General features: G+C 46.6%; 3 protein-coding genes, 1 long non-coding RNA gene and 2 pseudogenes across 4 annotated transcripts; 3 read left to right on the plus strand and 3 right to left on the minus strand.

Moving 5' to 3' along the window:
• Positions 1-10,296: 10,296 nt before the first annotated feature.
• Positions 10,297-12,357, minus strand: LOC119298045 (cytochrome P450 709B2-like). Its single transcript, XM_037575584.1, has 5 exons — positions 12,087-12,357; positions 11,759-11,982; positions 11,432-11,676; positions 10,979-11,354; positions 10,297-10,880 (listed from the first exon to the last, which is right to left on the minus strand). The coding sequence occupies exons 1-5, from the start codon at positions 12,355-12,357 to the stop codon at positions 10,437-10,439; spliced, it is 1,560 nt and encodes a 519-aa protein (XP_037431481.1). The 3' UTR covers positions 10,297-10,436.
• A 2,112-nt stretch (positions 12,358-14,469) lies between these two features.
• Positions 14,470-16,650, plus strand: LOC119298044 (cinnamoyl-CoA reductase 1-like). The gene is made up of 5 exons (XM_037575583.1): positions 14,470-14,615; positions 14,708-14,862; positions 14,981-15,163; positions 15,921-16,273; positions 16,370-16,650. Exons 1-5 carry the CDS (start codon positions 14,474-14,476, stop codon positions 16,551-16,553), a joined length of 1,017 nt encoding a protein of 338 aa, XP_037431480.1. The 5' UTR covers positions 14,470-14,473; the 3' UTR covers positions 16,554-16,650.
• A 60-nt stretch (positions 16,651-16,710) lies between these two features.
• Positions 16,711-17,920, minus strand: LOC119300126 (DNA-directed RNA polymerase III subunit RPC8-like; the record flags this gene model as incomplete). Its single annotated transcript, XM_037577188.1, has 4 exons — positions 16,711-16,725; positions 16,848-16,943; positions 17,596-17,691; positions 17,816-17,920. Coding segments are annotated over 4 exons (312 nt in total), but the record flags the coding sequence as incomplete, so codon positions are not given.
• Positions 17,921-32,223: 14,303 nt separating this feature from the next.
• LOC119300127 lies at positions 32,224-33,749 on the plus strand (annotated as a pseudogene).
• A 1,059-nt stretch (positions 33,750-34,808) lies between these two features.
• LOC119298046 lies at positions 34,809-35,816 on the plus strand. The gene is made up of 3 exons (XR_005145794.1): positions 34,809-34,878; positions 34,964-35,456; positions 35,789-35,816. It is a non-coding gene; the product is annotated as an uncharacterized LOC119298046 (long non-coding RNA).
• Positions 35,817-40,832: 5,016 nt separating this feature from the next.
• On the minus strand, positions 40,833-60,440 carry LOC119300128 (annotated as a pseudogene).
• Positions 60,441-68,862: the final 8,422 nt, after the last annotated feature.

Consider the following 68,862-nt stretch of genomic DNA (forward strand, 5'->3'; position numbering starts at 1 on the left):
ATTTCAAGCAAATGCCCGGATTGAGAGATATGAAGTCTCCAATAAGTTCTATAGCTGCAAGATGGAGGAGAACAGTTTTGTCAGTGAGCATATACTCAAAATGTCTGGGTATAATAATCACTTGATTCAAATGGAAGTTAATCTTCCAGATGATTGCGTCATTGACAGAATTCTCCAATCACTGCCACCAAGCTACAAGAGCTTCGTGATGAACTATAATATGCAAGGGATGAATAAGACTATTCCCGAGCTCTTCGCAATGCTGAAAGCTGCGGAGGTAGAAATCAAGAAGGAGCATCAAGTGTTGATGGTCAACAAGACCACTAGTTTCAAGAAAAAGGGCAAAGGGAAGAAGAAGGGGAACTTCAAGAAGAACAGCAAGCAAGTTGCTGCTCAAGAGAAGAAACCCAAGTCTGGACCTAAGCCTGAAACTGAGTGCTTCTACTGTAAGCAGACTGGTCACTGGAAGCGGAACTGCCCCAAGTATTTGGCGGATAAGAAGGATGGCAAGGTGAACAAAGGTATATGTGATATACATGTTATTGATGTGTACCTTACTAATGCTCGCAGTAGCACCTGGGTATTTGATACTGGTTCTGTTGCTAATATTTGCAGCTCGAAACAGGGACTACGGATTAAGCGAAGATTAGCTAAGGACGAGGTGACGATGTGCGTGGGAAACGGTTCCAAAGTCGATGTGATCGCGGTCGGCACGCTACCTCTACATCTACCTTTGGGATTAATATTAGACCTAAATAATTGTTATTTGGTGCCAGCGTTAAGCATGAACATTATATCTGGATCTTGTTTGATGCGAGACGGTTATTCATTTAAATCAGAGAATAATGCTTGTTCTATTTATATGAGTAATATCTTTTATGGTCATGCACCCTTGAAGAATGGTCTATTCTTATTGAATCTCGATAGTAGTGACACACATATTCATAATGTTGAAACCAAAAGAAGCAGAGTTGATAATGATAGTGCAACTTATTTGTGGCACTGCCGTTTAGGTCATATCCGTGTAAAGCGCATGAAGAAACTCCATATTGATGGACTTTTGGAATCACTTGGTACTTGCGAACCGTACCTCATGGGCAAGATGACTAAAACACCGTTCTCCGGTACTATGGAGAGAGCAACCGATTTGTTGGAAATCATACATACAGATGTATGTGGTCCGATGAATATTGAGGCTCGTGGCGGATATCGTTATTTTCACACCTTCACAGATGACTTAAGCAGATATGGGTATATCTACTTAATGAAACATAAGTCTGAAACATTTGAAAAGTTTAAAGAATTTCAGAGTGAAGTTGAAAATCATCGTAACAAGAAAATAAAGTTTCTACGATCTGATCGTGGAGGAGAATATTTGAGTTACGAGTTTGATGTACATTTGAAACAATGCGGAATAGTTTCGCAACTCACGCCACCCAGAACACCACAGCGTAATGGTGTGTCCGAACGTCGTAATCGTACTTTACTGAATATGGTGCGATCTATGATGTGTCTTACTGATTTACCGCTATCGTTTTGGGGTTATGCTTTAGAGACGGCCGCATTCACGTTAAATAGGGCACCATCAAAATCCGTTGAGACGACGCCTTATGAACTATGGTTTGGCAAGAAACCAAAGTTGTCGTTTCTGAAAGTTTGGGGCTGCGATGCTTATGTGAAAAAGCTTCAACCTGATAAGCTCGAACCCAAATCGGAGAAATGTGTCTTCATAGGATATCCAAAGAAGACTATTGGATACACGTTCTATCACAGATCCGAAGGCAAGATTTTTGTTGCTAAGTTCGGAAACTTTCTGGAGAAGGAGTTTCTCTCGAAAGATGTGAGTGGGAGAAAAGTAGAACTTGACAAGGTAACTGTACCTGCTCCCTTATTGGAAAGTAGTACATCACAGAAACCTGTTTCTGCGACACCTACACCAATTAGTGAGGAAGCTAATGATAATGATCATGAAACTTCAGGACAAGATACTACTGAACCTCGTAGATCAACCAGAGTGAGATCCGCGCCAGAGTGGTACGGTAATCCTGTTCTGGAAGTCATGCTGCTAGATCATGATGAACCTGCGAACTATGAAGAAGCGATGGTGAGCCCAGATTCCTTAAAATGGCTTGAAGCCATGAAATCTGAGATGGGATCCATGCATGAGAACAAAGTATGGACTTTGGTTGACTTGCCCGATGATCGGCAAGCAATTGAGAATAAATGGATCTTTAAGAAGAAGACTGACGCTGACGGTAATATTACTATCTACAAAGCTCGACTTGTCGCAAAAGGGTTTCGGCAAGTTCAAGGGGTTGACTACGATGAGACCTTCTCACTCGTAGCGATGCTTAAGTCTGTCCGAATCATGTTAGCAATTGCCGCATTTTATGATTATGAAATTTGGCAGATGGATGTCAAAACTGCATTCCTGAATGGATTTCTGGAAGAAGAGTTGTATATGATGCAACCGGAAGGTTTTGTCGATCCAAAGGGAGCTAACAAAGTGTGCAAGCTCCAGCGATCCATTTATGGACTGGTGCAAGCCTCTCGGAGTTGGAATAAACGTTTTGATAGTGTGATCAAAGCATTTGGTTTTATACGGACTTTCGGAGAAGCCTGTATTTACAAAAGTGAGTGGGAGCTCTGTAGCATTTCTGATATTGTATGTGGATGACATATTACTGATTGGAAATGATATAGAATTTCTGGATAGCATAAAGGGATACTTGAATAAGAGTTTTTCAATGAAAGACCTCGATGAAGCTGCTTACATATTAGGCATAAAAATCTATTGAGATAGATCAAGACGCTTAATTGGAATTTCACAAAGCACATACCTTGACAAGATTTTGAAGAAGTTCAAAATGGATCAAGCAAAGAAAGGGTTCTTGCCTGTGTTACAAGGTGTGAAGTTGAGTCAGACTCAATGCCCGACCACTACAGAAGATAGAGAGAAAATGAAAGATGTTCCCTATGCTTCAGCCATAGGCTCTATCATGTATGCAATGCTGTGTACCAGACCTGATGTGTGCCTTGCTATAAGTCTAGCAGGGAGGTACCAAAGTAATCCAGGAGTGGATCACTGGACAGCGGTCAAGAACATCCTGAAGTACCTGAAAAGGACTAAGGATATGTTTCTCGTATATGGAGGTGACAAAGAGGTCATCGTAAATAGTTACGTTGATGCAAGCTTTGACACTGATCCGGACAATTCTAAATCGCAAACCGGATACGTGTTTACATTAAACGGTGGAGCTGTCAGTTGGTGCAGTTCTAAACAAAGCGTCGTGGCGGGATCTACATGTGAAGCGGAGTACATAGCTGCTTCGGAAGCAGCAAACGAAGGAGTCTGGATGAAGGAGTTCATATCCGATCTAGGTGTCATACCTAGTGTATCGGGTCCAATGAAAATCTTTTGTGACAATACTGGTGCAATTGCCTTGGCGAAGGAATCCAGATTTCACAAAAGAACCAAGCACATCAAAAGACGCTTCAATTCCACCCGGGATCTAGTCCAGGTGGGAGACATAGAGATTTGCAAGATACATACGGAGCTGAATGTAGCAGACCTGTTGACTAAGCCTCTTCCACGAGCAAAACATGATCAGCACCAAAGCTCCATGGGTGTTAGAATCATTACTGTGTAATCTAGATTATTGACTCTAGTGCAAGTGGGAGACTGAAGGAAATATGCCCTAGAGGCAATAATAAAGTTATTATTTATTTTCTTATATCATGATAAAAGTTTATTATTCATGCTAGAATTGTATTAACCGGAAACATAATACATGTGTGAATACATAGACAAACAGAGTGTCACTAGTATGCCTCTACTTGACTAGCTCGTTAATCAAAGATGGTTATGTTTCCTAACCATGGACAAAGAGTTGTCATTTGATTAACGGGATCACATCATTAGTTGAATGATCAGATTGACATGACCCATTCCATTAGCTTAGCACCCGATCGTTTAGTATGTTGCTATTGCTTTCTTCATGACTTATACATGTTCCTATGACTATGAGATTATGTAACTCCCGTGTGCCGGAGGAACACTTTGTGTGCTGCCAAACGTCACAACGTAACTGGGTGATTATAAAGGTGCTCTACAGGTGTCTCCAAAGGTACATGTTGGGTTGACGTATTTCGAGATTAGGATTTGTCACTCCGATCGTCGGAGAGGTATCTCTGGGCCCTCTCGGTAATGCACATCATTTAAGCCTTGCAAACATTGCAACTAATGAGTTAGTTGCGGGATGATGTATTACGGAACGAGTAAAGAGACTTGCTGGTAACGAGATTGAACTAGGTATAGGATACCGATGATCGAATCTCGGGTAAGTAACATACCGATGACAAAGGGAACAACGTATGTTGTTATGCGGTCTGACCGATAAAAGATCTTCATAGAATATGTAGGAACCAATATGGGCATCCAGGTCCCGCTATTGGTTATTGACCGGAGACGTGTCTCAGTCATGTCTACATTGTTCTCGAACCCGTAGGGTCCGCACGCTTAAGGTTTCGATGACAATTATATTATGAGTTTATACGTTTTGATGTACCGAAGGTTGCTTGGAGTCCCGGATGAGATCACGGACATGACGAGGAGTCTCGAAATGGTTGAGACATAAAGATTGATATATTGGAAGCCTATGTTTGGATATCGGAAGTGTTCCGGGTGAAATCGGGATTTTACCGGAGTACTAGGAGGTTACCGGAACCCCCCGGGAGCTATATGGGCCTTAGTGGGCCTTAGTGGAAGAAGAGGAGAGGCGGCAAGGGCTGGGCCACGCGCCCCTCCCCCCTAGTCCGAATAGGACAAGGAGAGAGGGGGCCGGCGCCCCCTCCTTCTCTCTCTCTCTTTTCCCACCTCGCGAATCCTATTCCAACTAGGAAAGGGGGGGAGTCCTACTCCTGGAGGGAGTAGGACTCCTCCTGGCGCGCCCTATGATGGCCGGCCGGCCTCCCCCTCTTGAACCTTTATATATGGAGGTAGGGGCACCCCATAGAGACACAAGTTGATCCAGGTGATCATATTCTTAGCTGTGTGCGGTGCCCCCTTCCACCATAGTCCTCGATAATATTGTAGCAGTGCTTAGGCGAAGCCCTGCGACAGTAGTACATCAAGGTCGTCACCACGCCGTCGTGCTGACGGAACTCTTCCCCGACACTTTGCTGGATCGGAGTCCGGGGATCGTCATCGAGCTGAACGTGTGCTAGAACTCGGAGGTGCCGTAGTTTCGGTGCTTGATCGGTCGGGCCGTGAAGACGTACGACTACATCAACCGCGTTGTGCTAACGCTTCCGCTGTCGATCTACAAGGGTACGTAGATCACACTCTCCTCTCTCGTTGCTATGCATCATCATGATCTTGCGTGTGCGTAGGAAAATTTTGAAATTACTACGTTCCCCAACAGAGGAGACGCCCTGCACCTCAACACGGGCTTGGGGAAAGAGAAGAGAAACCAACCGCGAGGCATCCCATACGCACTTTCCCAGCCCAATTCGGCCCGATAAATGACATGAAGCCCAGGTAACTCTACGGAGCAGCTACCCAAGAGACGAATGCAGATGACCAGACGATGCGCGATAGATGAAATCGAACGGCCAATGAATCAAAGCGTTGTGGTGGCTCGTAGCTCGCCCCATTATACTGTTTCTTAATGAGTTTTGCCCCCAGCATCAGCACCTTTTGATTTTCCTCCTTTATTATCTAAAAATAGCCCAACAAGAAATCCAACGGAAAATTAGCCTGATGAGAACTATGGGATCATTGAACAACTTTCTCTCAAAAACAATATCATCTTTGCATCTTCATATAGTCCAGAACCCAGGGTATGGCAGAAACACCCACAAGTACAACTATCTAATATCTATATCAAAACTTCTAATCCATCTACCAAAATAGTCATTAAGATTGACTTCAGTTTTCTTAAATCAAAAGAACATTTAAAATGACTCGAAACCAATCTAGCTAAATACTGGAAGAACAGATGATCAACGGTTTTGTCCCGTCCACAACACACACAAAAATTATCGTCTTTCCATCCCCTCCCGAGCAAATTATCTCTAGTAAAATAATATTTTAACCATAAGCCATAGAAAAACTTTGATTTTAGGAGGAATTTTATTTTTTCACAAAAATCCAAGAAAATCCACATTCAGAAACTATCGTCATTCTATATAAAGAGTTGACAAAAAAATTCCCATAGTTCTTCTAAAATTGAAACCATCCCAACCTTTAAGTAGCACTTCACAACAATAATGGTATGATCAGAGATTAGAATGTATAATCTAACATTGGCAAAATTTGGAGGCTTATGTCCAAACAACCAGTCTTCCAAACCATGATATTATTCCCATCCCCAATTTTCTTTGCAATGTTGACATATCCTTAATTTTCAGTGAACTAGAATTGAAGTGAGGGTCTCCCACTTTAGGCTTGACCCCAAAGAGACAATTATTGATAACATACTTATTAAGAAGAACATTTTGCCAAAGTCCAGTTTCAGTTTCTAGCTTCCAGAACCATTTGGCCAATAATGTTTTGTTCATAAGCTCCAAATTAAAAAACCCAGACCCCCCCCCCCCCAAACCCGATCTTTGGGTTTACAACACATTTCAGTTCACTAAATGATATCAAGTCCATCTCTAAAAAATCAATCCTTTTCTTAACCACTACAGGAATGGGATAGAAAGGACATCATATAAAGGGGACTATTAGTCAGACAAGCCTGCACCAAAGTCAATCTACCAGCAATGTTTAACAATTTTTCTTGCCAGCAACTACATCTTTTTCCATATTATCTTTCACACCTTTGGAATGTGTTGAGTATAATGTTTATTAGGAAAGACGAGATAGACTAGGATTTGTTCTGGCTTGTCTTGCACTCCAAGTAGATGATTGTACTCCTATATATATGTCCACGAGGCTCAAGCAATACAATGAACTATTTCACCAATCCTCTCTCTTTTAACATGGTATCAGCCTAATCACGATCCAAACCCTAGCCGCCGCCGCTTTCGCACCCGCGCGCCGCTCCCGGGGCGGTCGGCCTCCATGACCGCCGCCGGGGGCCGCGCCGCCCGTACCTATGGTTCGTCCGCCGGCCGTGTTGGTCGGTTGCCCTAGAGAGTCTTTTTCCCGATCCTTTGATTCGGGTTTTCTCTCTCTCGCCGGTCACTTTGATCAGTGTCTCTTTTTCGATTTTTTGGTCTATGTGATCCGGTTTGCGTCGCCCACCACTGCCGTCGACCCCGTGCGCCTCTACTCCAACACCGGCGTAATCGGCCTACTTCTTCACCGACCAGGCGGCCACGCGCACCGTCTGCGCCTGTCTTCGTCACGCTGTCAGGGTTCTTCGCCTACTTCGAGCACCGCCGCCGCACTCCTAACCTAGCCGCCGCCGCCGTCAGGCCGCCGTCGCTCTTCTTTGGTCGCCGCCGCCGCCGCCGTCCACCCCGTTCATCTTCGTCCAGCACTAGCTCGTCGCTAGCGTCGCCGTCATCTACCCCGACCGCTTCATCTACTCCGACAACCGCGTGTGACATTGGGCCCGCGCCGATGGACGTCGCAATCGTCGTCGAGTTCTTCTCTCCTGGCCCCTCCGACTTCTCCGACATGGCGTACAGCTCGTACAGGTCCCTCGTCTACGGATGTCCGGTGCTGGCAACACCGATGCGTGCCTTCATCCACGACGTGTCTCCAGTCCTGGCAAGCCTGGTCGATGCTTCGTCAACTTCGTCTTCGTCCGTCTATGCATGCCCGGTGCTGGCAACATCGGTGCGTGCCTTTGACCACGATGTGTCCCCGGGCTTGGCAAACCCGCCGCGACGCGTCGTCAACAACATTTTCTTCCCGGCGCACCCCTACTTCGACACCACTGCGCCCATGCTAACTCGGCACGCTCTTGCGCCCGCGGCTCCACGGTGACTTTCTCGACACCGGCCACCCCGACTCGACATCGACCACGACATTCTTCACACGGCTACCTCGACCATGGCTCCACCACCCACGCTCTCGGCTACATCGACAAACGGCACAAAGGGCTACCGCCTTGCTTGAGCAACCTCGTCGGTTGCCACTCCAGTCACGACTCAGTGATGCGTCGACCGTTACGACTGTGGGGGGTGTCAGTCGGCTTGCCTTCGGATTCTTCTTCAGTCTCACCGTTTGCGTCGCTACCGTTGTGACTGCGGGGGGATGTTGAGTATAATGTTTATTAGGAAAGACGAGATAGACTAGGATTTGTTCTGGCTTGTCTTGTACTCCAAGTAGATGATTGTACTTCTATATATATGCCCACGAGGCTCAAGCAATACAACAACAATTCCACCAAACCTCTCCCTCCTTTTAACAGAATGTTTGTTTCTAATTCTAAACAGGATACCTAAATACTTTCAAAGGAACATCTCTCAACATTTTTTCTTGCTAGCAACTAAATCTTTTTTCCATATTATCTTTCACACCTTTGGAATGTTTGTTTCTAATTCTAAACAGGATACCTAAATACATTCAAAGGAACATCTCTCTATTTATAAGTAAGAATATCTCGATATAGCCAAGCTTTTCTATGGCTTCTCCAAAAAAGAAAAGTTCACTTTTATGGAAGTTTATAGTTAGGCTATACATCTGTTCAAAGCCACATAAAATAAATTAAAATATCTAGCAGAAGCACTCATCTCATCATCTCACAACAGAAGAATTGTGTCATCAACATATTGTAACATATTGACCCCATGATCAAGAACCTCCCCCCTCCCCTGACCAAAAAAAAAATACTCCTTTAAAAATCTTATTATGACTAGCCCTCTCCATTATAATAGCAAGGGTAATAATAGCTAAGTAGAGAGGCAGTGGACAGAGAACATCTCCTTCCTCAGTCCTTTATGAGCAGTTTTAATGTAAGGAATATTATTATTATTGACATTAATCCCCACATGACCACCTCTCATAGTACACATAACGGTGTCACTTTATTTATTAGGAGATCTGTTTAGTGTCAATACGTAATGCACAAAGGGCAATTTGATTTTATCATGTGCCTTTTCAAAGTCGATTAATAAGGCACTTTGTTATTATGATATATAGTGTTTAGGGCGTCATGTAGTACAACAACCCCCCTCCATGATGTACCTACCTTCTAAAAGCAGTTTTAGTATGAGATATGACAGGGTTAGCCACCAGACTCAATCTATTCATGAGTACTTTGATGAAGTATGAGACATGTATTAGTACTAGTGTGATAACAGTTGTATACTTTGATAAGTCGGAAGCATATTTTAATAAGAACATGAGTTTTTCCAAAGTCAAAATGTCTATTTTGACCAAGTTTAAGATAAACTATCAACAAAATAATTAAATGTAAAACTATACTTCACGATGAATCTAAAAGGCAGTGAAGTATACCCTTGAACATGAGGGGCAACATTGCGGTAAAATATTTCATTCCTTTGAGTCCAGATACTCCTACAGCCCAAGATTATAATGTTCGGAATGATTCTCAACCAACAGTTTTTGAGTAAAAGTGCAAACCCCTAATAGGGTTTTTTTTTCGAAAAGGGGGGACTCTCCGGCCTCTGCATCAGAACGATGCATACGGCCACATTTATAGATAAAATCCCCTAATAGGTAGAGAAGGGTTTCTTCTTGTCTTTCATTACCGATGGCATAGTCGTAACTTTGCAAGTGAAAGAAGGTTTCTAGTGTTAATTTTGTCATGTAACAACAGCCAGAAGACGATATTTTATCTTTGAGGCACGTTTCCAGAGCTTTTTGAACAACACGTGAGCATCACCTTCACCTCTTAAGACTTTGAAAGACTGTACATCTTCATTGCAGAGTAGCTTCATGAGTTCCATCTTCCAAGAGTAGCTTCACTTTTCATTCTGAACCACATTTTGTCTCCACAGAATTGTGTTTGCAGCAGCATGAACTGCTGATGAGCCTGGGCGCAGTGAAAGGTCTATGAACTATTTCTTCCAGGTTATCAACTTCCATAACATTCTGGAGAGATGCATGCTCATGTTGTTATTTTAGGCGCGAAGACGCAAATCTTCATCTGTTAGGCATAGCTGAGACCGAGGGAGGTTATTCAGTTACATTCAGCAATTTTTTTTTGACATAGGGAGAGTACATGATTATCTCGTATATGGTTGAGGTTATTGTAAAGAGTTGTAATCATGTGTGATACAAGGATGTCGTGCTGCAAGATCATACATCATAAGTATATTCCGAAGTTTCGCATTGCATACACATCACATCATACAAGTTCATATATGTAGCTTTGGAGGAACAACAATGGTGACATAATCATATGGCGTCACAAGTATATAATGTGCCAAAGTGGCTGGGTTTATTTACTACTAGTAGGCGGGCGTAGAACATGACACATCACAACATCACAGAAGATCGAGAGAGCTCCTGAAGATCACCCAGTAGTCAGCTGCTGCAGGTTCCTGACGACGAGAGGGAGCCCGTACCTGGGCAGCAGGGTGACGAAATTGCTGGGCTTGTGCACGTAAGTGGGTGACAGGGAGAAGGAGAAGCTCCTGAGGATGGTGGCTATCACGATCTGCACCTCAACCATGGCAAAGTTCTGCCCGGCGCAGACCCTCGGCCCATATGAGAAGGCCAGCAGCGATCGTGAAAGCTTGGTGTCCACCGAGACGCCATTCTGGAACCTCATGGGGTTAAACTCGTCGGCGTCGGGTCCCCAGACCTCTTTGTCCCGGTGCAACATCAGCAGCGGGATCGACATCATCGTTCCTTTCGGCACCTTCATGCTGGCGAGGACGGTGTCCCAGCCGGTCTTCCTCTGCAGGAAAGTTATGGGGCCATAGAGCCTCAGTGTCTCCAAGAGTAACATGTCAAGCTGCAAGTCACCACGGCATGCAGGCACTTATTAGATGTATGTATGTATATATGTACTGTATGTACTCCATGGACAGCGATCGATATTCGATAGCGTACCAGCTTGAGTTTGCCAAGGGCGTCAAACGGGGGTGGCTGGTGACGGCAACAAGCAGGATATTCCCGGACGACTTCCTCCCTGACCATCTCCTGCCAGCGTGGGTAGCTGGCGAGCAGGAACATCGCCCAGGTGATGACGCTGGCGCTGGTTTCGTACCCCGCCACGAATAGAGTTCTGCACTCGCCGATCATCTCCTGGGTGCTCAGAGTCTCAGCGCCGCTGCCACTGCGACATGCCTGCAGCTGCAGCATCTGCCCGAGCAGGTCGTCTTCATAGACGCTGCTGGCAAGTCGCGCCTTTAGGATGTGTGAGATCTTGCTTGTGACAAGCTTTTCGAGCTGCCATGTACGACGGTTGCGGCGTGTCGGCAGGTACCTAGAATTATTAACCAATATTAACATTCATCAATTCATTCATATATATTCCGGACGGTCTTGCAAGTTCCTGCCTACCTGAATCCAGGTAACGGAGGATCAGCGAACGCATATGCGGCAATCTCCATCTGCTCCCTTCCGGCGACCATCACCTCCCGGGCCTCCTCGTGGTCCTTGCCCAACATCACTCGCGCAATGACACCCATGGCTATCTCGTCCGAGTCGTGCCTCATGTCTATCTCGGCTTGCTGCCGCCCTTGCAGTTGGGCGCACCACCGTTCCATCGTCTGCTGCGTGCACTCCCACGCTATTGCTGACATGGACTGAAAACAAACATTCAAACATACGTAATGTTCTCTTCTGATTCACTAAAAATTGATATGGAAAAATTTAGTAAGTAGTAACCTTGATCGTCTCCTGGTTGAAAGCCGGGTGGACGAATTTGCGGCGTCGCTTCCAGTCGTCTCCGTCTGCAAATATGACCCCGTTCCCTAGAATTGAGTCCAGGCTCGGATTCAAGTATTCTTTTTGGAACACGTCTGTCCTGTCGCTGAACATTTGCTTCACAAGCTCCATGTCAGTACAACACAGGGCTGGTGTCGGGCCCAACCAGTACAGGAATGTTTTTCCTGATTAATTGCACAGCACATAGATATGGGATTGTATTTATATTACACACCATATAACGATCGATTACGTAGGTGGTTAGATAGACACTCAATTGATTAATTACCATACTGGGAGGCCCATTCCCGGAAGAAGGGTTGCACAGTGGTGATGCAGTCGTGGGAGCTAGTATCCAGAGGCTTGGCTCTCCCAGCGACAAGCATCGTATGGCACTCCGGCAGGGACCCGACAAGGAACCTGTAAGGTGGACCTCGGATGCCCTGCCGCGCGAACCACCTGGCCACGGCGTACGGCCTCCAAATCAGATACCATGCTGCTCTTATGGTCACCAGCAGCATGAGGACGGTGGCCAGGGCTTGCCCTATGTTAGGCTCCATGACTGGCTCTTAATACGTGCTTGACCTATGATTGATTGTTCTCCGGCAGCAGTTTTGTGGCACTTATATAGCAGCACTGGACCTAGACGGTATACCCACTTGCCTAGCTTTTTAAGTTAGAGCATCTCCAGCCGCGGTCCCAACAGACCCTCTCCAGGCGTTTTTGCCGCGCCGGCGCCCAAAATTCGGCCCAGTCACGTCCTCAAGAACCCATTTTTCGTTGGTTTGGGCCGAAATCGGTGCCGGTGGCCCCAGGCCGAACCCGGCGCGCTGGGGGCGCTCAGGGCGCCGGGCGAGGGGTTTTGGCGCGAAAACTCGGCGGGCCCGCGAGTTAGTGGCACGCACCTCATCTTCCCCAGAACGCCTCGGTTTCCCGCGAGGAATCAATGGCAAGGCTGCCGCCGGTCAGTCTTGCCATTGATTCCTCATCACGGGCGGCACATCATGGGCGGGCAGGCGCGACGACGCCTCCCCTTCTGCCACGCGTTCACACGGCCTGGAGCTATATAAACAGAGGCTTCCCTCGCTGCTGGCCACACCAGCCGCCGTCCCTCCCTTCCGCCGCCGAGCCCAAACCAGCCGCCGTCCCTCCCTTCCGCTACCGAGCTCTGCCGCTCTCCCATCCCCCCTTCCCCTTCTCTCTCCATGGCCGAACGCTTCCCCGGCGACGCCGCGGCGGCCAACGGCTTCGACCGCCGCACGCTCCAGGAGTGCGAGTCGTGGCTTCTCTTCGAGGCGAACATCCCGACGCCGCCGGACATGCGCGCCGGACCGACGGGGTGGAGGCTCAGCTACGACGACGTCCCCATCCCCCCTGTGCCCGACGTCGATGTGCGCCCCGACCTCTTCACCGCCGAGGTCGACCGCGTGCGGGCGTCCCTGTCGGAGGAGCAGCGCGCTCTCCCCCAGTACACCGCCGACAACCATGCGGCCTGGACGGAATTACTTCCAGCGGCGGCAGGCGCAGAGGCTGGCGTCCACGAACGGGGCGCCGGTGGTCGGCGGCACAAAGAAAAGCGATGTCCGCCGTGTTAGGTGGGGGGGGGGGTCCCCGGCCGCACCCTGCACGACGTGATCGCACACTTCGAGGGCGGCAACAACCCGCCGCTGGCGTACCCCGCCACGGTGGCCGTGCCGGCCCCTCGCGCGGAGCGCCGGGCCATGGGTGCCCAGGAGGTTCGTCGCCTCCTCCTCCTCCCACTCTTCCTCCTCCTCCCGCTCCTCCTCCCACTCTTCCTCCTCCTCACGCTCCTCCTCCCACTCTTCCGGCTCGCCGACGCTCCTCCTCCCACTCTTCCGGCTCGCCGACGCTCTTCGGCGTCAAGGCAGAGCCGCCACGGAGACGCCGCTCGGCCGACGCACCCGCAGCGCCGGCATTGTCATCAACGAGGGCGGCCGGCGTGCCACCTCCTCGGCTCCTCCGCGTTTTGTCAAGCCGAAGACGGAGCCGGGGCTCGCCGCCGTCAAGCCGGGGCCGGGGCTCCCCGTCGTGAAGACGGAGCCCGTCAAGGAGGAGGCGCTCGACGACGAAGCGGCCCTCAAATGGGTGCGCGACGACTGGGTGCAGACGGAGAGGGAGCGCCAGCTCGCCGCCTTCGCGCAGTTCGAAGCTCGTCGCCATGGCCGGGACAAGAGAGACATTGTCGTCCTCGACGACGACGACGACGACGGCGCGCCGCCACCGCCTGTCCGCCATGAAGACGCCGGGCAGGGGTCCAGCAGGGGCGGCCGCACCATCAAGAAGGAGAAGGCCGCCGACAATGACGAGGACAGCGGAGACGTCGGCAACTTTGCCGCTCTAATCAACTTCTTCGACCCGTAGTTTACTTTTTTTAAAAATAATTTATGTAAAACGCTCAACATGTTGAATATGAATATCAAGTTTGCCGAATTTTAGCCGAACTTTACCGAAATCAGTTTTGTTTGATTAAAAAAACGCATCTGGGGCGACCGGCCCGCGTCGATTTTAGCGCCGGCTCGCCCCTAGGGGGCACGTAAAATCGGCGCCTGAGGGGCCAACAGCTGGAGATGTTCTTAGCATTAGGGACCCAGGTATGAGCTTGCATTATAAATACACGGCAACCCACAAGGCAAGTTGCAGCCAGAAATTGATTCCATGGCCAATAACAGCAGCGCTGAGAAGCAGCGAGCGCAGGAGCTAGTTTGTGTGACGGGAGCAGGGGGCTTCATTGGGTCATGGGTGGTGAAGGAGCTCCTCCACCGTGGCTACCGTGTAAGGGGAACGGCTAGAGACCCAGGTACGTATAAGCACATGCATCATATATACATCCTAGCTACTTTTTCTAATCCATCACCTGCTTCAATGGTGTCGTGCATCAATCATGTGAAGCGGACCGCAAGAACGTCCACTTGCAAACCTTGGAGGGGGCCGATGAGAGGCTATCCTTGCGCCGCGCCGATGTCCTGGACTGCGACAGCCTCCGTGCCGCCTTCGACGGCTGCCATGGCGTCTTCCATGTCGCCTCTCCAGTGTCTAACGATGTTGTCAGTCCACTGGCTACACTTTTGCAGCATACTTAATTACCATGTGCGGTGCAAGGAAGAAATGCTTGCTTGCTAACGGCAGCTGCCTGTTCTCGGCTGACTGGCTCGATCTGTGTAGGAACTCATGCCGGTCGCAGTGGAGGGGACCAGAAACGTGGTGAACGCTGCCGCGGACATGGGCGTGCGCCGCCTTGTTTTCACTTCTACGTATGGCGCAGTGCACATGAACCCCAACAGAAGCCCCGACACCGTGCTAGACGAGACATGCTGGAGCGACTACGAATTCTGCAAACAGACAGGCGTATGATATTTCTGGAGCGACTGAACATTCATTGCAATAATTTTTAAGCACGAAATGGTAAATTAAGGTGGAAAAAACAACCATGTATAAAAAGAACAGTATTTGGAACTCAATCACAAATCATAATAATGACGAGCAATCAGCTGGGATAGATTCTCACCGGCCACCTCCGATCCTTTATCCTATGGCTTTGCGTTTCGATTTTTAAAATATTGATAAATTTCAGCGAAATTCAGTACAGCCCCCTAGAAAAGTTTAGGGATTTAGATACAAATTAGAAGGTACCCCTTCAATCAAAAAGGATAATGTAGTCTTCTATATCCAAATCAATCTATTCAATACGTTTGATCTGCATGCTAATATGATGAACTGTAAGATTCATACAAACTTTTAAGGAGGGTGTACTGAAGCAAAACTCAATATCTAAATGAAAGTGATACCAAAAGGTCATCATAGCGTCTTAGGAACTTGCTACGCATATCTTTCTGGAGGTGCGTGTCTGTTCCCAATTCGACAGTTTGTTTTTGAACATTGTTACCAATTAATTTGTGGCACCCGGAAGACATACCTTTCTAACAAAAAATAAAATAAAATACAGGCGGTCGGGGTCAAACCCAAGACCTCCCAAACTGATAGGAAAAGGCCAATTCGTCAAGGATATAAGGAGCTCACAAGCAATGCCCCGAAGCTACATAATACCCATGTATGAAGCAAACTGTGTCTGTCATCTCAGGAAATTGATAATACCATTTTGCAGAATTTTTATTGTTGTGCCAAGATGATGGCAGAGATGGCAGCAACAGAGGAGGCAACCAGGAGGGGGCTGCAGCTGGTGGTTGTGGTGCCGCCAATGACCATCGGTCCCATGCTGCAGCCGTCTCTAAACGGCAGCAACTACCATGTCGTAAAGTACCTGATGGGTACTAAGAAGGCCTACCCCAACGCCGTCGCCATCTATGCCGACGTCCGCGATGTCGTACGCGCCCACCTCCTCGTCTATGAGCACCACCACGCCCACGGCCGCTACGTCTGCTTCGGCACGGCGCTACACCGCAGTTGCTTCCTCCAGTTGCTCAGGGGTCTTTTTCCACGCTATCCTATCACTTCCAAGTATGCTTGTGTACTCTCAATGAATTGTCAACCTTCTGCCTGTGCGCGCCCATATCTATATCTGTACCGATCGACTACCATTTTTTACCTCAACAGGTGTGAAGGGAACGACAAGCCCATGGTGAGCCCCTACAGATTCTCCAACCAAAGACTCGAGGACTTGGGGTTAGAATTCACTGACATGACGAAAACTCTATATGAAACTGTACTATGCCTGCAACAGAAGGGCCATGTGCCATATCAGTGTCTCATCATGCCATATCGGCGTTCGAGCTTATAGATCAGGATGTTGTGCGACCAACTTCCGCATACCCAGAAGTAAACAAATAAGGTCCTTCTCAAAAGTTATTGTATGGACTTGTAAGGAAAAAAAATCAGATATCAGATATGCTTTATCTTTTGCATTAGAAATTTAGAATGGACATACCATGACGAAATTATGAAAAATTTGTCTGCAGCGCAGTATGTTATGAAAATTGGAGACACGGGTACTAAAAGGATGCGTGAATTCAAGCAAGGGGTTACAAAAGGTTGCAAGCCAATTAGCCAAATAAAAAGTCAACGAGAAAATAACCAAGTCACCTTGTAAACCCTTCTCGTCATATCCACTGATCTTCCCAACAAGGACCTCCCAAATAAAGTGCCTGAACATCAATAACCCAAATGAAACCTGTCCAAGATGGGGAAAATGAAGGGAATCTAAGCAGGATTTGCAAAATGTATAAAACCTCAGATTATGAGGTCATAAACTTTGTACTAACAGCGACATCAGAAGGACGTGCATCCACGGTACAAGTTTTACATACTATTTACAGTGAGTCATTCAAAAGAAGTAGCACACTGGCTAGGGAAAAGCAAGACTACCCACTTGAGACAGAAATAATGAGCATAACTTACAGCAAGGCAAACTGGATATTGTCACCAAATATCGGTTAAATAAGTAAAAATTGAAGGGAATTACTGATATTCAAAACTGTAGTTGTTTAAAACTGATATTAGACAGTTTAGTGTCTAAGTGACAAACTTACTGTATCAATCCCAAAAGCTTCAGTTCTATGTACCTACATCAATCAACTGGTAGGCACTACTAAGAAAGGCTCCGGGGTTACAAGCAACAATGAGAAACTGCACAGGAAAGAACTTACACATACTGGAACTTCAGGTATCCAACTCAATTGCAGAAACTAAAGGGCATGGCAAAGTGATGCAGTCACCCTTTTAGGCGTTGATATGTACAGAGCTTACAGAGCATATACTAAACAACATATAGAATTAGTTAGTAATACTCCCTCCAGGATGGCAACAATTATAGCACAAGTTACTTTATACGTCAAGCAGCCCTCTCCTGGAAAGATGAATCCGCCTTCAACGGCAAGGATGCCATAGACGGACACGCAGAGACCGAGATTCACAACCACCTGCAGTGCAAGTCCAAACACAGACTGAGAAATACAATTAAGAACCATCGAATGGAACAGAATTCCGGTACTGTGAACCAAATCTTGCCATGCATTGATGATAACATGACCAAGTCCACACTACCTTATCCAGGAAGAGCCTCTCGAGTTCGGCCTTGATGGCGTCAACGAGAGGGCGAGTCAGCAAGTGCGGAGGCATCGGCAGGTTGTGCTCAATCTGGCTCAGAAGTCAGAACAAACATCATTCACGTCCAGAACTGGAGCAAGGAAAACATTAAACCCTGGAGAAACTGCAAGCAGAAATGTCTAACCATATGATGTAGCTTGTAGGAGTACCTAACAAGCCATCAATGCATAATTTAAAAATTGAGAGCCACAAGCCTTGGATATTTGAAACAGATATAATCTCCAAAGCTGATAACCACATATCCTTCCTATCTTACAACACAAGTTACATGACCAGGTCGGTTTACATCTACAGGCTTTAACCCGCCTTTGGGCCTTGGGCCTTCGTAAAGCGCCATCATTCCTGCATCTTCATGGGCTTCTAATCTTCAAGGAGTTAACCCGGCTACTCCTGGCCGGTTTATGTTCAGTAGTAATATCCCGAACACCCTCCCCAGGCGTTTTTGTCGCGCCGGCGCCGAAAAAACGGCCCAGTCTCCCCCCAGAAGCCCGTTTTTCGCCGCTCGGGCCGAAACTGGTGACGGCGGACCCAGGCAGAACCCGGCGCCCTGGGGGCGCTTGGGGCGCCGACACAAGCGAAAAAGGGCGCGTGGGTCCGCCCTGTCGGCGAGTCCAGCGCCTATTCCTGTCGTTTCTTCCCGCTTTTCCCCCACTTCCCTCCCATTTTCTCCTTTCCTCCCGCCAATCTCCCTCCCGCTCGCCTCCCAGCCGGCCGCCATGCCACCGAAGAAGTACGTCGCCCCCCGCGCGGCGGCAACCGCGACCGCCTCCGTCGCCCAGCTGAAGCAGAGGAAGCCAAAGACGCCGTCGTCCAAGCCACCGGGCATGACAAACGCCGAGTGGAGGGCGGAAGTTCAGCGACGGGAGGCTGTCACCGCCGACCGGCGCAACAGGGCCATCGCCAAGAAAGGCCCGTGACAACGCGGCGCGCGCGGCTGCGGCTGCCGCTTCGGCAGACCAAGCTGAGGCCGAGGTGACTCGCGCGGGGATGATGAATCCATCCGACAGCCACGCCTAGTACGTGTTGGGTAACGTAGCATAAATTCAAAATTTTCCTATGTGTCACCAAGATCTATCTATGGAGTCATCTAGCAACGAGGGAGGAGTGGATCTACATACCCTTGTAGATCGCGCGCGGAAGCGTTCAAGAGAACGGGGTTGATGGAGTCGTACTCGTCGTGATCCAAATCACCGATGATCCTAGCGCCGAACGGACGGCACCTCCGCGTTCAACACACGTACGGAGCAGCGACGTCTCCTCCTTCTTGATCCAGCAAGGGGGAAGGAGAGGTTGATGGAGATCCTGCAGCACGACGGCGTGGTGGTGGAAGTAGCGGGATTCCAACAGGGCTTCGCCAAGCGCTGCGGGAGGAGGGAGATGTGTCATGGGAGGGAGAGAGAGGCGCCAGGGCTTGGGGGTGGTGCTCCCCTCCCTTCCCCCCACTATATATAGGGCCAAGGGAGAGGGGGGGCGCAGCCTTGGCCCTTCCTCCAAGGAAGGGTGCGGCCAGGGAGGAGTCCCTCCTCCCCAAGGCACCTCGGAGGTGCCTTCCCCTTTTAGGACTTTTCCTTTTCCTCTTCTCTTGGCGCATGGGCCTCTTGGGGCTGGTGCCCTTGGCCCATATAGGCCAAGGCGCACCCCCTACAGCCCATGTGGCCCCCCGGGGCAGGTGGCCCCACCCGGTGGACCCCGGGACCCTTCCGGTGGTCCCGATACAATACCGGTGACTCCGAAACTTGTCCCGATGGCCGAAATAGCACTTCCTATATATAATTCTTTACCTCCGGACCATTCCGGAACTCCTAGTGACGTCCGGGATCTCATCCGGGACTCCGAACAACTTTTGGGTTACCGCATACTAATATCTCTATAACCCTAGCATCACCGAACCTTAAGTGTGTAGACCCTACGGGTTCGGGAGACATGCAGACATGACCGAGACGACTCTCCGGCCAATAACCAACAGCGGGATCTGGATACCCATGTTGGCTCCCACATGTTCCACGATGATCTCATCGGATGAACCACGATGTCAAGGACTTAATCAATCCCGTATACAATTCCCTTTGTCTAGCGGTACGATACTTGCCCGAGATTCGATCGTCGGTATCCCGATACCTTGTTCAATCTCGTTACCGGCAAGTCTCTTTACTCGTTTCGTAACACATCATCCCGTGATCAACTTCTTGGTCACATTGTGCACATTATGATGATGTCCTATCGAGTGGGCCCAGAGATACCTCTCCGTCACACGGAGTGACAAATCCCAGTCTCGATTCGTGCCAACCCAACAGACACTTTCGAAGATACCCGTAGTGCACCTTTATAGTCACCCAATTACGTTGTGACGTCTGGCACACCCAAAGTATTTCTACGGTATCCGGGAGTTGCACAATCTCATGGTCTAAGGAAATGATACTTGACATTAGAAAAGCTTTAGCGAACGAACTACATGATCTTTGTGCTAGGCTTAGGATTGGGTCTTGTCCATCACATCATTCTCCTAATGATGTGATCCCGTTATCAACGACATCCAATGTCCATGGTCAGGAAACCTTAACCATCTATTGATTAACGAGCTAGTCAACTAGAGGCTTACTAGGGACACGGTGTTGTCTATGTATCCACACATGTATCTGAGTTTCCTATCAATACAATTCTAGCATGGATAATAAACGATTATCATGAACAAGGAAATATAATAATAACCAATTTATTATTGCCTCTAGGGCATATTTGCAACAGTCTCCCACTTGCACTAGAGTCAATAATCCAGTTCACATCGATATGTGATTAACACTCAAGGTCACATCCCCATGTGACTAACACCCAAAGAGTTTACTAGAGTCAATAATCTAGTTCACATTACCATGTGATTAACACTCGATGAGTTCTGGGTTTGAACATGTTATGCTTGTGAGAGATGTTATAGTCAACGGGTCTGAATCTTTCAGATCCGTATGTACTTCGCAAATCTCTATGTCATCTTGTAGATGCAGCTACTACGCTATATTTGGAGCCATTTCAAATAACTGTTCTACTTGGAGCTATTCTAAATTGTTGCTCCATTATACGTATCCGGTATCTCTACTCAGAGCTATCCGGATAGGTGTTAAGCTTGCATCGACGTAACTCTTTACGTCGAACTCTTTATCACCTCCATAACCGAGAAACATATCCTTATTCCTCTAAGGATAATTTAGACCGCTATCTGGTGATCTACTCCTAGATTACCTTTGTACCCTCTTGCCAGATATGTGGCAAGGCACACATCAGGTGTGGTACTCAGCATGGCATACCGTATAGAGCCTATGACAAAAGCATAGGGGACGACCTTCGCCCTTTCTCTCTATTCTGCCGCGGTCAGGTTTCGAGTCTTACTCAATCTTCACACCTTATAACACAGCCAAGAACTCCTTCTTTGCCGATCCATTTTGAACTCCTTCAAAATCTTGTCACGGTATGTATTTGAAAGTACTATTAAGCGTTTTGATCTATCCTTATAGATCTTAATGCTCAATACTCAAGTAGTCTAATCCAGGTTTTCCATTGAAAAACATTTTTCAAATAACTCTGCATGCTTTCTAGAAATTCTACATCATTTCCGATCAACAATATGTTAACAACACATACTCATCGGAAATTTTATAGTGCTCCCACTCACTTCTTTGGAAATACAAGTTTCTCATAAACTTTGTATAAACCCAAAACCTTTGATCATCTCATCAAAGCATACATTCCAACTCCGAGATGCTTACTCCAGTCCCTAGAAGGATTGCTGGAGCTTTGCATACTTATTAGCATCTTTCAGGATTGACAAAACCTTCCGGTTGTATCACATACAACCTTTCCTCAAGAAAATTGTCGAGGAAACAATGTTTTGACATCCTATCTGCAAGATTTCATAAATAATGCAGTAATCGCTAATATAATTCCAACAGACTCTTAGCATCGCTACGAGTGAGAAAGTCTCATCGTAGTCAACTCCTTGAACTTGTCGGAAAACATCTTAACGACAAGTCGAGCTTTCTTAATGGTGGCATTTACCATCATTGTCCGCCTTCCTTTTAAAATCCATCTGTACTCAACAGCCTTACGACCATCGAGCTGTTCTGTCAAAGTCTACACTTTGTCTCCATACATGGATCCTCTCTCGGATTTTATGGCCTCGAGCCATTTATCGGAATCCGGGCCCATCATCGCTTCTCCATAGCTCGTAGGTTCATTGTTGTCTAGCAACATGACTTCCAAGACAGGATTACGTACCACTCTGAAGTAGTATGCATCCTTGTCATCCCACGAGGTTTGGTAGTGACTTGATCTGAAGTTTCATGATCACTATCATAAGCTTCCACTTCAATTGGTGTAGGTGCCACAAGAACAACTTCCTGTGCCCTGCCACACACTAGTTGAAGAGACGGTTCAATAACCTCATCAAGTCTCCACCATCCTCCCACTCAATTCTTTCGAGAGAAACTTTTCCTCGAGAAAGGACCCGATTCTAGAAACAATCCCTTATTGCTTTCGGATCTGAGACAGGAGGTATACCCAACTGTTTTGGGTGTCCTATGAAGATGCATTTATCCACTTTGGGTTCGATCTTATCAGCCTGAAACTTTTTCACATAAGCGTCGCAGCCCCAAACTTTTAAGAAATGACAGCTTAGGTTTCTCTAAACCATAGTTCATACGGTGTCATCTCATCGGAATTACGTGGTGCCCCATTTAAAGTGTATGTGGTTGTCTCTAATGCCTAACCCATAAACTATTGTGGTAATTCGATAAGAGACATCATGGTATGCATCATATCCAATAGGGTGCAGTTATGATGTTCGGACACACCATCACACCATGGTGTTCCAGGCTGTATTAGTTGTGAAACAATTTCCACAATGTCTTAATTCTGTGCCAAACTCGTAATTCAGATATTCATCTCTATGATCATATCATAGATATTTTATCCTCTTGTCACGATGATCTTTCAACTTCACCCTGAAATTACTTGAACCTTTCAATAATTCAGACTCGTGATTCATCAAGGAAATATACTCAACATCTACTCAAATCATCTGTGAAGTAAGAACATAACGATATCCACTACATGCCTCAGCACTCATTGGATTGCACACATCAAAATGTATTACTTCCAACAAGTTGCTTTCTAGTTCCATTTTACTGAAAACGAGGCTTTCAGTCATCTTGCCCATGTGGTATGATTTGCATGTCTCAAGTGATTCAAAATCAAGTGAGTCCAAACGGTCCATTTGCATGGAGTTTCTTCATGCATATACACCAATAGACATGGTTCGCATGTCTCAAACCTTTCAAAACAAGTGAGCCCAAAGATCCATCAACATGGAGCTTCTTCATGCGTTTTATACCGATATGACTTACGTGGCAGTGCCACAAGTAGGTGGTACTATCATTACTATCTTTTGGCATGAACATGTGTATCACTACGATCGAGATTCAATAAACCATTCATTTCAGGTGTAAGACCATTGAAGGTATTATTCAAATAAACAGAGTAACCATTATTCTCTTTAAATGAATAACCGTATTGCGATAGACATAATCCAATCATGTCTATGCTCAACGCAAACACCAATCTCGATGGTAGAGGGAGCGTGCGATGCTTGATCATATCAACATTGCAAACACTTCCAACACATATCGTCAGCTCACCTTTAGCTAGTCTCCGTTTATTCCGTAGCTTTTATTTCGAGTTACTAACACTTAGCAACCGAACCGGTATCTAATACCCTGGTGCTACTAGGAGTACTAGTAAAGTACACATTAACACAATGTATATCCAATATACTTCTATCGACCTTGCCAGCCTTCTGATCTACCAAGTATCTAGGGTAATTCTGCTCCAGTGGCTGTTCCCTTTATTACAGAAGCACTTAGTCTCGGGTTTGGGTTCAACCTTGGGTTTCTTCACTAGAGCAGCAGCTGATTTGCCGTTTCATGAAGCATTCCTTTTTGCCCTTGCCCTTCTTGAAACTAGTGGTTTCACCAACCATCAACAATTGATGCTCCTTCTTGATCTCTACTTTTGTGGTGTCAAACATCGCGAATATCTCAAGGATCATCATATATGTCCCTGATATATTATAGTTCATCACGAAGCTCAAGCAGCTTGGTGGTAATGACTTCGGAGAACCATCACTATTTCATCTGGAAGATCAACTCCCACTCGATTCAAGCGATTGTTGTACTCAGACAATCTGAGCACAAGTGCAACAATTGAGCTTTTCTCCCTTAGTTTGCAGGCTAAGAAAATCGTTGGAGGTCTCATACCTCTTGACGTGGGCACGAGCCTGAAATCCCAATTTCTGCCCTCGAAACATCTCATATGTTTCGCGACGTTTCAAAACGTCTTCGGTGCCTCAACTCTAAGCCGTTTAACTGAACTATCACGTAGTTATCAAAATGTGTATATCAGATGTTCGCAACATCCATAGACAACGTTCGAGGTTCAGCACACTGAGCGGTGCATTAAAGACATAAGCCTTCTATGAAGCAATGAGGACAATCCTCAGTTTACGGACCTAGTCCGCATAATTGCTACTATCAACTTTCAACTAAATTTTCTCTAGGAACATATCTAAACAGTAGAACTGAAGCGCGAGCTACGACATAATTTGCGAAGACCTTTTGACTTTGTTCAGGATAATTAAGTTCATCTTATGAACTCCCACTCAGATAGACATCCCTCTAGTCATCTAAGTGATTACATGATCCGAGTCAACTAGGCCGTGTCCGATCATCACGTGAGACGGACTAGTCAACATCGGTGAACATCTTCATGTTGATCGTATCTACCATACGACTCATGCTCGACCTTTCGGTCTCTTGTGTTCCGAGGCCATGTCTGTACACATGCTAGGCTCGTCAAGTCAACCTAAGTGTTTTGCGTGTGTAAATCTGTCTTACACCCGTTGTATGTGAACGTAAGAATCTATCACACCCGATCATCACGTGGTGCTTCAAAACGACGAACTTTCGCAACGGTGCACAGTTAGGGGGAACACTTTCTTGAAATTTTAATGAGGGATCATCTTATTTACTACCGTCGTTCTAAGCAAATAAGATGTATAAACATGATAAACATCACATGCAATCAAATAATAGTGACATGATATGGCCAATATCATATAGCTCCTTTGATCTCCATCTTGGGGCTCCATGATCATCTTGTCACCGGCATGACACCATGATCTCCATCATCGTGTCTCCATGAAGTTGTCACATCATCTATTACTTCTACTACTACAGCTAATGGTTAGCAATAAAGTAAAGTAATTACATGACGTTTACGTTGACACGCAGGTCATAAATAAATTAAGACAACTCCTATGACTCCTGCCAGTTGTCATACTCATCGACATGCAAGTCGTGATTCCTATTACAAGAACATGATCAATCTCATACATCACATATATCATTCATCACATCCTTTTGGTCATATCACATCACATAATATACCCTGCAAAAACAAGTTAGACGTCTTCTAATTGTTGTTTGCATGTTTTACGTGGCTGCTATGGGTTTCTAGCAAGAACGTTTCTTACCTACGCAAAACCACAACGTGATATGCCAATTGCTATTTACCCTTCATAAGGACCCTTTTCATCGAATCCGATCCGACTAAAGTGGGAGAGACAGACACCCGCTAGCCACCTTATGCAACTAGTGCATGTCAGTCGGTGGAACCAGTCTCACGTAAGAGTACGTGTAAGGTCGGTCCGGGCCGCTTCATCCCACAATGCCACCGAATCAAGATTGGACTAGTAACGGTAAGCATATTGAACAAAATCAACGCCCACAACTACTTTGTGTTCTACTCGTGCATAGTAACTACGCATAGACCTAGCTCATGATGCCACTGTTGGGTAACGTAGCATAAATTCAAAATTTTCCTACGTGTCACCAAGATCTATCTATGGAGTCATCTAGCAACGAGGGAGGAGTGGATCTACATACCCTTGTAGATCGCGCGCGGAAGCGTTCAAGAGAACGGGGTTGATGGAGTCGTACTCGTCGTGATCCAAATCACCGATGATCCTAGCGCCGAACGGACGACACCTCCGCATTCAACACACGTACGGAGCAGCGACGTCTCATCCTTCTTGCTCCAGCAAGGGGAAAGGAGAGGTTGATGGAGATCCAACAGCACGACGGCGTGATGGTGGAAGTAGCGGGATTCCAACAGGGCTTCGCCAAGCGCTGCGGAAGGAGGGAGATGTGTCATGGGAGGGAGAGGGAGGCGCCAGGGCTTGGGGGTGGTGCTCCCCTCCCTTCCCCTCACTATATATAGGGGCAAGGGAGAGGGGGGGCGCAGCCTTGGCCCTTCCTCCAAGGAAGGGTGTGGCCAGGGAGGAGTCCCTCCTCCCCAAGGCACCTCGGAGGTGTCTTCCCCTTTTAGGACTCTTTCTTTTCCTCTTCTCTTGGCGCATGGGCCTCTTGGGGCTGGTGCCCTTGGCCCATATAGGCCAAGGCGCACCCCCTACAGCCCATGTGCCCCCCCGGGGCAGGTGGCCCCACCCGGTGGACCCCCGGGACCCTTTCGGTGGTCCCGGTACAATACTGGTGACCCCGAAACTTGTCCCGATGGCCGAAATAGCACTTTCTATATATAATTCTTTACCTCCGGACCATTCCGGAACTCCTCATGATGTCCGGGATCTCATCCGGGACTCCGAACAACTTTTGGGTTACCGCATACTAATATCTCTATAACTCTAGCGTCACTGAACCTTAAGTGTGTAGACCCTACGGGTTCGGGAGACATGCAGACATGACCGAGACGACTCTCCGGCCAATAACCAACAGCGGGATCTGGATACCCATGTTGGCTCCCACATGTTCCACGATGATCTCATCGGATGAACCACGATGTCAAGGACTTAATCAATCCCGTATACAATTCCCTTTGTCTAGCGGTATGATACTTGCCCGAGATTCGATCGTCGGTATCCCGATACCTTGTTCAATCTCGTTACCGGCAAGTCTCTTTACTCGTTTCGTAACACATTATCCCGTGATCAACTTCTTGGTCACATTGTGCACATTATGATGATGTCCTACCGAGTGGGCCCAGAGATACCTCTCCGTCACACGGAGTGACAAATCCCAGTCTCGATTCGTGCCAATCCAACAGACACTTTCGGAGATACCCGTAGTGCACCTTTATAGTCACCCAGTTACGTTGTGACGTTTGGCACACCCAAAGTATTCCTACGGTATCCGGGAGTTGCACAATCTCATGGTCTAAGGAAATGATACTTGACATTAGAAAAGCTTTAGCGAACGAACTACACGATCTTTGTGCTAGGCTTAGGATTGGGTCTTGCCCATCACATCATTCTCCTAATGATGTGATCTCGTTATCAACGACATCCAATGTCCATGGTCAGGAAACCGTAACCATCTATTGATTAACGAGCTAGTCAACTAGAGGCTTACTAGGGACACGGTGTTGTCTATGTATCCACACATGTATCTGAGTTTCCTATCAATACAATTCTAGCATGGATAATAAACGATTATCATGAACAAGAAAATATAATAATAACCAATTTATTATTGCCTCTAGGGCATATTTCCAACAGTACGCTCCCTGGGGCCAGCAAAGCGTTGGCTCTCTGTCGCCGCAACCATGGGGATCGCCCTCGCCGAGCTACAGAGCACCGACGAGGCGGTCAAGGCGGTCAAGGCATGGTACGAGGCGGTCAAGTCCTGTGAAGAAACACCGACCTGTCTTTCCTGCTGGGCGGGGCGGACATACTCCAGAGCACCGACGAGGCGGTCAAGGCGTGGTACTTGGCGGAGCGCGGCCTCATCCTGAACTAGCTTCCCTCGACACCGCTGCCGACGCCGACGCCCACGCCGACGCCGCCGTCAAGCCCCCGTGATGACGCCTCCACGACGCCCAGCAGCACCGATGCCGCGCCGACACCGCCCAGCGCAGAAGCAGCTCCGACACTGCCAAGCCCGCGCACGCCAACTCCGCCGACGCCTGGGGCAAAGCCCGCCGAGTGATGCGAACGCGAACTTCTGCCGCTCTATTTTTTGTACGCCTGTCCGATCGCCGAACTGTGACTTGCGATCGCCGGACTTGTGTGACGTCTTTTGTGAGAGGAAACGATCAAGTTCAAATTTTCTGCGTCCTCAGGGCGGCGCCCGGGGGCATCACTGGAAACTAGGTCGCCCCCAGAGGCCGAACTAGCGCCGATTCGCCTCCAGACCGCTATTTTTTAGCGCCTTGTGGGGCCGAAGGGCTGGAGATGCTCTTTGGTGCTGCCGATGTATTGTTCAATGTATATATAGTACAGGTACACTGGTACAGCACAAGGCACCTGCATGAGATCGTGGAGATTATGCATGCAGGACGTGATGTTTGCTGTGCCTCTTTAGGTTCTCCGTTCGGTGTTCATCCAGCTGAGCCAGGTGCTCCAGCATCGCTTTCGAGTGCAGCGTTCTCTCCCGCCAGAGCCTCGCCGGTGGTGTTCGCCCGGTGGGGCTGCGAGGTGCAGCTCTGGGAGCTCCAGCCGCAACACGTGTGGTGCATGATGAGCATGGAAGCGTCGGGTCCGTACCTCTGTTAGATGCATGTCAGGTTCAGCAAGAAAACATCTTCATGTCATATAGTACTACTGTAACAACATAAACTAGGGCCTACAAGCAACCGCCGAGCTCAGCTCCTTCCTATGGATCGCGAGTCGGGTCGAGGAGGGAAGAGGGACAATGAGGGGGAAGCTGGGCTGGGCGGAGGATCGGTCATGCGGTGTGGCGGTTGCTGCAGTACGGGGAAGACAAGCCTGGTGGCGAGCAGTCAATCCATGGACCCCGGCGTTACGCCGGTCGAATGAGAGGACCGGCAAGAAGAAGAAGACGACAAGGGTGATGCATGCCACGGGCGACGCGCACGCGTTCCGTACGGCCGGCGAGCTCTCGCATTGCCGGCAGTCGAAAGAGGAAGTGCAGCGCCTCCCCATGGCCTTGCCACCGCCGATGCCGACTGCCGAGCAGGAGCAGCGCCACCCTGTGGCTGGTGCAGCCTCGTGGAGAGGCGGAACAACGACAGCACGTCCGACTCCGACACGCTGACACCGCAGCAAGTTCGTCTGCAGAGCCGGCGTCCACTGCATCTACTGCAACCCGGCCACGGCGCTCCCGGTCTTGTCGTCCCACGCTGGCATCGGGGCCTTAGCGTCACGGGAGAGGACGAACCCGGCCCCGGCCAGCAGCCGCGTCGTGCCCCCGACAGTGCTGATGTCGAGAATGCCCCCGCCGTTCTTGTGATCTTGTCGAGCGGGCTGGCGTTCGCCGTCTGTGCCGAATGTACCTTATGATCAAAGTCCATGACACCGGCACCGCGAGGATGCCACGTCCGACCACCGTCGGGGTGCTCGTCGGCGGGAGCAACCGTCACACAGGAACAGGGTACGTGTTCGCCGGACACGTGAAAGTCGATGACGAGGAAACGGAGAGTCGAGTACCCTGGTCGCCGGCGGATGAGTCGTCGCTCTCGTCCTTGAGCACCTCCAGGCCGGGCACGAGACACGGACAACCGTGCTTAGCAAGGCGCTCTTCAAGGACGGCACGGCGTGCCAGCAGTGCTGCCAAAGTTGCACTTCTTTCTATTATAGATGCATGATAGGTTCAAATTCTTTGTTTTCCCCTTGGAAAGATTTGAACATATTGTTTGTTTCTGTGAATTTAATGGTGCTGCAGAACCAGCGGGAGAAGATCAGCGAGCCATCCAAACACTGCAGTAATTTAAGACGGCCATGGAATGCCTGCAGAACAAACTAAAAATACTACTGGCTATATCTGCTACTGTTTCTGTTCAGGGGAGAAACAGAGAGAGAGGTGTTGGGGACTTCGAGCTCCTGTACTGCTGGTGATATGGACGCTTTTGCACCCGGTGCTCTTTCGCTATATGTGCGTGATCATGTATCCACCAGCGTTTCTGCTCGTGTATGCACATACAAGTAAACTAGAGGATACCCCACCCCGCGCGTTGCTGCGGGAGTTCCTTACATCATATGGATCACTATTTTTCTGTGAGATGGTATGTAACACGTTGAAAACTATTTGGTTGAATAGAAGATGCTCCCTCGCAAAAAGATTGACAAGAACAGTAGGAAGAAAAATGCCGACATAGACTGCTATGTGAATTAGAAGATATTCCGTTGCAAAGAGTGGACGATTTAGAAAAACACTTTGAATCATGATATGGAGCACTCAATAGATAAATGTAGTGGGCATATTAAGGGAAACTTTTCTGCCAATAGGCTGCAATGTGAATTAGGAAGTGTGTTAATGTGGAGTAGCATAAATTATCTATGGCGCAATTGTATACATACATGACTCAAAAGTGACAATGCATGCACTCTACAACGGTAACTTGATAAATATAAAATGCAACTCAGATGCAATCCAATCACAATACACATTTAATATACACGTCAATCTTTTTTAGAAAGGCATATAACAGTCCAATGTAGATTACTCTCTAGTAATATGGCACCTTATTGCAACATGAAATATTTTAATATTATTCTACTGAAAAACAAAGGATGAATTCATTGTGACCAGTTCACACATATAATAAAAGAGTTTCCCTAAAAGCAAGCGAGAAAAATAGTTTCAAATTGGTGGAGTACATCTTCACTTTTGACAAATTGCAACGGGGAGATGTAGAGTTATATACACATATGCAGGTAGGAAAAAAGCCTGTCACCAACATTAGCATTTTTCAAAAGGTGGTAGTCAACTTACAGCAAAACTTGAAGATTGATCTAAGAGGACAACAAATAATTTGATGCTTGGCAACTATGATAAAACTTCCATTCATGAAAAATGGGGGGCACACGAATGATCAAAATTCTTCACCGAGAAATCTGCTTAAAGGTACGAAATTTGCTAAGGCGCATTTTGTGGAGTATAGTTGCATGGCATAAGCAACATCGGTGAGTAATAACACAATTCTTGTACCCAAAACAATTTGTTGAGCATCAAGTTGAATGAAAAAGCAGCGGGCATCAATGATTAACAAAATAAAAAATGAATATATGATCACACACACACAAAAAAGGGAGAGGAATACGTGTGTGAAGTGACATCACTTTAATATGTCCTTGGAGCTACATCGAGGACATGGTAAGGGAAACAAATAATCCTCCGGTCCAAAAATACATGTATTTTAGATCAGAGGGGGTACCTTTTTGGAGCCTTGCAGGGTGGTCATAGGCCCTGATACTTAGGACCTGTTCGGAGCCACTCCGCTCCACAACTCCGCTCCGGGAGCTGGCGGAGCAGCGCCGAACGGTACAACTCCGCGGAGTCGAAAGAGCGGAGCGGAGCGGAGCGGAGCGGTTCGCAGTTGAATTTCATGGAGTCGCTGAAACCGAGCTCCCCACCACGACTCCCTCACTTTCCCCCTCCCCAACCTACCGGTTCGATCCAATCTGAGCGAATCCCAGGGTCCTCCCCCGACCATGGAACCCTAGCGTTGCGCCGCCGCCGCCGCAGTTCCCCGGCCACCACTGCAACCTCGCCATCTCCTCGCCCCCCTCGTCATCCCCGGCCAAATTCTCACCCCTGCAACCTCGCCATCTCCTCGCCCCCCTCCTCATCCAAGGCAGCTTTCTGTTCGGCGATAACTTTGGGGGCATACGGGTTGTGTGGACCTCTGGCGGCTGAGATCACCAGGGCCTCGTCCTCGTCCCCAGCAGCTCGGATTCGTCGTTTGCAAGGTCGGCACCCACGCCTACGTCACATACAGCAAGGTGAGATCCATATCCCCTCTTCACCCTTGTTCCTCTACTGTTCTTGATTCATATTCTTGAATAGTTCCACGTGTTCTTGATTCCTGGTTCTTGATTCCTGTAAGTAGTAGTACTACATGTTTATAATTCCTGCAAGGATTATCTCAGGAAATTGAGAGGAAGGGGATGAATTAGGGGAGTTGGTAGAGAAAGGGGATGAGCGACAGAGAGCATAGAGACAGATAGAGTTTCCTTTTCTAGATAACAAATACACACTGCATGATTATCATGGATGTTGTAAACATATATGTATTGCCTCTGTTTCTTTAATTTGCCTTGACATGGAGGGCGTGAACTAGCTAGCTTGTTAATTGATATTGCTGATTAGTTCTAGGCGTTCTTGATTCCTGATTCTTGATTCCAGTTAGTATTAGTTCTACATGTCAATAATCCCAGCAAGGATTAGTAGTCAAAGTAGTGTGAGACCCTGATTTGGGTCTCACGGATTAATCATAGAAATAGTAGAGAATGAAGAACGGAGAGAACGAGACAAAAACTGAGATTCAGACGTTTTTCTGCATATCACAATCGCCTCTTCAGTACATAACACACCCTGTAAATAAAACACACGCACATCACTCCCACACACAGTGTACACCTGGTCGTTGATGCTGTGAAAGTAGATACAGAAAGGACTAGTGGATGCCGTAAAGTAGATACAGAAAGTATATACTAGTGATTTACAAATGTAAGAAAAAGTAATCCAGCAAGGACTAGTGAGATCCACGTGACGTCTTGTTGATTAAATTCCCTTTCAATCCATGGATGTTGTAGGAAAGTAGTGCAGAAATACATCTTGAATTGTCTCCTGGCCGTTGGAATGTAATTAGACCATGACCAAATATTGCCTTTGTTTCTTTTATTTGCCCTGATTGACATGGATGGAGTGAAGTAGCTAGTGAACCCCTTCTCTGCCTATAACCTGTAACTATTATTATTCTTTGGACTGAAATATGTTAGTGAACCCCTTCTCTGCCTATAACCATGGTCTTTGCTGGTATGTAACTAGGAGCATGATTGATGATTGTTCATCTATATGTGTTAGATTGTAATGCTTGCAATTAATGTATAATTTTCTTGAAGAATGTCTGCCGATTGGAGTGACGATAACACTACGATCTTGACCGAGCTCTTTGTCCAACAAGTGCGTGCTGGCAATAGGCCAGACAAGCACTTGACTTAAAATGCTTATGAGGAAGTTGCGAAGGATTTTAAAGTCAGAACAGGCCTGGAGTACACCAGGCTCTAACTAAAGAACAAGTGGGATAAGTTGAAGACTGATTACAGCAATTTCAGAAAACTCAAATTGAAGGAGACTGGTGGTGGGTGGGACTATGAGAGAAACACCATCAAACAAGATGATGAATGGTGGAAGAAAGCAAAGATAGTGAGTCATGACTTTTCCTATTTGTTCTTATCATATAAGCAATTGTTCCGTGAGTAGTGATGCTAATTAAGCTTTGTTTTGTTGTATTTTAGGACATCCCTGGCTGTGGCAAGTTCCGAAAGCGCGGACTTCGAAATGAGAATAACTTATCTATCATGTTTGCTGACATCACAAGTGATGGTACAGATCACTGGAATCCTGCTTCAGGCACCATTCCCCAATCTAGCAGTGCAACTTCAGTTTTCAATGTGGACGACATACAAGATGTTGATCTGGAGGAGACCCAAACAGGTGAGTCACATGCCGATGGAAAAGGGAAGAGACTTGGCAGGTATGTGGATGGCAATAACAAGAAGCCAAAGAGATCTCTTGTTATACAAGAACAGATAACCAGGGTTGGAGATATAGCAGAGAGGACCCAATCCAGCTTTGAGTCATACATGAAGAAAGAAGAGAGTTCATCGATTACTTTTGTGATGGATCTGGTTGTTGAGTGTGGTGCAATAGTAGGCAGTGATGAATATTTCATTGCTAGTGAACTATTTGTGAAGCGAGAGCAGAGAGAGATGTTCCTGCATATGACTGAAAGTGCTGCTCGTTTAGATTGGTTGCGTAGGAAATACAACAACAAGTATGGGCATTAGATGCTACTGCTGTTGTTTTTGCCTATTGGGATGTAATACTAATTTAAAGTTTGAACTTAGTTATGTACTCTGGTTTACTTGTAAGAATATTTGGGTTGTAACATTATTATGTTAGTCCCATTCTTCCCTTTTTCAGTTGTTTGTCTTCATTTACCTTGTTTCAGCCGTGTGTCTTCAATCTTGGTAATATTTCTTGTAATCTTACTTATATTGCTGCTATGACTCATCTTGCTGATGGTTACATGATAAATGTTGTTCCATATGACTTGTCTTTAATGTTACATATGATTCTTACTTATCTTTCTGCTATGACTAATCTGGTTGATAATTAAGTACTAATTGTTGTTACTTGTGTATGTGCAGATGTCATCGGATAGTGACAATGATAGTGATAGTTATGAAGAAAGGAAGAAGAGGGTATGCCACCATGTCCAATCAATGTCCAACATCTATGCCGGTGCATCAACACTTGCAGGGAAGTACTGTGACAACTATTTGATCAAGGCAGACCCAAGGAATTCTATTCTCAGTGGGTTCGGATGGCTGCAGGAGACGGTCTCAACACCTGGAGAAACATATACCATGTTGAGGATGAATGCACGCCTCTTCTTTCAATTGCATGACTTGTTGGTCAAAAAGTATGGCTTCAAATCAACCTGTTTCGTAAGCAGTTATGAAGCGCTTGCAATGTTCTCGTGGACATTAGGGGGTTGCGAGTCTAATAGGAGAACACAAAATCGTTTCAAGCACTCAGGAGATACAGTCCACCGGAAGTTTCATGAGGTTTTACTCTGTGTGGTTAAGATGGCAGCAGATTACCTGAAACCTAAGGACCCAAACTTTAGTAGTGTGCACCCAAGGATTCAAAAGGATAGAAGGGCTTATCCACATCTTAAGGACTGCATCGGCGCACTAGATGGTACTCACGTCAGAGCTACCATTCCTGCTGGCGACCAAGTTAGATACATTGGAAGGTCAGGATCAACAACACAGAATGTTCTGGCAATATGTGATTTTGACATGCATTTCATGTACACTTCAGTTGGTCAACCCAGCTCTATGCATGATACCAGTGTCTTGTATCATGCAATTGAAGCTGACAAAGATACCTTCCCTCATCCTCCAAAGGGTTAGTAGTTCCTATAATAATTTCTTTTATTTAAATTCTGTAAACAAATCATAGGCCTTACATGCAATCTGCTTGTTGTTTGTAGGTAAGTACTATCTTGTGGACGCGGGCTATCCTAATAGACCTGGATATCTCGCACCTTACAAGGGAGAAAGGTACCACGTGCCTGATTTTCAACGAGGTGTGGCGCCAAGAACACCTAAGGAGAAATTTAACAAGATACACTCATCCAAGCGTAATGTGATCGAGAGAGCATTTGGTGTGTGGAAAATGAAGTGGCAGATTCTACTAAAGATGCCCAATTATTCAGTTGAAACTCAAAAGATGATAGTGGCTGCCACTATGACCCTTCACAACTACGTTCGATATCATGATAAGGGTGATCTTCACTTTCTTCGAGTCGACAGAGATCCCAACTATGTCCCAACTATCCCTTCAAGATATCAATGGTATGCCATCCCTCCGAATGCATCAGATGTGTCAACCTCGGAGGCTAGTGATAAAGACATGGACCTGTTCCGTAATAGACTAGCAACTAATATTGCTCTTGGTTGGTGACTTCCACTTCTGCTATAAATGTGAGTATACTAGTTTCTACCACATTCATGTGTTTTTATTTGCTACAGTTATTTAGTTTTTACCTTGCTTGATAAATTCATGCTTTCTCATAGATGACTGGTCGTAAAGTTAAACAAGTGAATGTTGTCTCCAAACATGTCGAAACTGTTCACTGCCTTTGTTAGTAGCTGAAATATTAGTCACAATATTACTTGTCATTTATTTCCTTGTAGCAAGATGCATAAGTCTAGAATCCAGAAGATGTTCTTAGCTAGTTCAATGACAACATGATTTTGCTTCTTTCACAATTGATGTGTATTTGTACGTATTAACAAATTTCGTAATTTTGTAGGTGAAACCATCCGAAGCAGAGTATATATGTTTTTTGGTTCTATTCAAGCAATCACCAGCATTGCATAAAGGTTTTCATGTGTTGAATGCAGGACCTCCACTGGACTAGAGTGATGTCTACAAAGTACATGTGTTTATGCTGCCTTTGTTTGTGTTTATCTTAGGAAAAAAATCCTATTTGTTTATGTTGCTAAAATCATGTAATTTCAGCAAACTCATGCTGAAGCGTTCTTGTGCGATAAAGTGAATTTTTGCACAAAGAAATTATGTGTGAAATTTCAGCATTATTTTCAGTAAACTCAGCATATTTGTGCATTTTGTCTGCACTGTGTTTTAACATTGGTACAACAAGTGATCCCCGTATTGACCAGTATCAAACCAGCTTGATGTGTTGTGGGGAGCCTGTAATCCAGAGTGCAGAGTGGAGTTAGTTGCCGAACAAGTTGTCTGCTCCTCATTTGACCTGGGGAGCTAGCAAACTAGGAGCTGGGAGTGGAGCTAAGGATCTGACGGAGTGGAGTGAATACAAACAGGCCCTTAGACTATGTTTCTGACCGCCAGAGTTAGGCGTAGCTCCCTTTGCCCTTCTAATAACAACCACAGATAGCTGTAAGTAGTTTTTGTTGTACAAATTTCTTACTAATGCACTTTTGTATTTCTTACTTAGAACAAAGTAACAATTAGAAATTATAATCAGCAAATGATGCATTGAGATATGTATTTACGTTAATATGATGATCCATGTATCTACTATTTTCATGACAACATCAGCCAACACTTAATGTTTACACGATTTTTTTTTTTTTGCAAGGAAGGCGTACATGACTTGAAGCATAATTATTTATTTACTTACCTGGGTAAATCCGAGACTTGATGGTGATACAACATATGCTTTGAAGTAAACATTAAAACATTAAAACATGAATTTCGTATGGTCTCCCACAAAGCTAGAGAAACAATCTGCAGTGTCCAAGAATTGTAAACATGAATTTCGTATGGTCTCCCATAAAGCTAGAGAAACAATCTGCAGTGTCCAAGGATTGCTTGAACTGCTTGACAATCTGATCTAGAGTAAAAAGAATAATTAAGTTATGATATTGTGCATGTCAAATAAATTTCAGAACTCCACCTGTCCAAGTGCCATAACCATCTATGCCCTGTACTGATGTAGCAAAGCAGATAGCACAACAGAAAAACAAATCAATAAACATGCATCAGTGGGGATTGCAAACAATACGAAAATTCGTTCTCCTGTGAATATAATTAGTAAGAAATGTCGCCTCGTACTGTAACTTGATGGTGTATGAAGCAGAATCGACAGTACGGCGAGGTCAATTTGAGAGATATAAACGGGGATCGATGTAAGTGATTAGTTACCTGCTCGTCGGCAAGGGCTACATCGATCCATACGGTGGATGCGCCGCAGGTGGCACCATAATTTTGATCACCGAGCGCATACATGCGCCGCGTCATGAAGCCCTTCACTGGTGCTCGGGAGCTTCGGATCGACTCCTCCTCTTAATTCACCCTGTCCAAGACGGTGGTGGTAAAGGGACGGCGGGGCTTCAACTTGGTCGCACCAGCAAATTGTTTTCGAAACTACTTTGCGCACGACACGGCGTGGACGATTCTTGCACGATGTGACATCGGATGGTGTCCTGTACTTTGCTTCTTCCCAGCGACGGTTTGATTAACAACGTCGTGCGTAAATCGGCTAGGATCCATCGTGTGTATAGCAACGTTCAATTGTTTTTCTATGGGGCTATGGGCGAACTTGGTTACCAAGCAAATCCACTTGAGCGCCCGATAAACTGACATGAAACTACGGACATACTCATTTGCTTAAAAAGGGAGGATAACTCCATCCGTTACTCTTTATTTAGTGGGGAAGATGAAAAGCTGGCGTAGTAGCTGAAGAGAATAGTGGGAAATAATCGTTGGGTAATAATTGGGGAGACGTCGGGGTGAAGCACTCCAGCCGAAGAACAACTCATACACCATCAGAGTAAAAATAAAGGATTTAAGAAAAACATTGCTGACGTGGCCCATCCGATGAATTCATGAGGTTGGTAAAGTATGGCTGATGTGGCTCATTGCTGAGGTGGATAGTGTACATGTCAAGAAAAATACAATAGTGAGGATGAACTATTTAGGTATTATAGATTGCACAAAACCATCACATTGATGGCTACGTTATATTCTTTTTTGCCAGAAAACAACATGTCACAGGAGGAGCATCGCTACAACCTTTGCCCTCATGAATCACTGGTCGACAGAGGGCCAGATCTATGATGAATTCGCGAGCGAGGAGGTTGTGTCGGCCATGGCCGCGAAGAACCCAAACTTCCTCGAGGAGCAGAGAGCGCTCTACGAGGTCATGTGCAACGCTCGTGCGGCGACGCCTGACGTGTAGATGGCGCTGGAGGTCGAGGACGGGAACATCGGCAGTGTGTGTGTGTGTGTGTGTGTCATTATTGGCGCTGCTACGACCATGATGTCAGTCCGTCCACGTTCAGCCAGCGGAGTCCAACGAGGAAGAGTAGAATATGGGAGACAACGGCGCCTCGTGTCCCATGTGGGCCAGTCGGTGTCCCATATCTTATTCTTCCTCGCTGGTGACCGCAACTTCACTTCTCGGGCTCACGGCTGCGGGCATGGGCACGGAGGAGGACAACAAAACTTGGAGGATGTGCGCCGGAGGTGATTTAGACTAGGTCAGGGTCCAGACGCTTTTGTTTAATGAATATGTTGAAAATGTAATGAATGCGGTCCAGTTTAAATGAAATTCATCCGATTTGCATGAAAATCGTCTCGTCTATTCAAATCCCGTTTGAGTGGACCATCCTTACTGCTGGTTGATTTGGCGCCCGGTGGTGCGGGAGAGGGGGGCGGGATGGAATGATGCGCGCGTGATTTAGCGCCAGGTCGATCGATGGATCGTTCTAGGTGGATGGATCTGATCGTGTCGTGTGCAGCAACAGCGAATGGAATGGGATGCGCGCGTGGCAGGGCGTCCGTGGAGGTGGAGATGAAGCCGCGCGCGTGAATTGTGAGGGTGGATGGTTCCAGGGGGAGGGATCTGGTCCCGTGCAACAGCAAGGAACGATTGGAACGGCCGCCGGCACGCACAAACCTCCCCTCCCACGAACCTCCCCAGCTTCTCGTCGCTGACAACCATCTCCAGTTCTCCACCATCGCCGGTGCCAGAGAACTCAACACACAAATTTGGGGGGAAGAGTGTCGCCGAGAACGCAAGGGATTAGACGCGCGGAATGAATGCTATCTTGAAACGACGTACCTCGCGCGGGGGGGCTGGGGGTGGGAAGTAGATGCTCCATTTACTCGCTCACCCTCCGCCATGCCCGTAGATCGAGTAGATCTCCTCGTGCCCAGTGGCGGAGACAGGCCCATATCCTTTGTACACTGTAGTAGTTTACTATATATGACTGCTACTGTATATGAAGGCGACCTGCAGGGCTGGCTCCGCCCTTGCTCGTGTCGACATGGCTCACATAGATGTGCAACGTGACACGGAAACTGCGCCATGGTGCATGGAGCCAAAATTTCTCCCTCTCAACACACCCACGAGTCCACCACAAACCCCTCGTTGTCGAGGAGGACGATCTGGTGTGTCTCCGATTGTCGGAAAACCGCCCCCTGCCGATAAACAAGCAATCTCACGGTGGGATGTGCCATGCGGAGAAGTGTGATGCACGAAAAGCCATCCGCCGATACTCGAGATGATGAAGGCATATATGAGCATGTGGATTGTAGAGTGGGCTTAAGTATGGTGAAGCTGGTTTTTAGCGGTCGTCGGGCGCAGAGTTTCACTAGGCAGGAGTAGTATGTCGCTTGGGTTTCAAAGCTCGTCACTCTAGAACGCGGATGCACGTGATCCGGTGGCCGCGCATACGGTACGATCATGCATGCACGAGCTCTCACGCCGATACGTGATCGGAGCGAGCGGGACGTACGGGCACGTGATCCGACCGACGGAGCGGAGCCGTGCCCGCGCGGAAGAGAGAAACGGTGCGGCCATATACACACACGAGCGTTTGAAAATTGAAAAACCCACGGTGCGACGTTGGCCCGATGGAAAGGGACGTGGGCGGGCGCGCGAGGGGACATGCACGGCCTGCGCCTGGCCACAACCGTCCAAACCCTTGCCCTGCGAGCTGCTGATCCGGCTGCCCGCTGCTGCGCCGGCCGGGCAAAAGCAAAGCGAAAGCCGCGCGGTGAGGTGCGTCGGCTGCCGGGCCATGACGTGCGTACGTTCCTGCCCTTGTGCGCGCGCGGCCAGGGAGGGAGGGAGGGAGGTGGCGTGGGTCTTACGGGCTGCGCGGGGTGGTGGTGGTTGTTCTGGCGCCGGGAGGGATGGAATCATGGAAGGGTGGATCCGTGGATGGATGCGCGTGTGGCAGGGCGTCCATGGAGACCAACAAGGCGCTCGCGTGTGAATTGTATGATGGCGAGCCGGTGGATGGTTGGGCGATCTGGTCGTTTGCAACAACAACGGTGGAAATGCTCAAAAAAAAAAAAACAACAACGGTGGAAGTGGGACGTAACGGTCGGCATGCACGCGCGTCTCTCACATGCACCGCACCTACCTGGGCGGATCGGTGGCACGGGTCCAAGGTTCTATAGTTCCATACCATGGATCTCCACTGTCTTATGGCAGTGAAACTTCCATCTTATACTTACTTCAAAGACAAGTTCGTGACATGAAATTCTAGTTACAAACTTCCATCTCGGGTGACAACATCTTATGATGCTCATCTCTGCTGTCTACTGTTGTTACAAACTCAAGGGATTCAGTGAAACAACATCGGTCCAGTTACTCTGAATCTTTGACGAATAACTGCAACCAAAAGACTGTCAACTGAAAGTTTACTGCACAGAGAGAAAGCAGAGCACAAATTGTCTTTGCAGCTCATCAAACGTGCCTCGCAAGGGTTATTACAAACTCCTCCCACGGACATGCAAAACGTGCCGAAAACACTCCGGCGTGGATTCAGCCAAAGCATCATTTCGTATTCAACAATTTCTCAAGGGCACCCCACGAAATTCGCAGACAAGCCTGGCCAGAACGGCATGCCAAAGACGGACGAGATGATGGCGCCGGTCCATGCTCCGGTGCATGGGAATGGGACAGCGGCGAACAGCATCAGCCCGAGCCACTGGAACTCCTCGACGGGTGCAACCTTCCATCCCATCAGTTCGAAGAGGAGGTCCATTATCTGGGTTGCCCAAGCGCTTCTTTGCGAGTTTCTTTAGGTAGAGGATGATGAATGGCACAGGCACCATGTTCCTGGAGAAACAAAGAGTAGATGTAAAATTCTATGTATATTAAAAAATATTTTCTAATATAGAGCATGAAACTTTTTCTGAAGAGAGATGTCAAAGTTGCTGACACTAGAGTGACAACTCGCAATTTACATTTCAGCCGCACCACTGGAAATTGACCATAAAACATCATCATGGCCTAATACATCAACCAGGATAAGAAGAACTACTATAATATCAAATGCAATTTCAGCCGCGCCGCTGAAAAATGACCATAAAACATTATCACGACCTATATATAATATATCAATCATCAGAATGCAGAAAACACTAATATCAAATGCTAAATAGTACAGTACTTGGCTTCAACATCATCACGATTTTGCAGACGCGGATGTCACATAAGTACGTCACCTCCCCCCTCTCACTCTCTCTTCTGCACACTACAAAAATCTATTCAGAGTGGATTCTTTCCTGTTCTTCTAAAATGGAGGTGCAGATTTCCCCCGAAAGTTAATGCATTGGAATTCTGCAGGAGGTTGTCAAAGACGTTTCAAATAGAGGCGACACTGACCTTTGTAGTAGTGAAAGGCGGGCAGCAGTTGAGTCGCGTGGTTGGGGCTAAGAAGGAAGAGCTTGAGAGGAAGATCAACACGTTCATCTCATCCTCCTAAACCTAACTGAATGCATGTACTCCAATATAAGTACTAGTTTCTCACTGGAAGTGGGCTCCTATGGCCTGTCCATATTGAAGTATTGAACTGCCTATTCTCCTGAAAATGCTATCAGTTGTGGTATATTCATCTTATTGATGTCAATTCAAAAGAAGAAACAAGTCGCTGGTATAAGTTGTACTAGATTCATGCAATCCCCATAGCACATTGCTTCCAACCAAGAATTAATCACATGCACGGATCCATCTAGTGCAATGGATTAACGGTCCCCAGAATTCCTCAAACGAGCAAATCAAAAGGAGAGGGGATGTAATCGTCTCACTGCTATTCAGAGGTGATAAGCAAAGTCGGTGAGAAGGAGGCAATGGATAGCTCTCACTGGTAGGCGTTCTGTGCAGCCGACTTCAACACCGAGTCACCGACACAACATGGAGTTATCAGTGGGCTTTGTGTGCTGGACGGAGAGCGAAAAGGAGAGCCAGCGCGCCCAGGCCGGTAAAGACGTGCAACCACTGCGGGCAGCGATGCTCGACCGCCTTTTCCTGGAGCGCATCAGCCAGCGGCTCTCAGATAGTCGACGTGTGAGTGGCATGGATTGGATTTTGGGATTGATCAGTGGTGATAGGATGAGGTAGAGGAAAGGGAGGAGAGAGACAGGAGGAAGAAGGCGAAATACTACCCGTATGTGCAAAACCAAGGTGAGGTGCATGCCACTCGAGCAAAACCATCAGCCACGCCATTAAAGTCGTTCCCAAAACCAGGCGGGGAGTATTGTGCCTTGTGGTCCTTCAGCTCCGGCTGTGCTGATTATGTCGCCTCTGGTTGCTGCTTCCAGTTGGTGGATGCTCAATGCAATCTTCTTGTTTGTTCACTGCGTTGTTTTCTTCAATGGAATATAAAGCTCCTTAACTGGAACATGAGAGGGTTGAACAATCCAACCTGAGGAGGTTGCTACAGAAATTTTTGTCAGCTAACCAGTGCAATATTGTATGTCTTCAAGAAACTAAATTGGCTGATGTTGATAGAAGTATTGTGGCTGAAGTCATGGGCAGCAGAGTTACCGAGGACTTCGTCTTCAAAGCTGCTAATGGTAAAAGAGGTGGGATCCTGGTTACCAGCGCAGATGGTTTTGCTATTTTCTTCAATTAGAATGCTTCAGGCTCTCACTTTATTACTAATACTATTACTGATCTGACAAATAATGCTGCTGTTTATGGGCCTCCAGAGGACAGTGATAAGATTATTTTTCTCAATGAGCTTAAGAGCATAAAGAACAGTGTGTTGCCCGGTTGGATGATTCTTGGGGACTTCAATCTCATTTGTCGTATCAGTGACGAAAGCAACTCCAACATTAATCTCAGAATGATGGGTCGCTTTAAAAATATGATTGAAGATCTTGAAATCCAGGAAATTGCTCTTAACGGAAGGAGGTTCACCTGGTCTAAGGAGAGAGAGTACACGGTTCATTCCAAAATCAATCGTGTTAATCTTGGGAGCTGAGCCACTTGTAATATCAGTTGTCTCCGGCCTCAACTGCCATTTGGCATCACTGTCCAATTATCCTTCCGAAGATGGATGTCAAGCACTATATAGGGTTCAGATTTGATGCTTGCTGACCAAGGAAATAGGGATTCAGAGAGAAGGTGCTTGAGGTTGGGCTAAACATGTTCGCTCGAAGGACGCTGTAAAGATTCTGCACATCAAACTGTCAAGAACTACCCATGCTGTGAAACTGTGATATACAAGATTAAAGAAGGAAGTGAGATTCAGAAAGGAGGTGGCCACTGAGGTGATTTTTCAGCCGGACCTTGATCAGGAGGACCGTGAGCTATTTGCTAAGGAATGAAACCTTCGTTTTCTCTTGAAATTGAAGCAGTTTGGCATTGCAGCGCTTGACAGAGTGAGATGGCGTCAGAGATCTTGTATTATGTGGATCAAATCTGGAGATGCAAACACAAAAGTTCTTCGCGTCAAATCGAATGACCCAGAACCACATTCTTGTTCTGAAAAATATGAGGGGTGGAGAGACGTCTGGCCATGATGCTAAAGCTCAGGTGATGCCGCATCACTTCAATTCCCTGCTCGGGGAGGCTTGCCAGAGACTTTATGGGGCTTAACTGGGATTTCCTGCAACTCCCATCGGCTGATACTCCGCACCTTGATGATACTTTCTCGCTTACGGAGCTCAAAGACGCCATCTCAATCTGCATGTTGAGAAGGCTTCGTGCCCAGATGGATTTATTGGGGCTTTAACAAAACCCGTGGGGATATCGTGTGCTCGGACCTTCTGACTGCCCTAGATCAAATGCATGAGTTGAGAGGTGATCACTGGCACCTGCTGAATACTGCCAATAATTTCTCATTCCAAAAAAAGATGCGGCTTCTTCGCCTCTTGCTTCCGGCCTGTGAGTCATACGCATAGTATTGCTAAGATATTATGGAAGTTGATTTCTTCTCGCTGCCCTGGATTTGCATACCCTGATCTCTGAGAGCCAAAGCGCCTTCATTAAGAAAAGGTCGATCCAGGATAACTCTCTGTTTGTGAAGAACATTATCAAGGAAGCTCACTCGAAGAAAATACCTCTACTTTTCCTCAAACTGGACTTTGGTAAGGTGTTTGATTCAATCAGATGGGATGGCTCTTCAGGCTTATGTTTTCAGTGCTCGTCGGAGGGATCATTTTTCATTGAAGCTGAGTTCTTCCTACTCAAGAGTTCTGCTCAATGGGAAGCCTGGTGGTACTTTTATTCACAGTAGAGGGCTGAGACAGGGAGACCTGCTTGCCCCAATGCTCTTCATTTTGGCCCTGGAACCTTTATAGTGCATTCTGGCGAAAACTACTGGTCATGGCCTCTTATCCCCTGTCATGCAAAGAGCTGAGAAGATGAGAATAAGGTTTTTATGCGGATGACGTTGCTCTCTTCTTGAACTATATCAAGGAGGAGCTTGTTGTGGCCTCGGGCCCCTTCATTTCTTTGGCAATGTCTCTAGTCTTCAGGTGAATCTCAACAAGTGTATGGCCTATCCTATTCGCTATGACCACCTGGGTTGTAACGCCCTCGATGCGGCTATATCTCCCACGTGTCGAAGCACGACTTAGAGGCATAACCGCATTGAAAGCAATGTCGCAAGTGAGGTAATCTTCACACAACCCATGTAATACATAAGGGAAAGAGATACATAGTTGGCTTACAATCGCCACTTCACACAATACATGAATAAAGCATTACATCATCCAGATACAATCAAGGTCCGACTACGAAACCCAAAATAAAAGAAGACTCCTCCAAATGCTACACAGATCCCCGATCGTCCCAACTGGGCTCCACTACTGATCAACTGGAAACGGAACAACATAACGAACACGATCTTCATCGAGCTCCTCCTTGAGCTCGGTGGCGTCACCTGCACGGTTTCATCGGCACCTGCAAACTGGTTTTGGAAGTATCTGTGAGTCACGGGGACTCAGCAATCTCACACCCTCGCGATCAAGACTATTTAAGCTTATGGGTAGGTAAAAGGTATGAGCTAGAGCTGCAGCAAGCGACTAGCATATATGGTGGCTAACATACGCAAAGGAGAGCGAGAAGATAAGGCAAAGCACGGTCGAGAAACTATGATCAAGAAGTGAACCGAGAACAACCTATGCCAAACATAACTCCAACACTGTGTTCACTTCCCGAACTCCGCCGGAAAGAGACCATCATGGCTACACACGCGGTTGATGCATTTTAATTTAGTTTAAGCTTCAGTTTTTCTACAACCGGACATGAACAAATTCCCATCTGCCCATAACCGCGGGCACGACTTTCGAAAGTTCAAATCCCTGCAGGGGTGTCCCAACTTAGCCCATCACAAGCTCTCACGGTCAACGAAGGATATTCCTTCTCCCAAGACAATCCGATCAGACTCGGCATCCTGGTTACAAGACATCCTCGACAATGGTAAAACAAGTCCAGCAAGACCACCCGCTGTGCCGACAAATCCCGATAGGAGCTGCACATATCTCGTTCCCAGGGCACACCGGATAAGCTAAGCGTATGGGAGCCAATGTAACCCAAGTTGCCAAGGGACGGCCCCGCACGGTGCTCTGGGTTGGGCCAACACTTAGAGAAGCACTATCCCGGGGGTTTAAATAAAGATGACCCTTGAGCCGGCCGACCCAAGGGAAAGAAAAGGCTAGGTGGCAAATGGTAAAACCAATGTTGGGCCTTGCTGGAGGAGTTTCATTCAAGGCGAACTGTCAAGGGGTTCCCATTATAACCCAACAGTGTAAAGAACGCAAAATCTGGGAACATAACACCGATATGACGGAAACTAGGACGGCAAGAGTGGAACAAAACACCAGGCATAAGGCCGATCCTTCCACCATTTACCAAGTATATAGATGCATTAAGATAAACAAGATAATATTGTGATATCCCAACAATAAACATGTTCCAACAAGGAACGATCTCCAAATCTTCACCTTCAACTAACAATGCTATAAGAGGGGCTGAGCAAAGCGGTAACATAGCCAAACAACGGTTTGCTAGGACAAGGTGGTTAGAAGCTTGGCTTAACAATATGGGAGGCATGAAAAGCAAGTGGTAGGTATCGCAGCATAGGCATAGCAAAAGAGCGAGCAACTAAGCAAGCAAAGATATAAGTGATTTCGAGGGTATGGTCATCTTGCCTGAGATCCCGCAAGGAAGAAGAACGAGTCCATGAAGGAGACAAATGAACGTAGTCGAACGAATCCTCACCACATGACGTTATCGGAACCAACCCGAAGAAGCACACCGGAAAGAAAGCAAACAACATAGTAAACAACCACCACATAATCATGGCATGATGCACAATCAAGTATGGTGCATGTCCGGTTTAAAGAAGCATGGAAAAGGGCACAAACAAAGCTACAAGTTAAGTGGAGTTCAATATGCAACGAGTTGCATATTGACGGAACACCACATCAATTATTTAGTTCTCTCTCGGTTATGTACCCACCAATATTAAATGTTGTTAAGCATGTCAAGAGATGATACATAACAAAACTATACCATCTAAACAATTTAAATGGGACCGGGTATAACAAACAACAAACCCGGTAAATCCCCATATGCATTAGTAATTTAATGCAAACAACAATTTTAACCAATCTTGAAGTTGTTATCATGATGCGGATGACATGTTCAAGTTTATGCAATGTTTATTAAAAGTTGACAAGAGCATTATGAAGCATTTGTCACCGGGAGGAAAGAAAGGGTGTCACGGCGACAAATCCGAAAATGATGCCACGACAACATATCAGTTCCGGTAGCTCACGGAGATACCGGTGTAAAGGAAGGGGGTGTGAGTGTGTCAACAGATGGTGGGAGTGATCCCGGTTACCGGGTGTCCCAAGAGTCGACGACGGTGTCAAACGAGGGAACAACTAACGTTCACAGGCGGATTACAACAACCAACATGCATCTCATACAACTCATGCATACGGTCCACAGGTGGTCGTCGCGGGGTTATACCTTCGAAGCGTGCATTATCGGAACGGATCGAGTTCGGCGGTAGGGGTACACGTGTCGAAGGGGAAATAGTTGTTCACGGGGTCGTCGTGGGAAGTAGCGGTTCACGCGACGGTAGTTGAACTTGACGTTTGCGTTACACGGGTCTTCGACGACGGTCGTCGTACATGGTTCGGAGTGGTACTTGCATCTTCGGACTTGTCGGTCTCGATTCTTGCGACGGTAGCGGTATACGTCTCGTTTTCGGAGAGGTACTTGGGGTCAATTGAACTTGTCGGTCTCGTCATCCAAAGGGATGCTTGACGTTCTTAGCGATTCCGAAGACGACGGTAGAGGTACACTTGTTGTAGGGGTACTTGTCGGATCCACGACGACGGTAGAGGTACAAACGTTCTTGCAGTACTTGGGTCATGGTGGAACTTGGCGCTTGCAGTATTGATAGCTCGAAGGTGTACTTGGCGTGTCCAAGGTCTCCGGCCGTAGTGGTACTTGATGATACGGGTAGTCGAACTTGACGAAAAACGGATCTCCTCGGGGACTTGATGCATCCGAATTCTTCGGGTTTGTAGTAGTACTTGGTGTTCGGAGTCCGGGTCTTGCCGGTCTTGATGGTCTTTTGTTCCGAAACGAAGCATCACAAGGCCTCGGTTGGGCAGCAGCAAGGAGGCGATGGAGCGGGCGTGCTCAAGGGAGAGCAGCAGAGGGCAGCACCAGTAGTGAGGCGATGGTGGTGGTCGAACGAGGCAGGGCTGTTGGGGAACGTAGTAATTTCAAAAAAATTCCTACGCACACGCAAGATCATGGTGATGCATAGCAACAAGAGGGGAGAGTGTTGTCTACGTACCCTCGTAGACCGAAGCGGAAGCGTTGACGCAACGTAGAGGAAGTAGTCGTACGTCTTCCCGGTCCAACCGATCCAAGCACCGTTACTCCGGCACCTCCGAGTTCTTGACACACGTACAGCTCGATGACGCACCCTGGGCTCCGATCCAGCAAAGCTTCGGGGAGGAGTTTCGTCAGCACGATGGCGTGGTGACGATCTTGATGTTTAACCGTCGCAGGGCTTCGCCTAAGCACCGCTACAATATGATCGAGGTATAATATCGTGGAGGGGAGCACCGCACACGGCTAAGGAACGATCACGAAGATCAACTTGTGTGTCCTAGGGTGCCCCCTGCCCCCGTATATAAAGGAGCCAAGGGGAGGGGGCGGCCGGCCAAGGAGGGGCGCGCCAGGGGGGAGTCCTACTCCCACCGGGAGTAGGACTCCCTTCTTTCCTAGTTGGAGAAGGAGAAGGGGGGAAAGAGGAGGAAAAGGGGAAGGAAAGGGGGGGCACCGCCCCCCTTCCCTTGTCCTATTCGGACTAGGAAGGGGAGGGGCGCGCGGCCACCTCCTGCCTCCTTCTCTCTTCTCCCTCAAGGCCCATGTAGGCCCAATAACCCCCCGGGGGGTTCCGGTAACCCCCCGGTACTCCGGTAAAATGCCGATTTCACCCGGAACGATTCCGATGTCCAAATATAGGCTTCCAATATATCGATCTTTATGTCTCGACCATTTCAAGACTCCTCGTCATGTCCGTGATCACATCCGGGACTCCGAACAACCTTCGGTACATCAAAATACATAAACTCATAATGAAACTGTCATCGTAACTTTAAGCGTGCGGACCCTACGGTTCGAGAACAATGTAGACATGACCGAGACACATCTCCGGTCAATAACCAATAGCGGGACCTGGATGCCCATATTGGCTCCTACATATTCTACGAAGATCTTTATCGGTCAGACCGCATAACTACATACGTTGTTCCCTTTGTCATCGGTATGTTACTTTCCCGAGATTCGATCATCGGTACCCAATACCTAGTTCAATCTCGTTACCGGCAAGTCTCTTTACTCGTTCCGTAATACTTCATCTCACAACTAACACATTAGTTGTAATGCTTGCAAGGCTTATGTGATGTGCATTACCGAGAGGGCCCAGAGATACCTCTCCGACAAACGGAGTGACAAATCCTAATCTCGAAATACGCCAACCCAACATGTACCTTTGGAGACACCTGTAGAGCTGCTTTATAATCACCTAGTTACGTTGTGACGTTTGGTAGCACACAAAGTGTTCCTCCGATAAACGGGAGTTGCATAATCTCATAGTCATAGGAACATGTATAAGTCATGAAGAAAGCAATAGCAACATACTAAACGATCAGGTGCTAAGCTAATGGAATGGGTCATGTCAATCAGATCATTCAACTAATGATGTGATCCCGTTAATCAAATAACAACTCTTTGTCTATGGTTAGGAAACATAACCATCTTTGATTAACGAGCTAGTCAAGTAGAGGCATACTAGTGACACTTTGTTTGTCTATGTATTCACACATGTATTATGTTTCCGGTTAATACAATTCTAGCATGAATAATAAACATTTATCATGATATAAGGAAATAAATAATAACTTTATTATTGCCTCTAGGGCATATTTCCTTCAGTCTCCCACTTGCACTAGAGTCAATAATCTAGATTACACAGTAATGATTCTAACACCCATGGAGCCTTGGTGCTGATCATGTTTTGCTCGTGGAAGAGGCTTAGTCAACGGGTCTGCTACATTCAGATCCGTATGTATCTTGCAAATCTCTATGTCTCCCACCTGGACTAGATCCCGGATGGAATTGAAGCGTCTCTTGATGTGCTTGGTTCTTTTGTGAAATATGGATTCCTTTGCCAAGGCAATTGCACCAGTATTGTCACAAAAGATTTTCATTGGACCCGATGCACTAGGTATGACACCTAGATCGGATATGAACTCCTTCATCCAGACTCCTTTGTTTGCTGCTTCCGAAGCAGCTATGTACTCCGCTTCACATGTAGATCCCGCCACGACGCTTTGTTTAGAACTTCACCAACCGACAGCTCCACCGTTTAATGTAAACATGTATCCGTTTTGCGATTTAGAATCGTCCGGATCAGTGTCAAAGCTTGCATCAACGTAACCGTTTACGATTAGCTCTTTGTCACCTCCATATACGAGAAACATATCCTTAGTCCTTTTTAGGTACTTCAGGATGTTCTTGGCCGCTGTCCAGTGATCCACTCCTGGATTACTTTGGTACCTCCCTGCTAAACTTATAGCAAGGCACACATCAGGTCTGGTACACAACATTGCATACATGATAGAGCCTATGGCTGAAGCATAGGGAACATCTTTCATTTTCTCTCTATCTTCTGCAGTGGTCGGGCATTGAGTCTTACTGAACTTCACACCTTGTAACACAGGCAAGAACCCTTTCTTTGCTTGATCCATTTTGAACTTCTTCAAAACTTTGTCAAGGTATGTGCTTTGTCAAAGTCCAATTAAGCGTCTTGATCTATCTCTATAGATCTTAATGCCCAATATGTAAGCAACTTCACCGAGGTCTTTCATTGAAAAACTCTTATTCAAGTATCCCGTTATGCTATCCAGAAATTCTATATCATTTCCGATTAGTAATATGTCATCCACATATAATATCAGAAATGCTACAGAGCTCCCACTCACTTTCTTGTAAATACAGACTTCTCCAAAAGTCTGTACAAACCCAAATGCTTTGATCACACTATCAAAGCGTTTATTCCAACTCCGAGAGGCTTGCACCAGTCCATAAATGGATCGCTGGAGCTTGCACACTTTGTTAGCTCCCTTTGGATCGATAAAACCTTCTGGTTGCATCATATACAACTCTTTTTCCAGAAATCCATTCAGGAATGCAGTTTTTACATCCATCTGCCAAATTTCATAATCATAAAATGCGGCAATTGCTAACATGATTCGGACAGACTTAAGCATCGCTACGGGTGAGAAGGTCTCATCGTAGTCAATCCCTTGAACTTGTCGAAAACCTTTTGCGACAAGTCGAGCTTTGTAGACAGTAACATTACCGTCAGCGTCAGTCTTCTTCTTAAAGATCCATTTGTTCTCAATTGCTTGCCGATCATCGGGCAAGTCAACCAAAGTCCATACTTTGTTCTCATACATGGATCCCATCTCAGATTTCATGGCTTCAAGCCATTTTGCGGAATCTGGGCTCACCATCGCTTCTTCATAGTTCGTAGGTTCATCATGATCTAGTAGCATGACTTCCAGAACAGGATTACCGTACCACTCTGGTGCGGATCTTACTCTGGTTGATCTACGAGGCTCAGTAGTAACTTGATCTGAAATTTCATGATCATCATCATTAAATTCCTCACTAATTGGTGTAGGTGTCGCAGAAACCGGTTTCTGTGATGAACTACTTTCCAATAAGGGAGCAGGTACAATTACCTCATCAAGTTCTACTTTCCTCCCACTCACTTCTTTCGAGAGAAACTCCTTCTCTAGAAAGGATCCTTTTTTAGCAACGAATGTCTTGCCTTCGGATCTGTGATAGAAGGTGTACCCAACAGTTTCCTTTGGGTATCCTATGAAGACACATTTCTCCGATTTGGGTTCGAGCTTATCAGGTTGAAGCTTTTTCACATAAGCATCGCAGCCCCAAACTTTAAGAAACGACAGCTTTGGTTTCTTGCCAAACCACAGTTCATAAGGTGTCGTCTCAACGGATTTCGATGGTGCCCTATTTAACGTGAATGCGGCCGTCTCTAAAGCATAACCCCAAAACGATAGCGGTAAATCTGTAAGAGACATCATAGATCGCACCATATCTAGTAAAGTACGATTACGACGTTCGGACACACCATTACATTGTGGTGTTCCGGGTGGCATGAGTTGCGAAACTATTCCGCATTGTTTCAAATGTACACCAAACTCGTAACACAAATATTCTCCTCCACGATCAGATCGTAGAAATTTACTTTCTTGTTACGATGATTTTCCACTTCACTCTGAAATTCTTTGAACTTTTCAAATGTTTCAGACTTGTGTTTCATTAAGTAGATATACCCATATCTGCTTAAATCATCTGTGAAGGTGAGAAAATAACGATATCCGCCATGAGCCTCAACATTCATCGGACCACATACATCTGTATGTATGATTCCAACAAATCTGTTGCTCTCTCCATAGTACCGGAGAACGGCCTTTTAGTCATCTTGCCCATGAGGCACGGTTCGCAAGTACCAAGTGATTCATAATCAAGTGGTTCCAAAAGTCCATCAGTATGGAGTTTCTTCATGCGCTTTACACCGATATGACCTAAACGGCAGTGCCACAAATAAGTTGCACTATCATTATCAACTCTGCATCTTTTGGCTTCAACATTATGAATATCTGTATCACTACTATCGAGATTCATCAAAAATAGACCACTCTTCAAGGGTGCATGACCATAAAAGATATTACTCATATAAATAGAACAACCATTATTCTCTGATTTAAATGAATAACCGTCTCGCATCAAACAAGATCCAGATATAATGTTCATGCTCAACGCTGGCACCAAATAACAATTATTTAGGTCTAATACTAATCCCGAAGGTAGATGTAGAGGTAGCGTGCCGACCGCGATCACATCGACTTTGGAACCATTTCCCACGCGCATCGTCACCTCGTCCTTTGCCAGTGTTCGCTTAATCCGTAGTCCCTTTTTCGAGTTGCAAATATTAGCAACAGAAACAGTATCAAATACCCAGGTGCTACTGCGAGCTCTATTAAGGTACACATCAATAACATGTATATCACATATACCTTTGTTCACTTTGCCATCCTTCTTATCCACCAAATACTTGGGGCAGTTCCGCTTCCAGTGACCAGTCTACTTGCAGTAGAAGCACTCAGTTTCAGACTTAGGTCCAGACTTGGGTTTCTTCTCCTGAGCAGCAACTTGCTTGCTGTTCTTCTTGAAGTTCCCCTTTTTCTTCCCTTTGCCCTTTTTCTTGAAACCAGTGGTCTTGTTGACCATCAACACTTGATGCTCCTTCTTGATTTCTACCTCCGCAGCCTTTAGCATTGCGAAGAGCTCGGGAATTGTCTTATCCATCCCTTGCATATTATAGTTCATCACGAAGCTCTTGTAGCTTGGTGGAAGTGATTGGAGAATTCTGTCAATGACGCTATCATCCGGAAGATTAACTACCAGTTGAATCAAGTGATTACAATACCCAGACATCTTGAGTATATGCTCACTGACAGAACTATTCTCCTCCATCTTGCAGCTATAGAATTTATTGGAGACTTCATATCTCTCAATCCGGGCATTCTACTGGAATATTAACTTCAACTCCTGGAACATCTCATATGCCCCATGACATTCAAAACGTCATTGAAGTCCCGGTTCTAAGCCGTAAAGCATGGCACATTGAACTATCGAGTAGTCATCAGCTTTGCTCTGCCAGACGTTCTTAACGTCGTCAGTTGCATCAGCAGCAGGCCTGACACCCAGCGGTGCTTCCAGGATGTAACTCTTCTGTGCAGCAATGAGGATAATCCTCAAGTTATGGACCCAGTCCGTGTAATTGCTACCATCATCTTTCAACTTTGCTTTCTCAAGGAACGCATTAAAATTCAACGGAACAACATCACGGGCCATCTATCTACAATCAACATAAACAAGCAAGATACTATCAGGGACTAAGTTCATGATAAATTTAAGTTCAATTAATCATATTACTTAAGAACTCCCACTTAGATAGACATCCCTCTAATCCTCTAAGTGATCACGTGATCCAAATCAACTAAACCATAACCGATCATCACGTGAAATGGATTAGTTTTCAATGGTGAACATCATTATGTTGATCATATCTACTATATGATTCACGCCCGACCTTTCGGTATCCGTGTTCCGAGGCCATATCTGCATATGCTAGGCTCGTCAAGTTTAACCTGAGTATTATGCGCGTGCAAAACTGGCTTGCACCCGTTGTAGATGGACGTATAGCTTATCACACCCGATCATCACGTGGTGTCTGGGCACGACGAACTATGGCAACGGTGCATACTCAGGGAGAACACTTCTTGATAATTTAGTGAGAGATCATCTTATAATGCTACCGTCAATCAAAGCAAGATAAGATGCATAAAAGATAAACATCACATGCAATCAATATAAATGATATGATATGACCATCATCATCTTGTGCTTGTGATCTCCATCTCCGAAGCACCGTCATGATCACCATTGTCACCGGCGCGACACCTTGATCTCCATCGTAGCATCGTTTTCGTCTCACCAATCTTATGTTTCTATGACTATCGCTACCGCTTAGTGATAAAGTAAAGCATTACAGGGCGATTGCATTGCATACAATAAAGCGACAACCATATGGCTCCTGCCAGTTGCCGATAACTCAGTTACAAAACATGATCATCTCATACAATAAAATTTAGCATCATGTCTTGACCATATCACATCACAACATGCCCTGCAAAAACAAGTTAGACATTCTCTACTTTGTTTGTTGCAAGTTTTACGTGGCTGCTACGGGCTTAAGCAAGAACCAATCTTACCTACGCATCAAAACCACAACGATAGTTTGTCAAGTTGATGCCGTTTTAACCTTCGCAAGGACTGGGCGTAGCCACACTCGGTTCAACTAAAGTTGGAGAAACTGACACCCGCCAGCCACCTGTGTGTAAAGCACGGCAGTAGAACCAGTCTCGCGTAAGCGTACGCGTAATGTAGGTCCGGGCCGCTTCATCCAACAATACCGCCGAACCAAAGTATGACATGCTGGTAGGCAGTATGACTTATATCGCCCACAACTCACTTGTGTTCTACTCGTGCATATAACATCAAACCATAAAACCTAGGCTCTGATACCACTGTTGGGGAATGTAGTAATTTTAAAAAAAAATCCTACGCACATGCAAGATCATGGTGATGCATAGCAATGAGAGAGGAGAGTGTTGTCTACGTACCCTCATAGACAGAAGCGGAAGCGTTGACGCAACGTAGAGGAAGTAGTCGTACGTCTTCCCGGTCCAACCGATCCAAGTACCGTTACTCCGGCACCTTCGAGTTCTTGACACACGTACATCTCGATGACGCACCCCGGGCTCCGATCCAGCAAAGCTTCGGGGAGGAGTTTTGTCAGCACGACGGCGTGGTGACGATCTTGATGTTTAACCGTCGCAGGGCTTTGCCTAAGCACCGCTACAATATGATCGAGGTGTAATATCGTGGAGGGGGGCACCGCACACGGCTAAGGAACGATCATGAAGATCAACTTGTGTGTCCTAGGGTGCCCCCCTGCCCCCGTATATAAAGGAGCCAAGGGGAGGGGGCGGCCGGCCAAGGAGGGGCGCGCCAGGGGGGAGTCCTACTCCCACCGGGAGTAGGACTCCCTTCTTTCCTAGTTGGAGAAGGAGAAGGGGGGAAAGAGGAGGAAAAGGGGAAGGAAAGGGGGGGCGCCGCCCCCCTTCCCTTGTCCTATTCGGACTAGGAAGGGGAGCGCCATGCGGCCACCTCCTGCCTCCTTCTCTCTTCTCCCTCAAGGCCCATGTAGGCCCAATAACCCCCCGGGGGGTTCCGGTAACCCCCCGGTACTCCGGTAAAATGCCGATTTCACCCGGAATGATTCCGATGTCCAAATATAGGCTTCCAATATATCGATCTTTATCTCTCGACCATTTCGAGACTCCTCGTCATGTCTGTGATCACATCCGGGACTCCAAACAACCTTCGGTACATCAAAATTATAAACTCATAATGAAACTGTCATCGTAACTTTAAGCGTGCGGACCCTACGGTTCGAGAACAATGTAGACATGACCGAGACACGTCTCTGGTCAATAACCAATAGCGAGACCTGGATGCCCATATTGGCTCCTACATATTCTACGAAGATCTTTATCGGTCAGACCGCATAACTACATACGTTGTTCCCTTTGTCATCGGTATGTTACTTGCCCGAGATTCGATCGTCGGTATCCAATACCTAGTTCAATCTCGTTACCGGCAAGTCTCTTTACTCGTTCCGTAATACATCATCTCACAACTAACACATTAGTTGTAATGCTTGCAAGGCTTATGTGATGTGCATTACCGAGAGGGCCCAGAGATACCTCTCCGACAAACGGAGTGACAAATCCTAATTTCGAAATACGCCAACCCAACATGTACCTTTGGAGACACCTGTAGAGCTCCTTTATAATCACCCAGTTACGTTGTGACGTTTGGTAGCACATAAAGTGTTCCTCTGGTAAACGGGAGTTGCATAATCTCATAGTCATAGGAACATGTATAAGTCATGAAGAAAGCAATAGCAACATACTAAATGATCAGGTGCTAAGCTAATGGAATGGGTCATGTCAATCAGATCATTCAACTAATGATGTGATCCCGTTAATCAAATAACAACTCTTTGTCTATGGTTAGGAAACATAACCATCTTTGATTAATGAGCTAGTCAAGTAGAGGCATACTAGTGACACTTTGTTTGTCTATGTATTCACACATGTATTATGTTTCCGGTTAATACAATTCTAGCATGAATAATAAACATTTATCATGATATAAGGAAATAAATAATAACTTTATTATTGCCTCTAGGGCATATTTCCTTCAAGGGCAGCTCGGTCGCGCGGGGGAAGAGGTCAAGGGAAACAAGGCGAGGCTGAAAGTGGGTCTCGGGCAGGGGCTGTCCATGACAGGAACAGAGGAGGTCGACGAGTGGCGGCGTTGGGTGCTTGTATGCAGGGAGGCGGCGGACGCGGGAAGCTCGACGTGAGGGCGTCATGGCGAGGCACTCCGGCGACGAGGCTCGTGACAGCGAAGAAGCTGCTAGCTCCTGGTGGTGGAGGTCGACTCCAAGGCGAACGCGGGGGAAGGCAGCGACGCAGGCGAGGAGGAAGGAGAGGCCGGCATGGTCGCGCACGCAGGTCGGCATCCTGCTGGCGGTCGTCGGCGAGGCACCATGGCCGAAGGCCAAGGTCAGGGTCTAAGAGGAGGAGCCCGGTGGTGCGGGTGCATCATGGTGATACGGCAGCACAACGGAGGCTCACGTGCAGGGGCATCGGGTGCGGGCGCTATGGCCGGACGCGGGGACGTCCGACGTCGGGTAGTCGCGGGTGTCTATCGAGCGGCGCGCTCAAGCAGGCGATGAAGGCGCGATGGTGGAGAAAAAGGGGATCGAGAGGGAGTGGGACAGTGGGCGAGAGGTGCGGGTCGAGCGCGGCTCCCTGTTTCTAGCGGCGTGAGGTGGATCGGGGGAAGGGAGCGAGGGGTGAGGGAGCGAACGGCTAGGGTTAGAGCATGGCTGCGGGAGATGGGCCTTGGAGCCGACCCAGTGGGAAGGGCGCCAGCTAGGCCTTGGCCAACTGGTGCGGCTGCTGGGCTCCCTCTTCTTTCCAAATTCTTTCCTTTCTTAAATTATTGTTTATATAAATAAACAACCAACAAATGGGAAAAAACCAGGGGTTTTTGGTTAGGAATATGAGATATATAAATATATATCTGGAACCCTGGATTTATGTAGGGTTTTAATCAATTGCTCTGGCATTTTTAGAAGGTAGAAAAATAATTAGAGTTTGAATTATTCTCAAACTTCAATCATTTTTGAACCTGACCAAAAGAACTTCGAATGGGATGAAATTTGGCAGAGAGAGTGTAGGAAAGAGGCAAGATTTACAGGGAAAAGATGAACATTAAAGGAGGAGGAATAAGGTCGCTTGCAAAGACATGAAAGAAGAAGGAAGTGAGAGGTGATGATGCATGGGTATGGCTTGAGAGAGAGATGACAAGGAAAATATATGAAGTTAAGTCGGATACAAGAAGAGTTGAAGAGTAATGCAATTGTGTGATGGGTGATTCCAAGATAATGGAATATTTAATATAGCTCCCTAATATCGGGAGGATATGTTATAAAGAGAATCACCATGTGAATTCCCTCGGTTTAAATGGATCGAAGATCCATATGGTTTATTTAGTTGAGTTAAGAAAAAGAAATGACATGATGGCATGATGACATGATGCAATGCACATGATGCAATGATGAATGCAACAAACCAAAAAGTTGCCCCACGAAACCCGGAAAGCCTGGAAGGCATCTGAAGCTCCGGTCTTGGGGCGTCACATGGGTCTACAGGATCTTTTATCTGCATTTGGTGGGTTGCTGGGGTCCTTGCCATGCAACTATTTAGGGCTTCCTCTCAGCACCAGGAACCGTAGAAGAATTGAACGCCAACCTCTCTTGGACAGAATTGCCGGGAGGTTGAAGCCATGGAAGGTAAAATTCATGCCCGGAAAGGAGTGTCTAACGCTTATCAATTCTGTGCTGACAGTGCTCACAAGTCAAAACCTATTTCTTCACTATTTTCCCACCCTCCAAAATCCAAATGGATTATCAAAACGATAGACAAGATCAGGAGAAGTTTTCTCTGGTGTGGATAAGAGGCGCATAGTGGCAAGTGTTTAGTAAGCTGGATGAAAGTCTACTCGTCTAAATTCTGTTGGGGATTAGGAGTGAAAGACTTGGAGAATATTAGCAGGGCAATGCGGTTAAGATGGCTATGGTTCAAGTGGGACAATGTGGACAGACCATGTAAAGGACTGCCTGTTCCTTGCAATGCGACCAATCAGCAGCTCTTTGCAACATGCACTTTGATTCACATTGAATGGAGAAAAGGCCTCATACTGGTTCGACGGTTGGCTTGATGGATTCCCTCTGAAAGATATGGCACCCAGCTTATACCGCACAATGATGTGTGTTCCATGTGTGACCAGGTGCTGGAATCAGCGAACCATCTAATGTTCGGATGTTCTTTTACTAAGCAAATTTGGTTTTCCTTCTCCTCCTTTCATCCTAGAGTTTCTGCCATTACCCCGAGGTCTTCCATCGCTGGCCGATGGAGAAAACTTTCTCATGGAGTAAAAAATCCCCAATGCCGGAAGATGGCGTCCATAGCTTATGCAGTCTGTCCCCTGTGGAAAGAGCGCTGCATGGGATCTTCCACAATGCCCAAGCCTCTGATGAGGGCCTATGTTTAAGTCATGCTGACCTTCCATGTATAAGCCAGCTTGATCGAGAGTAATTGGCATGTATTTTTCTTTAGGTTTTTAGCTGGTTTTGAGCTATGTACAAAATTCCCCCTTCTTTAATTCAATGCAGAGCTCCTGGTGTGCCCGTAGAAAAACAGGCAGGGAATGAGGTAACTATCTTTTGGGAGACTAAGAATGAAATTTTGTTTATGTGATAAAGTGAGCATAGCATATAACTTAGGGGCAAACCGTGAACCTTTTCCATTCAACTATAGTTGCTAACTTGCTAATTTCAGTCCCTTGATCATAATGTGCTCTCCTCGGAATCAGCTCTAATACCATGTAGGAACAACAAATCTGTAGTAACTAGTAAGCGACAATCAAGTGTCACTATCACTAAACCTTAGCAATGCACAACTAGTGAACTAGTACCAATTAACCTGAGCAAAAACAGATAAGAGCTAAGTTGTCTTAGAGATGGCCGTCAGTTAAGTAGCAACCTCGGTTCCACGCACTATCTAAAATGAGTCATATCTTAATATTCACTTAGTTTGCATGTCAGGGTAGATATCATTTTGCAACAGATGACTTATCTGCCCTTTAAACTTGTGTGTCAAAGGGCAGCAATACAAATTGATTTACTATGTTTCCCTCTTTGGGGCTGTTCTAATTATTCAGGTTTAATCTAATAGGAAAAGGGGTTTATCTCAAGAAGCAAAAATAAAATGCTACAGAGGCAATCCACTTCAGCAGTAGTTGAAACAGTCGAACACCTTGAGGAACTGACACTAAGATAAGAAATATACCACAAACTGCCAGGACGGTCAGCTGGACGGGGTGAAGGCGCATCCAATACCCGGCCGAAATTGCTCCGCGCAGCTCGAGCACCGGCAATGTGGCAAGTGTGAACACGACAGCCTCGTCGGGCCAGCCGAGGCTTCGTAGTGACACCGCCACCCGTAGCCTGAACCCGGACGCCCTGATGGATTCCTCGGCCGCCACGGGTGCCGCGCCACGGCAGCCGAGCAGGGCGGTGGAGCCCAGGAGCGCGCCCAGCGCCAGCCGCCCCGCAAGCGCGGCCCAGTCGTCGGGCGCCTGGCCCGGCTCCTCCGTCGCGTCACCGCCGCCTCGCGCCGGCGCCGGGGCTCTGGCGACGGGAGCGAGAGCTTTGCGGGGAGGCGGCGGAGGCTGGATCCCTCGGGCGGAGCGCGGGCGGTGGAGCCGCGAGAAGAGGCCTGCATCTCCAAAATGTCAGCGGGAGAAGCGAGCACGTGGCGGCGAGAAGTACGGCCGCCATGGGCCCATGGCTGTCTGGATCAAGGACAGAGGATGCTTTAGCAGTTTAGGCCTCCTTTGGTTCATAAGATTGAAAAATCATAGAAATAGGAAAGTCATAGGAAATGAGATGACATGCATCTCAAATCCTATGCATAGGAATAGAAAAGGAGATGTCCTTTGATTCACACCATAGGATTTTTTCCATTGAGTCTAGGCTAATGTTTATTTTCCTATGAAATGTGAAGGATAGGAAGAATTCCTCCATAGGAATAGGATTTCATTCCTACAAACCAAAGAGCTCTGAAGGAATTTTTCTTATAAGAATCCTATCCTATGAAAATCCTACAAAATTCCAGGCATTAGCTTGCCGTCGCGGCCGTGATGCTCTGCGGATTTGGGTCGGTACGGACGGTGGTTACGAGGAGACGAGGGCTCGTCGGAGTTGGTCTCCTGCATTTCAACTGTTCAACGAGCCACACATGTGTCCAGTTTTTCTCTGCTTCAACTGCTAATCACCTATCACGAAAAAATAGCATATGCATTTTGAACAATGCCTCGCCAAATAAGCCAGTCTAGTTCACTTTTGGTTTTGTAGTGTGTTTTATGAGGGTGCTTGGATACGTTTTGACTAAGAGTAGTGGAACTAAAACTTGCTAGTCTCATCCATGCTTGAATTCAAATACTAAAGAGACTAAAATCAAGTTAATGAACATTTATTATCCTCCAAACCCTCCAATCCAGAACTCGCATGTGTTAAAGGAGAGGAGTTAAATGAGGAGAGAGAGGACTAATCCACATTTTAGTAGGGGTACCCCTGACTAAAAAAATTAGAGGGTGTTTGTTTCCAGAGACTTATTGGTTTAGGGACTTAAAAAAGTCTCTATAAGTCCCATCTAAACCAAACATGAGGGACTTATAGAGACTTAAAGTGGGCATTTGGGACTTATGAAATAAGACTCTCAAGAAGAGACTTATAGGAACTTATAGTTGTAATATGATCTTTTAGTCCATGTTATGTCCCAGTAACCAAACAGGTAGGGACTTTTTAGGGACTTGGGACTTATAAGTTGGGACAAAAAAAGTCCTAAGACTTATGAACCAAACAGGGTCTCAAGACTAGTTTTAGCCCCTCTTTAGTCAGGGGTGCTTGGAACTTTAGCCTCTAAAAGAGACTATTTTTAGTCAGACTAAAAATAGTCCCTTGGATCCAAGCACCCCCTATACCGCTGAAAAAATAACACACTACAACACCGCTAATAGTCAACTATAGCATCCTAAGCAATTCCTTGTCAAATAAATTAGTGTATAATAGATTTTGTAGTGTGTTTAGATCACTGGAAAAAAGCACGCTATGGCACCACTAATACCAATCTATAGCGTTATGAGCAATTTCTCGCTAAATAAATCGGTGTATAATGTCTCGCTAATAGTGTGTATTTTAAAGGCGGCACTATAGCACACTAATTTTTTTCATTAGTTTAGACTAGACTAGATGTTTCTCATGAACTCCAGAAACTGCACAGGTCCCATCCTATCACTTTGTCCTCTCGCATCGATCTGGTGCAGCCGCATCTTCTTCTCTTCTCCCTCCTCCGGTTCAAATCAACCCTTCCTTTGGGAGTCGGGTCCAGTGCGGCAGGATAGGGCTAAAGTGGCAGGACACCACGCATGAGTCGAGGAGTTCAATGATTGGCGGGAACATCAAGCACTAGGTTTCCTTGTATTGGTTGATGGAGGCGCCATGGAAGATGGCCTTGAACGTCAAGGGTCTTCTTGTCCATCGTCTCGCTGGCGCCAGTGCCGCCTGTGGTCAATAGCTCCCAGTAGATGAAGTGGTGCCTGGGGATGCTCTTGGTGCACACCTGGCTGGTGTACTCCGTGGAGTGAATAGCATAAAACTACCACTTTTTGCCCGTTCCAAAATACTACCATATGTTTTTTTGAATGATAACTACCAAAATATGTGTCAGCTGTTTCGAAAAACCCAAATAGCCGGTGGTTAACATTTAATCGGGTTTATGACAGCTAGGGTCCGCTCCTAAACAAACCGTTTGTTTGACTGTTTAGTTTGGCCGTTAGCTTACATGTGGGACCTACATGCAAGATACCTAACACGAAAAGTGATAGTTTCATGCTACGCAGGCTAGTGGTTGATTTGGCGGCGGCTTTGCGTGGGAGGGTGGGATGGTCGGATGGATGGATGGAATGGATGCGCGGGTGGCGGTGGAAGATTCGTCCGTTAGTGGAAATCAAGGCGAGCGTGTGGGAATTGTGATGGGCAAGCAAGTCGGTCGATCGTTGTAGGCAGATTTGGTCGTATGTAACAATAACACAGTGGGACGTAACAGCCGGCGACACGCACACGCGTACCGCTTGCACGTCTGTGGCACATGCACCACACCTACTACCTAGGCGGATAAATGACATGACTCGAAGGTTCAAAATGGCTCTGGCAAAACCAGCAAATCGGAAAGGACTGAACGAACACTGGTCGACATCCCATGTTATCTAGTACTAGAGAACGAGAGGGGAAGAGGATAAGGGAGGAAGGGACGGGCACATGTCTTCACGGCCAAAAAAGACACACCGCAACAAGGGGAGGGAGGGAGGGAGGCAGGAATCGCAGTACTGCGCAGAGGGAAAGGAGAGCAGAAATGTCTCCACAACTAATTAAACATGGCTCGCAACGGTTATTATAACTCCTGGGACCACATACAAGAGCAGCCAAAAAACACTTAAAATCGGGCTCCGCATGACTTGTTGAGGGACAAACATATGTACTATCTACTGTTGTTACAAATTGAAGGGATTCAATGAACGGGACGGGCGTTCATAGCCACGGCTAGGAAATGCCACGACACCTGCGGGCCGGTAGGGGTGAGGGGGCAGGAGGAGCCGGGGGAGGCGAGCCATGCCGCCTTGAGATCGGATCTCGAGGAGGGGGGAGGAGGAGCCGGGGGAGGCACACTAGTAGAAAACAGGGCTTTGGTCCAGGCCGGGTCAGCCCATTAGTCCCGGTTCAGTCCAGAACCGGGACCAATGTGGGCATTGGTCCCGGTTCGTGAGCCCAAGGGGCCGGCCGGGCCACGTGGGCCATTGGTCCCGGTTCATCTGGACCTTTTGGTCCCGGTTGGTGGGATGAACCGGGATCAATGGGCCTCGCTCCTGGCCCACCACCATTGGTCCCGGTTCGTGGCTTGAACCGGGACCAAAGGCTCCCCTTTAGTCCCGGCTCATGTCACCAACCGGGACCAATGAGGTGCCTATATATACCCCTCGCTCGCGAGCAGAGCACCCTAGTGCTCTGTTTTTCTCTGGCCGAGGGGGAGAGGGCTTGGTGGTGCTCTAGCTCACCTCCTATGCACACAAGGTGTTCGATGGAATGCCCGAGCCACACTACTTAAGCTTTCTCCTCTCCAAGCTCCATTTTCCATAATATTTGTCTAGGTTTAGCGGTCTGTCACGCCCCTTCCCCGTCTTCACCGCCGTCGATCACCCGCGCCGAGCTCATTGCCGGCACCACCGTGGTGAGCCTCTTGTTTTATCTTCTTTCTGAAAGGAAAAATATTCTTACTTGTATGTTTACATAGATACTTGTATTATTTTCTTACTTTTATTATTGCATGTTATATAGTGCGATGGTTTTGGTATCCGCCCCCGTCGGCCCTCGTCCTGTCTATGATTCGGATGTGGTATATATATATTATCTTTATAACTATTGGTTCATTTATTGTTTATGAAAATTATGCCGACCAACGTGACATAGATTTTATTTATGTAGGATGTATGTGAATCAGAAATGCCAACCGACCCTATTGCCGAGAGGTTAAATTTAGTTGAAGAAGAAAACAATTTGTTGAAGGAAAAAATAAAAAAAAATTGAGGAGGAGAAGATGATATTGGAGTTGCATGTTGCGGATGTCGTCGATGATCACAAGATCAAGATGGATGCAATGCGCTTGAAGATTAGAAAGATTAGAAAATATGCCATTCATACCGAGGCTTGGTATCATTATGTCGTTGGATCAATTGTTACCTTGGTTGCGATTATGATCGCATTTGTTTTCGCATTGAAATGTTTTACATAGTTTCAATGTATGGTTTAATTAATTAGATGCTCTGGAGAGCTATATGTTGTTAGATGAGAACTATGTATGCACTTTGGTTTTAATGTGATGATGAACTTCTATTAATTTGGACACTTAATTATATATAATGCACGCAGATGAACCGGCAATGGATGTACGGTGACAGACACACCCGCGAGTACATTAAGGGCGTGTATGAGTTTCTCGATGCGGCTGAGGCAAACAAGCAGAATGGTTTTATGTGTTGTCCATGCACTGAATGTGGGAATACAAGGTCTTACTCTAAACGGAAAATCCTTCACTCCCACCTGCTTTACAAGGGTTTCATGCCACACTATAATGTTTGGACGAGGCACGGAGAAATAGGGGTTATGATGGAAGACGGCGAAGAAGAAGAGTACGATGACAACTATGTGCCCCCTGAATACGGTGATGCTGCAACGGGGGGAGCTGGTGAAGATCAAGAGGAACCAGACGATGTGCCCAATGATGCTGCGCCGGGTGAAGCTGCTAAAGATCAAGAGGAACCAGACGATGTGCCCGATGATGATGATCTCCGTCGGGTCATTGTCGATGCAAGGACGCAATGCGAAAGTCAAAAGGAGAAGCTGAAGTTCGATCGCATGTTAGAGGATCACAAAAAAGGATTATACCCCAATTGCGAAGATGGCAACACAAAGCTTGGTACCGTACTGGAATTGCTGCAGTGGAAGGCAGAGAATGCTGTGGCTGACAAAGGATTTGAGAAGCTACTGAAAATATTGAAGAAGAAGCTTCCAAAGGATAACGAATTGCCCGACAGTACATACGCAACAAAGAAGGTCGTATGCCCTCTAGGATTGGAGGTGGAGAAGATACATGCATGCCCTAATGACTACATCCTCTACCGCGGTGCATACAAGGATCTGAACGCATGCCCGGTATGCGGTGCATTGCGGTATAAGATCAGACGAGATGACCCTGGTGATGTTGACGGCGAGCCCCCCAGGAAGAGGGTTCCTGCGAAGGTGATGTGGTATGCTCCTATAATACCACGGTTGAAACGTCTGTTCAGAAACGAAGAGCATGCCAAGTTGATGCGATGGCACAGTGAGAACCGAAAGAAAGATGGGAAGTTGAGAGCACCCGCTGACGGGTCGCAGTGGAGAAAAATCGAGAGAAAGTACTGGGATGAGTTTGCAAAGGACCCAAGGAATGTATGGTTTGCTTTAAGCACGGATGGCATTAATCCTTTTGGGGAGCAGAGCAGCAATCACAGCACCTGGCCCGTGACTCTATGTATGTATAACCTTCCTCCTTGGATGTGCATGAAGCGGAAGTTCATTATGATGCAAGTTCTCATCCAAGGCCCTAAGCAACCCGGCAACGAAATTGATGTGTACCTAAGGCCATTAGTTGAAGAACTTTTACAGCTGTGGAATGGAAACGGTGTGCGTACGTGGGATGAGCACAGACAGGAGGAATTTAACCTTAAGGTGTTGCTGTTCGTGACCATCAACGATTGGCCCGCTCTCAGTAACCTTTCAGGACAGACAAACAAAGGATACCACGCATGCACGCACTATTTAGATGACACTGAAAGTATATACCTGGACAAATGCAGGAAGAATGTGTACCTGGGCCATCGTCGATTTTTTCCGACCAACCATCAATGTCGAAAGAAAGGCAAGCATTTCAAAGGCGAGGCAGATCACCGGAAGAAGCCCGCCATGCACACCGGTGATCACGTGCTTGCTATGGTCAATGATTTACACTACGTAATCTTTGGAAAGGGTCCCGGTGGACTAGCTGTTCCGAATGACGCTGAGGGACACGCACCCATGTGGAAGAAGAAATCTATATTTTGGGACCTACCCTACTGGAAATACCTAGAGGTCCGCTCCTCAATCGACGTGATGCACGTGACAAAGAACCTTTGCGTGAACCTGCTAGGCTTCTTGGGCGTGTATGGGAAGACAAAAGATACACCTGAGGCATGGGAGGACCTGCAACGTTTGCACGAAAAAGACGACATGCCTCCGAAGCAGTATAAAGGTCCTGCCAGCTACGCTCTTATGAAAGAAGAGAAAGAAATCTTCTTTGAATGCCTGCTCAGTATGAAGGTCACGACTGGCTTCTCGTCGAATATAAAGGGAATAATAAATATGCCAGAGAAAAAGTTTCAGAACCTAAAGTCTCATGGCTGCCACGTGATTATGACGCAACTACTTCCGGTTGCATTGAGGGGGCTTCTACCGGAAAACGTCCGATTAGCCATTGTGAAGCTATGTGCATTCCTCAATGCAATCTCTCAGAAGGTGATCGATCCAGAAATCGTACCAAGGCTAAGGAGTGATGTGGCGCAATGTCTTGTCAGTTTCGAGCTGGTGTTCCCACCATCCTTCTTCAATATCATGACGCATGTCCTTGTTCATCTAGTCGACGAGATTGTCATCCTGGGGCCCGTATTTCTACACAATATGTTCCCCTTTGAGAGGTTCATGGGAGTCCTAAAGAAATATGTCCGTAACCGCGCTAGGCCAGAAGGAAGCATCTCCATGGTCCATCAAATAGAGGATGTTATCGGGTTTTGTGTTGACTTCATTCCTGGCCTTAAGAAGATAGGTCTCCCTGAATCGCGGTATGAGGGGAGACTGACTGGAAAAGGCACTCTTGGAAGAGACTCAATAATATGCAGGGACGGATATTCTTGGTGTCAAGCACACTACTCTGTTTTATAGAACTCTACCTTGGTGACCCCGTATGTCGATGAACACAAGAACAGTCTGCGCTCCAAACACCCGGAGCAGTGCGACGACTGGATTACATGTGAACACATCAGGACTTTCAGCAGTTGGTTGGAAACACATCTCAGAGGTGACAACACTGTTTGTGATGAGTTGTACTTGTTGTCCAGGGGACCATCTTTGACTGTATTGACTTACAAAGGATACGAGATAAATGGGAATACATTTTACACAATTGCCCAAGATCAAAAGAGCACCAACCAAAACAGCGGTGTCCGCTTTGATGCAGCAACCGAGAGCGGAAAGGACACATATTATGGTTACATAGTGGACATATGGGAACTTGACTACGGACCTGATTTTAAGGTCCCTTTGTTTATGTGCAAATGGGTCAATCTGTTAGGCGGCGGGGTACAGGTAGACCCACAGCACAGAATGACAACAATGGATCTGAAAAATCTTGGGTACACTGACGAACCGTTCGTCCTAGCCAATGATGTGGCACAGGTTATCTATGTGAAGGACATGTCTACCAAACCGAGAAAAAGAAAAGATAAGGAAGCGAATACATCATACGATGAGCCAAAGCGCCACATAGTTCTTTCAGGAAAAAGGGACATCCTAGGAGTGGACGGCAAGACAGACATGTCTGAAGATTATGAAAAGTTTCATGAAATTCCTCCCTTCAATGTCAAGGCTGACCCAAGCATCCTGATAAACAATGAAGATTATCCATGGTTACGGCGCAATAAGCAAATGACACAAGCGAAGAAAAAGTGAAGACTTTCTCCCGCAACTATTATGATGATACCATGCCAACTTTGTAACACACGAACATGCTACCATTGTCCGTTTTGTACATGCACATGCTATGTGGGTGAAATTATGATACCATCCCAACTTTCAAATTTTTCAGAGTTCATTTGAAATGCTTTCATGTCTTATGGTTCGGCCCTCGTAATACCATGACCATTAGTCCCTGGCCCATGCCAACTTTCAACTTTGAACTTTCTAAAACTAATGGCACTAACAGAAAGTTTATAATTTTGCTCCTCGCCCCTGGCCCATGACCATTAGTCCCGGTTTGTGCCACAAACCGGGACTAAAGGGTTGGTCCTCGTTGCGGGCAGAGTTTAGTCCCACCTCGCCAACCGAAGGGGGCTCACACCGGTTTATAAGCCCTTCCCTCTCTGCCTTGTTGAGCTCCTCTCGAAGTGAAAATAGATGCCCTAATAGAGAGAAGTTTAACCTAAATTCATAGTGAATTTCTCTGAAATTCATAGAAATTTACTAGGAATTTAGGTTGAATTTTCTCTATAAGCGCATCTATTCTCATTTTTTTAGTAAGTTAATCACAAACTTGTGATTCAAACAATTTTCAAAGAATTCAAATTTTAACTATTCAAATTTAAAAACTAATGGCACTAACAGAAAGTCTATAATTTTTCTAAAACTAATGGCACTAACAGAAAGTTTGTAATTTTGCTAACCTAAAAGCAAACAGAATTAAAAATTAAAGCAAAAAACAAAAGAAAATAAATAATGCAAAAAACAAATAAAAAACAGGAAAAAACTATTTTCATAGTAAAGTTAATCACAAAAAAAATAAAGCAACAAAGAAAACAAA

The sequence above is a fragment of the Triticum dicoccoides genome, chromosome 5A, assembly GCF_002162155.2.
Source record: "Triticum dicoccoides isolate Atlit2015 ecotype Zavitan chromosome 5A, WEW_v2.0, whole genome shotgun sequence".
NCBI classification, from domain to species: Eukaryota; Viridiplantae; Streptophyta; class Magnoliopsida; order Poales; family Poaceae; genus Triticum; species Triticum dicoccoides.

What these genes read in the sequence shown, in the direction of transcription:
- LOC119298044 (XM_037575583.1), top strand. Translation starts at nt 14,474, where the DNA reads ATGGCCAATAACAGCAGCGCTGAGAAGCAGCGAGCGCAGGAGCTAGTT. An exon ending in CTCCAGTGTCTAACGATGTT is followed by an intron (nt 14,863 to 14,980) that starts GTCAGTCCACTG and finishes CGATCTGTGTAG; the next exon opens with GAACTCATGCCGGTCGCAGT. An exon ending in AATTCTGCAAACAGACAGGC is followed by an intron (nt 15,164 to 15,920) that starts GTATGATATTTC and finishes ACCATTTTGCAG; the next exon opens with AATTTTTATTGTTGTGCCAA.
- LOC119298045 (XM_037575584.1), bottom strand. Translation starts at nt 12,357, where the DNA reads ATGGAGCCTAACATAGGGCAAGCCCTGGCCACCGTCCTCATGCTGCTG. An exon ending in TCAACCAGGAGACGATCAAG is followed by an intron (nt 11,677 to 11,758) that starts GTTACTACTTAC and finishes GTTTGTTTTCAG; the next exon opens with TCCATGTCAGCAATAGCGTG. An exon ending in CCCTTGGCAAACTCAAGCTG is followed by an intron (nt 10,881 to 10,978) that starts GTACGCTATCGA and finishes GGTGACTTGCAG; the next exon opens with CTTGACATGTTACTCTTGGA.